General features: G+C 36.6%; 2 protein-coding genes across 4 annotated transcripts; both read left to right on the forward strand.

Annotated features, from left to right (window-relative positions):
• Positions 1-4,368: 4,368 nt before the first annotated feature.
• LOC136206117 (protein THALLO-like) lies at positions 4,369-15,092 on the forward strand. Of its 3 annotated transcripts, XM_065997043.1 has the most exons (17): positions 4,370-4,572; positions 4,897-5,028; positions 5,301-5,392; positions 5,597-5,681; positions 6,633-6,769; positions 9,612-9,758; positions 9,870-10,000; positions 10,883-10,970; positions 11,146-11,325; positions 11,538-11,711; positions 11,794-11,871; positions 12,079-12,218; positions 12,301-12,424; positions 14,069-14,337; positions 14,529-14,589; positions 14,669-14,737; positions 14,824-15,092. In XM_065997043.1, the coding sequence occupies exons 2-17, from the start codon at positions 4,923-4,925 to the stop codon at positions 14,947-14,949; spliced, it is 2,007 nt and encodes a 668-aa protein (XP_065853115.1). In that variant the 5' UTR covers positions 4,370-4,572; positions 4,897-4,922; the 3' UTR covers positions 14,950-15,092. The 3 variants fall into 3 exon arrangements, 2 of the variants coding, with proteins under 2 accessions (XP_065853115.1, XP_065853117.1); XR_010676216.1 differs by lacking the exon at positions 14,824-15,092 and having other exon boundaries at positions 4,369-4,572; positions 14,079-14,337; XM_065997045.1 differs by lacking the exons at positions 4,370-4,572; positions 4,897-5,028; positions 6,633-6,769 and having other exon boundaries at positions 5,353-5,392.
• A 13,259-nt stretch (positions 15,093-28,351) lies between these two features.
• LOC136205305 (transcription repressor OFP1-like) lies at positions 28,352-29,695 on the forward strand. The gene has a single exon (XM_065995839.1). It carries the CDS (start codon positions 28,358-28,360, stop codon positions 29,513-29,515), a length of 1,158 nt encoding a protein of 385 aa, XP_065851911.1. The 5' UTR covers positions 28,352-28,357; the 3' UTR covers positions 29,516-29,695.
• Positions 29,696-72,089: the final 42,394 nt, after the last annotated feature.

Here is a 72,089-nt window from a genome sequence, read left to right on the forward strand (position 1 = left end):
TAGTTGAAAATAAGAAGAATATATATAGTTTTTTTATAATAAAAATATAATATCATTTCATTAGATTAAAAAGTATAAATACAACACGAAAATTGAGATGAATAAAACCAATTTAATAAAAGAAAATAATTTTTATGCATTCCGTGCATTGCACGGGTCCAAAACTAGTGTGGATATATATACTTAAGGGGCGTTTGGTATTCTATTGGGATAGAGATAGGGATAAATGTTGGGATAGGGATAAAGATAAATGGTTGGGATAAGGATACAAATATGATAGTCGAGAATTATTGTTCAATGTTTGGTACGTGGGATAAGGATAGGACAAAATAATACATTTTACTATTTTAACCCTATTTAAACTACATAACATTAATTTGAGGGATAAGATGGACTTTTTCATCCTATTAAAATCGCAGGAGCTTATCCCATCTCCTTATACCACCCCCCTCCTGGGTATAGGATTTGAGGCTCATTCGTCTCACCCTTCTATCTCCCAAACAAACACGGGATAACTTATCTCATGTTTTTTATCCCTATCTCACCTCCTATATCCCTTCTAACAAACACCCCGTTAGGATAGAAATTAATTTAATTCATAAATTATTATTATTTTATCAACTAAAAAATAGATAATGGTTGTTATTATTAATATAAATTTTTTAAATCTCTCTCCTTACCTTACCCGTATATATATATATATAAAATGAAATATAACCATTTAATATTTATTTTTATTTTACTTGTTTTTTTAATCATTATCTCATTAAGATTAAGATACTACTTAATAACCAAAATTTAATTTAATAATACATTTTTTAACAAAAATATAATTAATTATATAAATCTAATTTATTATATTAATTTTTTAAGGCCTATATAAATTATTTTACAGGTGTTACAATAGGGATACTTGTTTTTATAAAACACAAGAAAGTTTGCTCTTACAAATACAAACCACATCAATTGAGCGAAGTCCTAGAACTTTGTGAACTTGCAATTCTACTTGGAGTTTGACTTGTATTTGGTAACGGTTGATGACAATTCAACCTATTATGACCGATATTCCCGTATCGGCTACATAATCTTGGAACTGGATCTTCACCTTGTGACGATCTTCTCATCTGACTTCTTGGTCGTCCAACTGGTGCAGGACCTCTTAGAGGGGGAAGAACTTTCCTTGGAGGGTCACAGTTTGTCCACTTCGACTGGGGTCTGACTGGGTATATACACTCTACGTAAGCTAATTTGATCGAGTTGTTGGTGTAGTAATTATCGACCCATTGGTATGCGTTACTTAGTCAATTCTCGCATGCAACTTTATACATGTTTACAAGAAAATTGAGAAAGTTGCCATTTCCTACACATGCAAGTACCTGCATTTAAGTCAACAACTCCCCTTGTTGTTCGGTCCCCAATCTGAAATGTGTGTTGGTTTATTCCATGGAACGTACAGGGTATATCTTTCGCAACATGACTTTTTATCTTCTCTTCAGTCCAAACCGACAAATGATGTTGTCGTGATCCTGAAAATGAAAACATAAAGTTAATGTATTTATGTATCATCCAAATTACCAAATGACATGATATATAAAATATTTACCAGCGAATTGTTGTCTTTGGTAAAACCATCATTGGACAATACTTCTAGTGTACTCTATCAACATGGTGATAGGCAAACGTCTTCCTTCGACCATAGCTGCGTTCCATGATTCTGCAATGTTTGTGGTCATTATGTTATAATGATAGGTATGAAAATATGCACGTGACCATTTCTGGATACCGATTTGCTCTAGATATATTGCTGTTGGGCCATGTAGCTACCGGAGTCGAGCGAATGCCTCGATAAAATCTGAAACCCTGTAAGCTTTAGCAGCTCGCCAGTACACATCGCCTATCTTTCTAATTGACCTGAATTTAGCCTTCACGTTCATTTTTAAATGTTGACAACAACATCCATGTATCGTAATACCTCTAGCACACCATTTACATGCATCATTATGTTTACAGCTAACTTTAAACATGGACTTGTTAGGCTTGTACACTCTCTATTCGAACCTGTTATTAACTACGTATTTTCCTAGTGCATCTTGCAATTCTCGTTAATATGTCATGTACCTTTAAACCGATGACCCCTTTTGATGAACTATCTTTAATAGTAAACTTAGGTGCATCATGGACCTCAGGGAGCCATCGAAATGGATCAGTCCTCTTCCTTATTATTTCTACATCCTTTGTCAATACATTGCTTTGGGGAATAGTTTCGCAATGAGATTGTCTCCAAGGCGTAGGTTGTTCATCATTTACTATTTCCTCTGTGTCAAAATGACCCAAAATGTCATCTTCGTACATCTGTTCATCCGAAAAATAAACCGGATTCGAGCTAATATCATCTAAACCAGGATTGGATGCAAACTTGAACTTAGTGATCTTTTCTTTTCCTGGCCGAAGAGTTCGAAGTTCAACGGTTGTGTCTACTTCAAGGGTTGGATCAACACGAGCATAAGTGTATACTATCTCTTGAAGCATTTCCAAGCTGATTCCCGTTGACAGCCGAAGCAATTTCGATTCATCCCCCCACATGTCATGGCTTTTCCAGTGGCCATTCCACATAATCACACACAATAAATGGTCAGTTGACATGCTTTTACTAATGATAAACAACAAGGAAACCAAAAAATAGAGTGTCAAACAATGAAATAACATACACTTTGCAGACTACACATTTAGTCCAACTGCGAGATCGCAGTATTCGAAAATACATAATATATGCGAAGTTTGCGAATTCCACGAAGCATGCGAATTCGCGTCATACAAGAATGTATATATATATATATATATATATCCTACTAGACTTCGCAGGTTACGATTTTTCGAAGAAAAATCGTAATCTGCGAAATATGCGGGTTCCCGAAAATAACTTCAACTACAGATTTTACTAATTTCTAATTTAAAAAACACAACATCAACAAGTTAAAAGAGATTTATATATGTGAAACTAACATAATACTTACATGATAAATCTTGAGTTTTGATTGAGGTGTTCAAATGAAGATCTCAATGAAAATAAGAGAGAGAGAGAGCTGCAGAGAATGGAGAGAGCGGGCAAAGAAGATACAAGGTATAATGGATAATTTGTTATATATATGAAGGGTATTATAGGTATTTCAAAATGAATCAGTCTATGTATATAAGTTGGTTCTTAGTGGGTCTAAAAATATAAATGGATCTCCCATTTGATCCAATTTTGTAATTTTCCGCTACTAAAAATTATGGGTTAAGGTACAAAAATACCCCTAACATTTTGAGTCAAGAGCAATTTTACCCTTAATGTCTAAAACAGTATTTTACCCCTAACGTTGGAAGCCAAGAGCAATTTTACCCCTAACATTGATAAATTGGGTCAATTTCAGACAGTATTATAAAACACAGATATTTTTGTTCATTATTCTGCACCAATTGCATAACAATTCGTTCTAAAAAAAGGATTTCATGTTTTTTATAATTTAATAATAGAATTTGAGATTAATATTTATAAATTCGGAGGATTTTTTGATTTTTTTGTCTAACCTGTACAAAAAGACAGTATATTTTTTATTTTTTTTATTTTTTTTTCACATCCCAACAAATGTTTGTGATTTATTAGTGATAAAATGACACACGTATGAAGTGTAAATAACAAGATTCATGACCGAAAAGATAGTTTGATGAATTATTTCTTAAATTGACCCAATTTATTAACGTTAGGGATAAAATTGCTCTTAACTTCCAACGTTAGGAGTAAAATTGCACCATTTTAGATGTTAGGGATAAAATTGCTCCTATCCCAAAACGTTTGGGGTATTTTTGTACCTTAACCCAAAAATTATTTATTTATTTTTTCTTTTTAACGAAAACTACTTAGTTTTGAGTTGATATACAAAACAAACCCCAACACATGTTATCTATCTCTGCTACCACTCCCTATTTCTGCAAATCGACGTTGATATACAGGTCTAGTTAAGCATCATGAGGATGGACTGTTGAGTTTTTTTTATAAAAAAATCCAGTTAACTTTCGATGCTTGAATATACATGCAAAGAATTGAACCCATACTCTTCTAGAAGAAATCAAGGAGCTTACCACTTCGCCGTGTAATTGATTTATTATATTAATTTCGTTATTTAATTATGTGGTGTCCGCTATAATTACTTTGTTTTTTTATAAAGTACCGTTACTTGGTGCTCATATTTATTATTGGATTAATTTTATGCTCATCCAATGGTGAAAACACACCAAATAACGTTACTTTGTAAAAAACAAAGTAACCAGCGGTAAAACAAAAATCCTAAAATTACAGGGCCACCACCACATTATTATTTCATTTGTTCATTAATCAAACTTCTTCCGCCGTTTCCATTGCTCTCCTCCCTCGCCGCCTCTCCTCCACTCCATTGATTTGCTCACTGCCGGCGCCGTCAACCATCACCGTGCCGCCATCATCTCGTCGTCGGAGGCCCTCCGCCCTTGGTTGTTACTTGCTTCGACTCACTGTGCCGCCATCATCATCGCGATTTTGGATGGTTTTTTAAGGTTGATAGTTTTAGTTTGCCCCTAGAAAAAGCACACAAGGCATACATATTTACATACATTCTCTCCATTTTCTGTTTTTGTCTCTCTTTGATTTAATTTTAATAATGGAAGAAATTGTGAAAGAGCAGCAGCCTGCTATTGTTGTTACTGGTATAACTATGGTTTTGGGACAGAGTAAGGTGTCTTCTCATAAACGGGTAGGGGTTCCAGGCGGTACCCTACCCATTGCCAGTCCTATTTGTTCTTGAGCTGAGGTTTACTGGTGGTATATTTGTTACCTTCAAATTCCCACGGTTTTTATTTATTTATTTGTTTATATTGAAGGTGTAATTTTTGAGTGGTGTTTAGCAATGGCTAAGAGAGGAAAGAATGAAAAGAAGGATCACAGAAATCCTAAGCGAAGTTCTCTTCATGAACATGTTGATCCAAAAGATATGGACGATGATATTGACATCTGTAAGCATCTCTTTCACTTAGTTATTATGTTTCAACCTATGCAAATGTCTTTTCTTCAGTTTGTAACTTTCGGTACTTGTATATCTATAGGACTTCATGATAACGGTCTTTTCTAAGTAATGTTCCTGTACTAATTGCTATAGATGTCAAATATCCACGATTTTCATGCAGCATCTTTTCTTCCTTGCTGCATATGCTTCTCTATGGAACTGGAAAATTGATTATAAACTGTGAATCTATAACCTTTTCTTTTTTCCTTTGGATGCTTGCAGTTCACAAGCAGAGAGAGATTATTTCACTAGATGTAAATTATGATGATGGGGAATCAATTGAGGATGAGGAGGAACCAGTTTTTGATGATGAGGTTTTGTTGCTAGTGTTTATCATAATGCAGTTCGTTATGATATATATATATATATATATATATATATATATATATATATATATATATATATATATATATATATATATCTATATCTATGTCTATGTGTGTGTGTGTTCAAAATAGCTTAGATTCAATCCTATTTTAACTTGGATACTCATAGTAGCTGAATAATTCTGTTTACAGGATATCAATGACGGCGACGAGGACCAAGAAGAAGGCAGCGAAGATGGAGATGATGATTCTGATGAACCACGATTTGCTACTGAATGTAAGGAAAATAATTTGAATTTTTCGACAGAAACAAAACACAGAAAATCAATGTAAACAAGTAAATAGCCAGTATAAGAGAGGAAATAAGGCTGTGTTATATTGTAAATGGTAAGGGAAAACTGGCTTGAGTGATATCCATCTCCACAGGAAGCTTACAGTCTTTTCTCTCTATAGAGATAGACCCTGCGATAGAATGCAGCAGAAAACTCTCTATTCAGCCTACCCTCTCTCCAAACAGAAAAGCACTATGTAACAGAACTAGATTCTCTCCAGCTCATCATAGGAATTCACGAATTCTTCCCGACACTATCCCTGCCCATAACTAACATTTCAGTCAACTCCCCATTAGGCTGTTTGTGCTTTCTACGTCCATAAACTCTCCATTCCTTAGGCTTAGTGTGATTCTGATCTAGTATATCTGCTGTATTGGTCCGTTCTCTATCATTCTTTTTTTTTTTCCTTTCAATTTAGTATTTGAGTTTGAAATCTTTTGGTTCATGAAAAATAAGCTCATGTTCCTTGTATTATCATTATCCAGTTTCTGTTTGAAAGAAAAAGAAATTCTATTGCATGTGTTATGAATCATTTGTTTATTTTATGTAGGTTTTATTGGTTAAGCTGTTAGAAAGGAGTCCTTATTACTTGAGTGGCTTGATCAAATATTTTAGCTGGAGTTAAAGGTTAACAGCCTTGGGCTGTTTACACACCTTAGAACTGCTAATCTCATTAGTTCCTTATTACCCACTTTTAGCTGTACAACACTGCAACTTCTAATATTTAAAATAGTTAAATTGATACTTTGGAAACTTTTTTTTGGAAACTTATAATCATGTTGGTCGACAAATCATTTATCTGTTCATATGTTAATATAACAAGTACAACTCTAGCTTTTTTTTTAGCATGTAAAATTAATTGGGTGCATTTTTCCGAACTTCATGGTTATTGTCAGTAAAAAAGCAGCAAAAATATATCAGAGAGAAGTTTGGCACATTGGATGATGAAATTCATGAGGAAGAGAATGAAGAAGACAAGAAGGAAGTGTGGGGTAGTAAAAAGCAACAATATTATGGCGGTAAGGATTATGAGGTGAGAATGTAAACACCAAGTATCGTTTTTCACATTTCCTTGTTCATTCACTTCCCTTACCCGCTTCCTATCTCGCTATCTTCTTGTATTTATGTATCTAGTATCTTGACAGCTAACCTAATTTACTAGTGATAGGGGATGAGGTTGTGAATGTCATTAGTGCATATGCGCCACAAATAGGATTAGATGTGTCTATAAGACAAGCTTTTTGGGATGACTTAGAGGAAGTGGTGCAACAGGTTCCTAGGGATGAAAAAATGGTACTAGGGGGTGATCTCAATGGACACGTGGGTTCTAGGCGAGATGGGTTTGAGAGTGTTCATGGAGGGTATGGTTTTGGAGATAAGAATGAAGCAGGAAATGATATTTTGGAATTCGCATCAGCCTATGACTTGAGTATCATGAACACATGGTTTATGAAGAGAACATCCCACTTAGTGACTTATCGGAGTGGCGGTAATGCGAGCCAAATTGACTTCTTCTTAGTAAGGAGTGCTTGGAGAAAGAGTTATATTGATTGTAAGGTGATCCCTGGTGAGAGTACGACAACCCAACATAGAGTAGTGGTGCTAGATTTTCGAAGTAGGAAATGTATAAGAAAACAAACACCTCAAGTAGAGACTAAGATTAAGTGGTGGAAATTGCAAGGGGAGAATCAACAAAAATTTGTGGATGAGATGACCAAAAAAGATATTTGGACTTGCAATATGGATTCAGATATAGATTCAATATGGAATAAGATGGAGCATAGTATAAGGGAAGTAGCGAAGGAAGTTCTAGGGGAATCTAAAGGTAGCATGCCACCGGGTAAGGACACATCTTGGTGGACAGAAGAAGTACGACAAGCAGTAAAGAGTAAGAGAGAATCCTATAAACTATTGGGGAAATGTAGGAGTGACGAGAACTACGAAAAATACAAAGAGGCTAAAAGGGAAGTAAAGAAGGTCATACGAGATGCTAGAGCAAAGGTGAATCGGGATCTGTATACAAGATTGGATACGAAAGAAGGGGAAAGAGACATATATAGAATTGCTCGGATGAGAGATAGGAAGACGCGAGATCTCGGAAAAGTTAAATGTGTGAAGGATGTGGACCAGAAAGTCCTAGTTGGAGATAAGGATATCAAGGAACGATGGAGGTCCTATTTTGATGACTTATTTAATGGAGATCGCCAACAAGATGTTGGAGATATAAGTATCCATCACGATATGATAAATCATGAATGCCTGCGGAGAATTCAAAAGGGTGAAGTCAAAATGGCATTAAGTAAGATGAAGTTGAAGAAAGCAGTAGGACCTGATGGCATCCCTATTGAGATTTGGAGATGTTTGGGAGAAAGAGGAATCGAATGGTTGACGACGTTCTTCAACAAAATTTGGAGAAACAATAAGATGCCATCAGAATGGAGGAAAAGTACCTTAATCCCTTTGTATAAGAACAAAGGCGATGTCCAAGATTGTGCCAACTATCGGGGAATCAAATTAATGAGTCACACTATGAAACTTTGGGAGCGAGTGATTGAACAAAGGCTAAGGAGGACGGTGAAGATCTCGGAAAACCAGTTTGGCTTTATGCCGGGAAGATCAACTATGGAAGCCATCCATCTAATGAGACAATTAATGGAGCACTATCGAAATAAGAAGAAAGACTTGCATATGGTTTTCATTGACTTGGAGAAAGCATATGATAAGGTACCAAGGGAAGTACTTTGGTGGGCCTTGATAAGGAAAGGCATTTCGCGGAAATATATTGACATCATAAAGGACATGTATGAGGGAGTATGCACGAGTGTACGTACTAGTGTTGGGAAAACTGAAGAGTTTCCTATTACGATTGGAGTGCATCAAGGTTCCGCACTAAGCCCATTTCTTTTTGCCATCGTTATGGATGAACTAACAAGTTCACTTCAAGATGGTATACCATGGTGCATGCTGTTTGCAGATGATATTGTGTTGGTTGATGAGACGAAAGAAGGAGTGGAGATGAAGTTGGAACTATGGAGGCAAACTCTAGAATCTAGAGGCTTTAAGTTGAGTCGAAGTAAGACAGAATATTTGGAGTGTAAGTTTAGCGGCCGTAGGAGTAGGGAGGCAGGGACAATCACCCTAGATGGGAGAGTTGTTCAGGCCTCGGATTGCTTCCGGTATTTAGGATCTATTATCCAAACGGATGGAGAAGTAGATGGAGATGTTGCCCATAGGATTAAAGCTGGTTGGTCGAAGTGGAAGAGTGCTACGGGTTTCCTTTGTGATCCCGGCATGCCTAATAGATTGAAGGGAAAATTCTACCGGAAGGCAATTAGACCAGCATTGTTATATGGTACGGAGTGTTGGGCAGTGAAACACTGCCACATCCATAAGATGTCGGTGGCGGAGATGCGTATGTTGAGATGGATGTGTGGTCACACGAGAAAGGACCGGGTGCGTAATGAAATAATTAGGACAAAAGTAGGGGTTACATCTATTGAGAATAAAATGAGAGAAAACCGACTAAGGTGGTTTGGCCATGTGAGACGTAGAGCGCTTGATGCGCCGGTTAGGAGAACCGAAGAGTGGCAAAGGGATGTAGTGGTGAGGGGTAGGGGAAGACCTAAGCAAACTTGGAGGAGGGTGATCGAGAGTGATATGAGTTTATTGGGAATTGAGGAAAATATGGTAGTGGATAGGACGGAGTGGAGGGAGCGAATCTGTGTCGCTGACACGACTTGATTTTCACGGTTTTATATGATGGTTCATGTTAGCCGACCCCGAATCATTTCGGGACTAAGGCTTTGTTGTTGTTGTTGTTGTAATCTTTAATGAAACAACTGAATGCTTAAATTTTGTTTGGTGTTATTTTGCAGGGGGATTCAAGTGATGATGAAGCACTTAAAGAAGAGGAGGAAGAGATTTTGAGAATGCAGAGGGAAAAAACAAAGAATCTATCAATGGAAGACTTTGGCCTTGACAATTCTGATGAAGATGAAAGTGAGAGGGAATTGACTTTGGAGGTGAATTTCTTAAGTATTATCTTTTATTTTATTTTATGTTTATCATTCTAACTCTTTATTGAAATTCTATCAGATTGAATGGTAAACTTGACAAAGCGTATTTATTTGTAGGATATTTCCAAAGCAAAAAATAAAGTAAAGTGTTCGTTGATCGAAGAAGTGGAAAAGATGAATACTTTTGAGGAAGTAAAAAAAGATCTAAATGCTTTGTCTAGAGAGGAGCAAATGGATGTGGTTTATAGGTGAAACCTTTAGCATCGCTCAGTTATACATTAATTTATTCTTATGTCATATACATGTTCCATAATTCTGCTCAAGTACTCCTCGTTATTGTTAGTTATTAGTGGGCAAATACAAAAGTGCAAATGTGAGAGGTTAGTTAAAAAAATTTAAATTCTCTTTATAAAATGATTGAGAACCATATTTTACTATCAAGGTGTTTGCATTATCTTTGTCAATACACATGGTACTTTTCTTCAAATATTGGAACACAGGGACAATGAAAACAAACTTAGTTGGCAAAAAATTGTTATTCATTTCCATTACTTTGAGAACCTTAAAACATAAAGCTAACTGGCTTGCTTCTACAGTATAGCTGGCCTATTATTTGGTGCCAATATCATTTTGTATTATTTCAGTAGATTTCCTCTTCAAAAGCAGCACCCATTGAAAAATTTGCATAATACAAACCCATAGTAAATGTCAAATCCCACTATATCTGTGGATCAACCAGCCTGAACCCAATTAACATAAAACAAACTTTATTAATTATAGAATTCCACAAAAAGAACACAAATTCAATGGAATGCTAAAAAATTTATAAACATAAAATAGTGCAAAATGACCTAACAGCCTGAAAATTGCAAAATGACCTACTGCCACTTGATATACACAGTAGCTCTTAATATTTCCTTTTCCTTACAAGAATGGGTTTTTCTTGGTTGTGCTGTCAGATGCTATTGCTTGTAATTTTGATCTAATACATGGTAAGCTGCTGTGCTGCATGGGAATAAATAATTCCAATGGTTTTCAGATTTCCCCCTCAAATACTATTAATGCACATTTCTAAATGTGCTAAGCATATTTACTCTCTTTCTCCTGTCTTCTTATAAATTGTGGACCAGTTCTGCACCAGAGTTAGTGGGTCTCCTTTCGGAGCTAAATGATGCACTAGAACAGCTTGAAACCAGAGTTAATCCACTTCTGAGCAAGGTATTTTTGATTGCTTCTTCTCACTTTGCCAAGTAAGATGTTGTTGAGCTAGTAAACTGCGATCACTGCTCTTTCCATGATATATCTACTTTTTTGTTATATTTCCTTGATTATTGTAATTTTGCATTTTATTCATGCCTTTCTTGTAAGAATTATGTTGTCATGCTTTCTCTAGGTTAAAAATGGTGGATTCATTCTGGAGGGTGGAATACATTACTTGGAGGTGAAACAGCTTCTTTTACTGGCTTACTGCCAAGCAATAACATTTTATCTTCTTCTCAAGTCTGAAGGGCAACCAGTCCGTGATCATCCAGTCATAGCTCGTCTTGTAGAGATCAAAGTCTTATTGGATAAGGTTTTACTATCTTACCAAAGATAATTATTTTTTCTGGGACTGTTAATTTAGCTTTTCTTGAGACCCTTTTGAATTTATGTTTGTCGTCATTTTGTTTGAAGTCATTCATATCTCAATAAAATGTCATTCATATTCTTTAATCTGTTTCAAATTTGTTTGGTATATTATACGATCTTCTTTTCTCTTATAAACTGTGTTATTATGTGTAATAGACAAAGCAACTTGATGGGAGTCTTCCATCAGAAGTTGAGGAGCTTCTCAAGGGAAAATGTGGGGAAAACAAAGTCAACGTGAATACTGATCCTGTACATGCACCTGCATCTGTCAGAAAAGATTACACCTCTTCTCATGCCTCTACTAAAGCTGATGTGCAAGAACCAGAGGAGGTAGTATAGGATGCAGATATTATTTCATTATATTTTTCTTTGTTAGATGGCTGATTAATTTTTGTATCCTTTTGTTCACCAGCCTTCTAGCACAAATGAGCTGTTAACAATGGAACCTTCAAAGGATAACGGGAACAAAGAGATTAAACATAAGCACAAGGTGATGTTTTGGATCCCCTAGTTTTCTTGTTATTGCACGTCTCACTAGAGTCATTACCTCAAAAAATGTGATTTGAGCATGATTCCAAGATTGGAAGTCCCAACAGCAATATTATTGATGGGATTATATTTGCTTATCCAGTGTTCTCTAGCTGCAATAGTGGGTAAGATTTTCAATGTGGCTCTAATATTGTACTAAAATTGGCAGACTGACCAAGTTGGTGTTCAAAGCATGGAAATGTTAAAATTAAGAGCAACGCTAGAGGAAAAATTGAAGCAGAGGGGAGTCTTTAGTTCTTTTACTCCAAAGACTGATAGAGCTCAGAAGCATTCAAAATCAGTGAATGGGTACTACTTTTGTGTCTATCCTTTCTAATTTATTTTAATGTGATGTTGCAAGGACTAACTGACGTGACTTGGAATTCGGCAGGCAACTTGAAGCATATGATGATTTCAATGATGATGCTATAGATGGATTAAGTAACGGGGATACGAGCTTATTAGTTTCAAGTAAACTCACACAACTTGTTTCTGCAAAATCAAGAAAACGGAAGGTACACTTGATATAACTTACGTGCCCCCTTTTTTGAATTTAGGAACTCTGACAAGCCTAAACTATGTTTCAATTGATTTTAGCTGGATTTAAGAGAATGATATGATTGACCTGACATTTTTCATCAAAAAAAAAAAAAAGATTGACCTGACATTTAATGTAATTGGTTTTAGCTGCTACATATAATAAGTCAAGCATTTTCTCTTGATCATAGTCTTTCTTAGTCTTGAATTCCAAAGTTCACACTTAGGTTGTCATCTTGTTGTGGACTGCTTCTGATTGATGCCCAAAGTTTAAGGTGGTGGCCCATGACAAACCCAAGCCTTGGTCCTAACAGAGGGGTCAATTATATGGATCCTTCTTTTCCAATCAGTCTTGATAATGTATGAGCTTTAGAGTGCTGTAGTAGTTGCAGATCATTTTTATTTTTTGATAACTGTCACTCTTAAGTCAAGATCAGTCTTCCTTTTCCTTCTTGGTCCTAGTTATTCTTATTTTCTCGCAGTTATGGTAGACGCCAACATTGGAGATGTCCTAACATTTTAGACGACTCCTCTATTTTCTTCTTCCTTCTTTTCCAATCAGTCTTGATAATGTATGAGCTTTAGAGTGCTGTAGTAGTTGCAGATCATTTTTATTTTTTGGTAACTGTAACCTTAAGTCAAGATCAGTCTTCCTTTTCCTACTGTGTCATAGTTATTCTTATTTTCTCGCAGACGCCAACATTGGACATGTCCTAACATTTTAGACGACTTCTCTATTTTCTTAATAATATATATCACACCTAGCTTTTCTCTTATGCATTCATATCTTATCCTACCCACCCTTGTGTCTTCTCTTATTATGCGCCTCGTGTTTCTAAGGCGCGCGCCTCGCCTTGAGCCAGGCTCTAGGACCCCTTGGCGCCTTTAACAACTATGGGCATGCGCCTTAGAAACTCGAGGCGCATAATATATATATACACACACACACACTCTTTTACTAGTTAAGCATAAACCAAAAACACATACTTATGACCACACAAACAAAACAAAACCACATAAAAACATAATACTAAATTATAAATGTCAAAAACACCAAATTAAGTTCATACTTCATTGAGACACTAACATATACTTAACGTCTTAACCTAAAGCACCTAACTATAACTATGCTACTAAACTAATAACCATTCATTGTCAATCAAAAAGAACACGTCTCTGTTTCTTCTTCACTTTGTGTATGTCGAAGTTTTTTTTTTTGCCTGGAGTGGAGAAGACTTCTTTCTTTACGTGACTTCTTCTCCTAATCGTTCTGTATTTTTTATATATTTAATATAACTGAGACTTTTGATATTCTTATTTAAATTAAGGGTTAAGATTAGTGGTTGAGATTAATTAAGCAGTTATTTTTAGAGAAAACTGTAAAAATTTTAAAAAACCCCAAGTAAAAACTGCCAGACACAAGGCGAGAGCCTTTTGTACATAGCCTCGTTTTCTGTGTTCAAGGCTCAAGACCCTGAGCCTCGAGTGAGGCGCGCCTTTAACAACTATGTCTACAGGCATAGTTGTGAATTTTTCAAATGTTGGCATTTTTTATTATTAAATAGTGCTTGCCAATGCTGAAGTTTTTTTTTCTCACATTTGTTTGTCTTCCTTATGAGAAGGTTGTTTCAGGTGACGATGATTTACCCAAGCGAGATGATATTGGAGAAAGAAGAAGGAAGCATGAACTCAGAGTGTTGGCAGGTGCTGGGGTTGTGTCTGAAGAAGATAATCTCAGGGATGAACTTGGTACACTTGAAACTGGTGATGCCTCTGACATGGAAGACGGTGATGCTGATGCTGATGCAGGAGTTTCAGAAGATGATTTCTACAGAGAAATCAAACAGAAGAGGGATGCAAAAATAGCCGCCAAAACTGCGATGTACACAAGGTGTGTTTGTTGTGTACTGTGCCTGCATCTCTCCTACAATATTATATTATAGCCATAGTGCTGTTGAGTTCTGTTTCATTTTATTCAATATTTCACATTTTGATGGACAGACTTAGTCAATTATTTATGCAGATTTCTATTTAAAATCTCCATTTAATACTTGACTGTATGTAATCACGCTTGTTACGCAGGAACCCAACAATTCCATCTTTGCCTGAAACTGTAGAAGGAAAAAGGCATATTTCTTATCAGGTGAGGAATGCGTATTTTCACTATTATTCCTTGCTTGGCTCAAACTTATATATAATTTATGTTTTGTATTACACAACAGATTGAGAAGAACAGAGGTCTGACACGACAACGAAGAAAAGACTTGAAAAATCCAAGGAAGAAATACAGGGTAATAAGCCAAGTGCATGTGCTTTTTGAATTTATGCATTGATAAAGGGTGGTTAATTAATTGTGGGATTGTTTGTTTGTGTATAGACGAAGCATGATAAAGAGAAGAAAAGACGGATGGGGCAAGTGCAAGAGGTAAGGAAGCCTAACCGTCCTTATGACGGTGAGCAAACTGGAATCAACGCAGGAATCAGCCGAAGCATTAGATTTTGATACCCATGTTTGAAGCATCAGATTTTGATACCCATGTTTTATTGTTGTAAAAATTAATTAGAACAAAATGTTATAGTTTACAACATTGTTTAGAAGCCCAAGTTTTATTTATCATCAAGAAAACAAGGGAATTTATTTGGTCCCGATTTTCCTATTGATTAGAAACTCTCCACATCAAACATCCTTGGACATGTGGTTGTTTTGGGTTAAGCTGGAAGACTGACACTGATGTGGAATTATGGGTCATACATCATAATGAATGTGAGGCGTTGCTCCAAACCTAGCTATATATGAAACCCATAAGAAGTATGGTTGTGAACTTAAACATATAGGCATGGAATTTGAAGGTCTTTCTATGAGTTGTATTCAGACCCAACTGCGTTTGGATTTCTTATTTTTAATTAGAGGAGCGTGGTTCAGGATTGTCCAGTCTTACAAAACAAGAGAAGCTTGACAAGTCCAATCCAAGTCCACCCGCCTATTTTTCCAAATTCTAGGAAAAGCTTCAAATTCAATCGAGGAAGAAAAATATAAGGTCCAAATTTGTTCATATTGCTATTGTATTTGGAGAAGTTACCTAATCATAAGCAATTTTACCTGTCACCAAATTTGAACATTTGAACATGATGGTTTACGTTATTTCACCGAAGATTTTAAATATTAATTTAGATATCTGATATATTTATTTTATTTTAATATGTTACTAACACATTTATAAACAAGGTTATAAAAATGCTACAAAGTTGTAAAAAATGTTATGCGCTATTTGGACGCATAAGGCCCTCGAGGATTAATTGGATTGTATTTTTGTACTTTTTATTTGTTAATAAACAAATTGTTATATAAATTAAATTAACACACGTATTATACTATATAAAAATAACAATTTAAAATAATCTGATATAGAAAAACTTTGTAACAGATATCTTTAAAATGTACAAATATCAACATTTAAACAACAATTTCATTGAAACAAGTCAAACAAATAGAATATAATGTTTTTAATATAATTCAATAAAAGCTCTAGAACAATGTCCTTGAAGTCATAAATCATATGATAAAAATAAGTAGAGAATGCAATTAAATCAAAATAACCAAAAGTAATAAATACAATGGATGAATAACCATGCGACAATGTTCATAAGTGAATTGTAATAAAAAAATAAAATAAAATAAAGAACGTTTTTGTTTATCGCCTTTTAGGCAGAGTCCAGACGGTTAAAAACCGCATAGGGAGTCAAAAAAGGCCCAAAGGGATTAGAAAAAATCAAAACGAATCCTCAATTTCGAGCGCTCAGGCAGTCCAAACAATCTAATTTTTGAACATTGGTTACAAACAACGAGAAAAAAAATTGATGTCCTCAATTCTTTATCTCATTGCCTCCCACTCTATTTGTGACACGTGGTATATTTACCTAATTTAGTCTTATTAATTTTAGTTCACACTAACTATTAACCTATTAACTTGTGTTAAAGTAAGATAAGTATGCCGCATGTCATAAATTGAGTGGGAGATATATAAAGGAATAGAGAATTGGAGGACAATAGATTTTCTTTCACAAATAAGTTGCCAAACCGATAACTATGTTTGCCACATATAAATTAATTATAAAAAAGCGTCTAAAATGTTTGTTATTAACACAATTATAAATACTTTAATTTATTAACAAACTTGTTTAGAAGATCTGATGTTTCAGTCAAACCAGTTGTATCAGTTAGTGGTAAAATTGATCTTATATTTCATAGATTACATGTAATTCTATACTTGGTTAAAAATGATAAAGAATAAATTTAGAAGAACATTCTTGCAGTTGGTAGGTGGAGAATTCAATGGAGTTGGAAAGTTCTGAGTTAAAGCGCAACTTGAGTTTAGTTTTGGCGGATATGACAGGGGAAGGACCATTTTATTGTGTGTCAATTGCTATATTTGTATCTGTCAATATTATAAATGAATGAAACCATGTTTTGTTTTCTGTTAGGAATTTGTCTTTCATGAGTGTCCTTAGTCAAATTTATTGTGTTGGGTATTTCATACCTAATTTATAGGCCATACAAATTACACAATTATCACAATACAAGTACGACCTCACGTGACCATTTTATAGATACATCAATTAATATCATTCAATATTTCAATTCTACATTGTATGGTGGATACAGTCTTGATCACATGTACCTTAATGAGCATGTAGAATTTATTCATTCACCGTTAGATCTAGGTTTATTAGAATCCTAAGGTGAAGATTCAAAACATCATGAGGCTTAGATTTAATAAGTCTATATCTAACGGTGAATAAGCAAATTCACTTGCTCATTAAGGTGCATGTGAGAATTCCTGATGGTGGATAATATCACTTTGAATATGTTACAAGAATACAAGAGATTCACTTTCAAATTCCTTTTTTATATATATATTCATTTTTTTATTAGATGAAAAACTTCAAATTTAACAAAGAAAAAAAAAAAAAACAAAAAAAAATTAGAAGGAATAAAACCTCGCAACCATACAAACTAAACCCAGTACATGAAACTAAACCCAGTACATGATTCATAAAGAAAAAAAACTATAAAAAACAATAAAAATCATACAAGCTTTATTGATTGCGCAAATATTTCTCTTTAACTCGGCCAAAAAAGAAAAATAAGACCAATTGAAAAGACAAATACACCATGAGGAAAACCATAAGCATTGCTAAAAATTCCACACAAACCAATTGAACCAACCATCTGTATTCAACCAAGAGAATGAGAATACAATGACCTCGACCAAGACGACCCACTAAATTCAAATGGCGAAGAATGTACCGAATAAAATTCGGTAATTCAAGTTAGATTGAATCCCAATCTACCAAATACCTTTGATGTCGAATTAAACAAAGTTAATTTGGGTAGCCCCAAATCTATATTGCATCAAAAGAGAACATATATATATATAGTCAGCCAAGAAAACCAAACTAAGTATGTTGCAATTCAAGGCATTAAATATTTATTGACAATTCAAGACATAATAGTGCGCAAACCATGTTATGGCAAATGAAATCCAGCTCTTTCACAACTTGTATTAAGTACAAATTGCATTACCAAACTTGACCAAGAGCAGGACCCATCATGTGATTTTGGAGGCCCAACGGCCAAGTATCAAATGAGGAGCCCTAATAAATATTAATCACTTTCAAAACCAAAATTTAAACAGTATAATGACTCAAAATGTAGTTTTTGCTATATTTTGACATAAAAAATTACTATAAGAAATATAGTTAATTATCAACTTTATAGATCTATGATAAAGTAGAGGTTTGCATTTAAGGTTAAATTGCTTAAACTTTTTATTGAGTTGGGTAAGCAACAACATGAAGTAGTGCATTTAAGAAAAAGTTTTCTCGAACTTAATAATTATGCAAAAGTTCTAATAGATTTTATGCTCCTTATGATATAAAGCATGATAACAGAAAAGTAAAAAACTAAATCCGAAAATCATCTTTCTTAACAGGCTTTAGCGATCAAGTTCTTGAAATTGGAAGATTTTGATGCACTTCTACTAAATCGCTTCTGAAAACTAAAGTAAATCAGAATCTGATAAAATTTCTTAAAGATAAAAAAGGTATTGGCAATTGAAAGATTCACGATAAGGTGATGAGAGTACAAAATTGATTATTTATATAGTTGGTGAATTAAAGATGAAGGACAATATTACCATATGATATTCTTTGGGATTGGAGTGTGATTAAAGAATTGAGAGATAAGTTATGAATGTTGTTACGATTGATGAATGCAAGAGATGATTATGGAAAAACTTGCAAATTGGGAATTGATATCCGACATTTTTATTAGGGAATTTAGAAAAAATCTAAGATAAATTAAGGAATTTGGAAAGACTAATTGATTCCCACGTTTTTATTAATACGGAGATATAATAATATATATTTTTAAAAAAAATCAAGTTTATAATTGCATTGATATTTTTAATTTTAAAGGAAAACTAATTTAAAACCTAAACCAATTAATACTAGTACTAATAAATTACTATACTTGGGCCATGGGAAGGCGCCCCTCCTGTCCAGGCTCAGGACGGACGTGTATGAGAGTGAGGAAACTATTTTATTGAAAATGAAGTGCAACCTATTTTACAAATCAAATAATTCAAAATGCAATCTCTCACATCACATCCTTAGATATCAAACCACAATAAGACCAATCACAAATTTAATGTCACAATAAAGAGAAATGTCATTCTTCTTCAAACCAAAAGCTTCGTACAAATACTTTTTCATTTTCTATAAATCAACCATCATTAACCACAAAAAATATTTATAGACTTATACAAAGAGAAAATATCCTATTTGCAAATATTTGAAGTGATTAGAAAAGAGAAAACCTATAAATCCTTGTAAAATCAAAAGTTTTCTCACTTGATTTCTAAAGATAATTGTATCAAAGCCTCACAAATTTATCTTGTTCAAAATTAAGGAGGAGTATTTATTAAGGAAATATAAATCTTAAGGGTGTAATTTTCTTTGTAAAAATTAAGAGAAGAGTTTCTCAAACACTTCCTGAAGTTTAAGAGAAGTAAGTATTAGATAGATATTTACTTGGGTAGTCTTAAAGGTTGTAAGGTCTACACATGCTTCATTCTTTCTCGGAAAAAAAACCCAGATAAAGGAAATTCTCAAAAGGTACTCTTTAGAATAGGGTGTAGACCGAAGCGTCGAACCTTTATAAATACATTGAGTCTAATGTTTCTAAATCCTATACTCTTTTAATTATCGTCATTTTATTTATGTGCAAATATTTAATATGTGACTATTTGAATATATTTTCATGCAAACAAGTCTTTAATTTAAAAGTACTTTTAGTAGAATATTAATTTGTTCGATCAAAGTATTCGACAATCAATTTTAATAGGAAAATTAATATTTGGGTAAGGTTTATAGAATTGATTAAAAAGTATAATAATTCTTATTCATCTCCTCTACTAATTATCTAGTCATATAGGATAACAAGTGGTATTAGAAGCAATCTCTTATTACACAAGGTTAACTACCATAAGAGAGATTCAATACACTAAGCCGATAACTGCTTCAAACAACAATTCAAAACCGTCGTTCCGAAGAAATTAAAACTGTCACGGGACTCGCTGTCGTCTGATGGTACTTCAGACGACGGTCGCATTATGTCATTCCTAATAGCTTCACATGACACGTGCTTATTTGCGTTCTTCCATCTTTCTTATGTTACGATGACGAAATTATTAAATAGCAACCATCACATTATTGATATTTTAATGAAAATTCTTTTATTTAATTCGTCACTAAGTGAGTGAAGCACATGCATATGATTTACTTTGTTGTGCGAAGTACCCTATACATCTGCGAAGTATCCTATACATCTGCGAAGTGATTTTTTTTAATTGTTTCCCTAACATTAGCTCAATTTTTGTGAAGGTTGATGATTCTAAAAAGGATTCAAAGAAGAGAAAAAGAGTAGTAGCCGATGATAGTGTGAAAGACATAAAATTCAAGTATCCTTTTAGTTTAAACACAAAGGCATAAATAACAGTGAAGGGGTGATTGAGATGTGATAAAGAAAGACGAGCAAATTAATAAAGATTAAATGGTGATGTTTAGGAAGCTTTCTTTTGGGCCTTTGGCCAATATGGAGGTGTGTATGTTATCCACTCCTTTATGCCACAGGGTTATTACTAGAGAGATTACTTCACCAGATCCAAAACAAAGAGATGTGTGGTTCAACGTCAAAGGAGTTGAACTCAAATTCAGTGATTTTGAGTTCAGACTCATCACCGGGTTGAGATCTGGTGATCCGACACCAACTTTGTTAAGAATATGCAAGTTAAAGAAGACAAACAGATTAAGAAATATGTACTTCGGAGGAAGTCGAAGCTTAACACACAAACACATATACGATACCTTCGAAAACATAGATTGGAGTGGCGAAGAAAATGGTGATACAGTCTTCATGGCTATGTTATATGTTATCCATATGCTCCTATTTAATACCGATCCACATCATTCAGTTGATCCTAAAATCATCAACCTAACTGACTTTCCAAAACTGTTTGTTGAGTTTCCATGGGGTGTACTTGCATGGGAGGAGACATATAAGACCATGCAAAGTGCTATAACTAATTCGACCAGAAGGGAGAAATTCGAGAAAGTCAGTAAGGGTAAGATCGATGCGTTGTTCCATATCAGCTTGTTGGTCTAGCACAAGTATTTCAGGTATGCTTCATATATATATATATATATATATTTGATTTACTTGATTTTAGATTTCCGTTGTATTTGAATTGAATTGAATTGTTTTACAGGTTTGGATACTCGAGGTATGGAAGGTGCCTCGTAGATTCTATATGAGGAAAGAAAATAGCATACTCCCACACTTATGAAGGATTTCCAATAAGGAGAAGAAGAAAGAATGAAGAAAGAGGAAGAAATGGCTAAGTTTGTTAGATATATATGAAGGGTATTTTGAGAAAGTTTATATTGAAATAGTCTAGATATGTAATGGGTGGTGTAATGAGTATAAATATGTAAATGGCCTCCGAATTCGGCCAGTTTTGTAATTTACCCTAATAAATTTCAAATGAAAATAATTAATGAGTTGTTCACAAGTGAAGTTCAAGAACAGAATTAACGAGTTATTCGTGAACAAACTTGTGGTAAGGATGTTGAATTTGGGCTCGTCAATTTTCTCACGAGCCGAGCATGAGCAAGCCAAATCTTGACTCTGGTGGGATTAAAAAGTACATCCAGGATATATCAATTTCTTGGACATGCTTTAATTTCTTGGTCCAGTAAAAAGTAAATCCGTGTAGCTATCTCCAATACAGAAGTTGAATATATATATTTCAATAGGAAGTTGTGTTGCTCAAATTTTATAGACGAAACAATATCTAGAGGATTAGTGACTAAAATTTAATAAAATATGTGATAATAACATGTAGAGTGTCATAAATTTAGTTTAGAATCCAAGTGAGGAGTGAAGGGCTAAACATATAGATATAAAAAGTCACTTGATTAGATATGAGTGTGAGAAATGGGATATTCTTACCAAGAAACATACACTTTGTTATTAGTATTTTAGCGCACATACTATGTTAGTATCTTGCCATGTAGTGTAGACATATGTGTTACTTAGTATTATGATAAATGAGTTGAAATGTGTGAAAATAATTATGTGATATACTTGTATAAAGTAGTTAAAAGGGTTCTATTCGATTCCTTTAATTAGAAACATTAAAAATAGAAATAAATATCTATGTTCGAGAGAGAGACAAATGGAAAACTCAAAGAACTGATTGAAGAAAATAAAGGTAAATGCAATTCCTCTCATTGATTGTTTTTCCTGACACATGCAATGCAACAATATTGGATTGGGAGTATTTATAGACCTTGCCTAAATCTTTCACATTCCAACAATAATGTTGATACTTCATGATTTCTATAACAATCTCAAACATAAATAACTAATTCTTGAAACCCTAAGAAAAGCCCTCAAAATACCAAGTTTTATTACGAAAATCTTTCTAATGCCTAAGACACCATGGAATTTCCACCAAAATCCCCATCTTAGGATACTACACACATCATTGAGAGGGGAATGAGTTCTTTCTACCTTGTACAAGGCTTAAATCCGAGCAATCAAACCGTTGTTTTAGCCCATTATATTCAGGATCATCAAAATGAATTTACACTGAAAGAGAAACTTCATGTTTTTATGGTGAGTGCAAAGCAAGCAGTTGATCAACTTGGGCTTCTTCACCAGGAAAGGATACTACAAATCCCTTAGCAAATCGATAAATGCCAGTTAAATCTCCTAGTTCTAAAAAGGGTTCGAGATGATGATGACAATGATTAATATGATGAGAAAACGAGAAGTGCTAGAGGTCTTGGATTGAGCTACTCATTTTTTGGACATGCAAATGCTAGTGATGGTCGGGGACAAGTTGTTTTGTTGAAAATGACGAAGAGTAATGAAATTATATCTGGGAATGCATTCCAGCCTTGTGGTGGTGTTCCAATGGTGGCTAAACCTTATGCATGTATGCATAAGGATTGGGTTATGAATCCAATCTTGGAGTCTATATTCAACGATGCGTTTGGAGCTAATTTAGACATCATGAATGGATCTAACGAAGAAGAATTGGCAGCCAACATTGAAGAGGAAGCTTTTGAAAAGATGAATTATCTTCATGCTCCTATCATAGAAACAATGAAGAAAGATGACATTTTGTCTAGGTACCTAAATGAGACATAGACTAATAAAACATATTTACAAGACATAACTCTAAACAGTGTGATTGATGGAAAAAAACACAACAACAGCTACTCTATCTTGATTCATCTATGTTCTTTGCAAACATCCTGATGTGCAAGAAAAGGTTGCGAATGAAGCGAGAAAAGTTTCAGAAGCAAAGGATTTTACAAATTTTGCAGAAATTGCAGCAGAAGCTATTGAAAAGAAGAATTATCTCCATGTTGCTATCACAGAAACACTCGTACTCTACCTAGTTGTGCCAGTTGACACAAAGGTTTGCTTTTCTGATGATACTCTAAAGATGGTTTTAGTATAAAGAAAGGAGATGTAGTAGCTTACCGACCTTATAAAATGGGAAGAATGAAATTCATATAGGGTGATGATGCTCTAGAATATAAACCAGAAAGCAATAAAGATGGTATGTTTCAGCCACAGCCACAAAGCCCTTTTAAGTTCAATGTCACCCCCTACAAATTCAATGGGTTATTTCTGTCCCAGAGCCCTTTCAAGTTCACTGAATTCCAAACTTCGTACATTCTTGGGGACAAGAATGCTCTAAAGGGGAAGTATTATCATGATTATTCGAATTATTAGAGAAATAAAAGGGGAATAATTAGCTATCAATTAGGCGGTTAATTAGTTGTTATTTAGGTCTATTTACAACTGTAATAGTTGTATTATTTACAGCTATAGAATTTTGTAACTGCTGCCACATCAGCAGTAGGTTTGTCTATATAGAGTCATGCCTTGTATGGAAAAGGTATGAGATTAATATTGAATGAAAACTACCTCTCTTTCCTTCTTTCTCTCTTCTCTCTTCTAATATTTTATCCCTAATTATCTGTTCTCTTTCTCTTCTTATTCTTCTCCTACCTCCAACCCTAATTCTTCTCTATTCACTACTTCCAAAGATCCCTAATTGTTACAGAAGTACGCAGATTTCATAAAGAAAATGTTGGGTTTTATGTCCTATAGACAATTGTTTTAGGATATAAATACTTATAAATGAATTGTTCCTTTAATCATTTGTTTTAATAAGATATGGTATGTTTAAACTATATAAAGGCATTCATCTTTTATTAAGAACTAATTAAGTTAAATAAAAAGAAACCCCAAAGTTTATTTAAAGTGATTATAAAGTGTTCATATAAGCATGAAGTGAGACTAAACTTTAGGATAAACTAATAAACTTAAAACCACTCCAAGCCAATTAATATGTTTAAGGGGTTAACATAATGCTGTTGAGACTTGCATGTAATAACGTCTTCTATTGTAAACAAAGAGATGATCTCACAAGCTTCAGATATGGAGATATCTAGACAGTTACATGGATCCGGTGAAGAAGTTCATTAGGATTGAGGACCCGACTTGAGATAACAAGATGGATGGATTTATCCTATGTCACCTGTTTGTCTCAAATGTTATTAGTAGGTATAAGTAATCCTCAGACTCAAATAAATATTAATTAGTGATTCTGGATTATAGAGTGTGATACTTTGACTCTGTGCAAACACGGTCCATTGATAAGAATGATCATGGGGTGTGTGCGTCAAGCGTTGGGTATCGCATAAAGTAATTCCGGGATAGTTAATATTGGATTGAGCATTCGTTACTCCTGATAAATGGGAGATATATCCATGGGCCACTCATGGAGAATTAACTTGAAATCCTTGCAAGGTGATAGGATTAAGAGTTGAAATGGAAATTTCACTTAAACCTATCTATTCAGAGTTAATTCTATATGAACAAGTAAAACAAAAGTCTCATTATATGTAACTTGACATAATCTATAGTTGCAGATTTATTTAAGGATATAGCTGATGAAGGATTGAATTATACTGGAACTAATACAGAAAGGTAAATGACGGAATCAACCGGTCTTCTTATTACTCTGGGGGAATATTTACGGTTCCGCGATTCACAGTCCGCGCACTCATTCTGTTATACAATCGATTGAATATAATTTAGTTCATAACACTTTCTCATGTTTTTGCTTAATTCATATCATTTTTAATAAAAGAATACAAAATTTAGTTTAAGTTTATTTTTATCCAATACCCACATAATTAATTTATCAAAAAATGGGTTTGACTTGGTATTTAAAAGACTTTTGATAAATTAATTAAGTGGATATTGGGGTTGATTCTAATATGATAGTCTTGGAGATTTTAGTGAAGTGTTTTTAGGGATTTTTTAGCCAGCCAAAGACCAAGCAGAAATCCGAAAACCATCTTCCATTAGGAGGCAGCCGACAAGATGGCCACTAGCGCTGAGGGCTAGCTCCTCAGGGGAAGCTCTCCCCCGTCTCAACATGTTATCTCGACGAGCTGGACCTACGAATCAATCTAAATTAACCGATTCTTCGCTTTTTGAACCAGATTGTGATCCCCTTGAGATATTTTAACTGTGTATTTTATTTGAATTTCATAGTAAGGATTTGTTTCTTTGCCTATTTAAAGACATTGGATACTCATTACAAGACATCCGTAATTGTGTAAATTTTTGTCCACCTTGAGAATCATTTGAGCTTCTCACATTCTGCCATTGTCATCTGCAAAAGCTCCATCCACCATTATTCCACAAGTTCTCAAGTTCTCATCACCTCCAAGTTTGGAAAGACGACTGCTCGAGTCGACAGGTTTTCAAAAGGCGATCCTCCTCATTTAATTATTGTCAACTAGTGAGATCTCTTTATGAATTTTGAATTGATTGTAAGATTGTGACATTTTGCTGCCATCTTTAATATAAGTTCAATTTAATTTCATTTCCCTATTTATTGAGTTCTTCAATTATTACGTTTACATATTGTGATTAAATCATTTAAAGGTCCAAATATTGACTGCCAGTTCATATTGTGAGTCTGATTCGATCGTATATACCAAAGACTGTAGGTATTGACAACACCATAGTAATGGACCCGAATTTCTGAACCCTTAGAGTTAGTTACAACCAGTAACAAAGGAATTGCGTGCTAAGTACTATCTTAAAGATAAGCCGGTTTAGTCACATCATGTTTATGCAATCTTGATCCTGCTTATAATTATAATTGAATATTTATTGAATACTTGTATAATTGTACCATTCCATCTCACTTCTAGGAATTTATGAATTGCTCTGTATCATTTTAGGAGTAGATTAATATAGAAAACAACTCAAATAAGCTTATCACCGTCTAGATAACGATCCAAAACCAAGTAGTCTGGTACTTGCGGTATAAGTCTTGTGGATTCGATACATGGACTTAACAAGATTATTATTTGATAACGACGGGATACACTTATCCCTTAGTGAGTCTTTGAGCGTCTACTTGAGGCGCATCAACTCCCGCCGTTAGTTCCCTCATCATTAAGTCTCTCATTGTTATTGATGGGGTTTTCATCAACGTCAAACGGAGCTGCCATTTCTTCCAAGCTTCAATTTTCTTTCTCTCCACAATCTATGAAGAGTGAATTCAATTTCAGGATCAAATGGAAGAACTAAGTTACTTCTAACTCTAGTTTGAAAAACTATAAAGTTAAGACACAAATATATAACTAGAAATAAATAAATATAAAAATTATTCCCAGAAAAATGCATAAAGCAATATTTAAACTCTTGGAGTAATGTTGCTAGGAATTAGTCGATCCCTAACAACATCGCCAAAAACTTGATAGCACGCAGTTTGGGGTTATTATGTGTGTGAAAATGAATGTGTAAAGACGGATACATATGTTTAGGGACAATAATTTGAATAATTAATTTTTAATTTGAATAGATTATTATTTAAATTATGGTTAATGAAATAAAAATATTATAAAACATGATAAATGTTAATTTTGAATGTATTTTGATTTAACAACGCCTTGAAGCATAAACCCTTTGCCCTATTATTCTCCTTCTTCTTCTCCACATCTCCTCGCTATCATCGGTCGTCGTGCAACAGTCTGCTGCTTTCATCGCCCATCTCTTTTGGGCAACTAAAGCACCATGCTCTTCTTCTCAAATTCAAGATTTACCAAGCTTCAAACTTTTTTTTTTTTTTTTTTGCTGATCTACTATAAGGAGGAAGAAATAAGCTTGTCTTCCTTCCTCCTCCTTCTATCGGTTTGGTTTCCGTGTTTTTTCTTTATTTGTTTAATTTTATTTTAGTTGGAGTTCATATATTTTACCGAATCTCTTTATCTACCCGAACTACATTTATTCTTTATAATCCTTCCATTTATACCTTTTTCGGATTTAGCAAGAACGAAACATTTGATCTTGTCTGTTATATATCAATAGATCTTTCTGGTTGCAAAAGAAAGGACTCATCTCCGAATATTTGAAGAGACCTAAATGATGAGGATTAGATTGCAACTATTTTTATGTGGATTTGGATTTGCGAGAAGTATGTGACTTATCGTTCGTTTCTGTTAGTTGTACTTTTTATGAATTTTTTTTTTGCTATCTGTAATTTTTTTTCCTTTGTTTATTGGTCTTGTATTGACTTTAGTATGTACTTGTATGAGGTTTTATTCCTCACTATTTTTTTTTTGCTGTGATATAAGCATTTTCATTAAAAAAAACTGTATTTTGATTAATAAGAAAAGAAATGATATGTAAAATTAATATAATAATAATAACGTTGATAAAAATATAATTTTTGGAAAGTAAATGAAGTAAATGGTTAGAAAAGTGTGAGGATAGTAAATTATAATTGAAGAGGATAGAGACTGGCAACTTTTGTAGGTTGGATTTGGAGTACCAAAACAAAACTTGGTTATAGTTGTATTTTTGCATTCTTTGAAGATAGGTAATAGATTTGAAGAAATTGACAGACAGCTATAAAAATAGTGTATATATAGCATATGCGAATAGGAAAGAAAAACTATGGTATAGTATGTGGAAAGGGTATGCATGTATGCCAAATGGACAAATAAGGTTTGTTTTTGTTTGTAGGAAAATTGAAGGAATCTCTCCTTCTCTCTCTTTTTTGTTAAGCAAATCAACAAAATATACTCATACTAAGAGAACATGTTTTTGTTTTTTTCCTCCTTTCTCCCTTTACCCCCTATTCCCCTTTTTCTTTTCTTTTTTTTCAATAAAATAAAATAAATAAATATTCAGTTTAATATTATCTGAATTGCTTCACGAAAAAGCAAATGTTTGTAAATGCATGAGGGACACACACTTGAATGGGTATAAACAGAGAGAGAGAGAGAGAGAGAGAGAGAGAGAGAGAGAGAGAGAGAGAGAGCAGGGGAAAGAAGAAATGGGAAATCACAGGTTTAGATTATCAGACATGATGCCTAACGCCTGGTTTTACAAGCTCAAAGAAATGGGTGGAAGAAGGAGAAGAAGAACAAACCTCCCTAAAACACAACCTCCTCCTTCAATTTCACCTAAGCCTAAATCCTACTCCTATCCAAGAAAATCCTACTACTTCCCTCGAAACCTTGCCCCTAATTCTCCTAATTCCATCCCCCAATTTCATCATCCACCTACTAAATCTAAACCTAAATCTAAATCCTCCAAATCAATCCTCCAATCTTCCTCTCCCAAGCTACTCACTTCCTCTGTCTCCGCCGACTGTACTCTTTGGACTAACAAATCCTCCGATTCACCGCCTGATTACTCCGCTTCTTCCAGCTCTTACAGTTCCGTTGACAATTCCTTCAGGTCCGACCGAATTCTCCCGACGAAGTCATTTGATAAAATGGTGGCCCGCTCGACTTCTGATCGCGGAAACTCCGATGATATAATCATCAATGTCGACAGTAAATCGCTTTCTGCAAATTTTGATAAACTGGAATTATCTGATCTTGATCTTCCGCCAATCATAACAAAGCCTGTCCAATTCGACGCTAAGGTCGAAGATGTGAAGAAAGCGAAACACAGAAAAAGCTCAGCCAAATACAAACAAACCAATGAAAATGACTCTTTGGTTAAAGAAACTAAAGACATAAATAATTCCAACGGCAACAGCAACAGGAGACATGTGAATTCGCCGGGATTACGACTGAGAGTGAACACGCCGAGAATCGGTAGCCGGAGAATTAGTGGTGGAAGGAAGAGCGTGTCGTCGTGTTCTCGGCGGAGTCTTTCGGATAGTCTGGCAGTAGTGAAATCGTCAAATGATCCGCAGAGAGATTTCAGGGAATCAATGGTGGAGATGATTGTGGAAAATAATATAAGAGCGTCGAAAGATTTAGAAGAGCTTCTTGCTTGCTATCTATCTTTGAATGCAAAGGAATATCATCAAATTATTATCAATGTTTTCAAGCAAATCTGGTTCGACTTCACTCAAACTCAAACTCCAACTCCCTCCAACTAATCTTTTTCTTCTGTAAATTAATAATCATCAAACTTTCTTTATTTCTTCTTGCTAATCATATCTATCAAAATTAATAAAAATTTAAGGGTTTTTCTTTTGTTCTGTGACTGTCTGTCTGTCTGTCTGTGAGCTATTGTCATTATCTTTTAGCGTTACTAATAGAATTTTGTTATTGGGTTATGCACGTTTTCTCATTTCTATCATATTTTATTTTATATATAAGAGTAGAGTTGGTTAGGCTTTCCCTCATTTTACCATTTTCAACGTCTGCCTTTTACCTGTTTTTGTTTTTGGTACAACCACACTTTAATCACTTTTGCTTTTAATGTCTAATTTTACATATACATATTTTTTTTTTTAATCCAACAACTGTTTTGCACGGTACGGATAACGGTATTTTGAATTCTTTTTTTTTTTTAAATTGCTTACGCACGGATGAATGTCAAAAATGAATTCCGCATGCACGGGCGATGTTCTATGTCCGGATGACTTCGGTGCGGACAAATAATGTACTACGTCAAGATGAATTCCAAAACATAAGGATGATTTATCACGTCACGCGGTTCCAAAAAAAAGTCTTGTTGGAAAATTACTATAAGTCTTTATTTTTTTTTTAAAGAATACTAACTATAGTGTTGAGATTTATTGCATTCTACTCTAAACACCTTGAAATAATGTAACACTAGCACATTTTTTTAGTACTTATTATTATTAATATTCTGTATGCCATATTTTTCATTATTAATGTTCATTGCAACGGAAATATAATAAAACTTGTCTCTTATTATTAGTGATAAATGCAGCATAATGGTTTAGGGATGCTGGAATATGATCATATTCCATGGTGGATCCAAAATTGAGAAAGTGGTCTTTGAGTAAAATAAAATAAAATAAAAGTTTAGCACTCTTAAAGCAATATATTAGTAGAGTCAAATGAGAACCTTATCGGCCGTATTTTATGTTGTACGGAAACTCTTCTTTGTAACGTTTTTGTAAATTGTCTCCGTTTTGAAAACAAAAACTCTTGGAAACTAGTACAACACATTTTCGGTTTCGTTTATGTAAAGATTGAAAATAGAAAACACAACTAGGAAGGGCATAGAAAGCAAAATCAGAGTTGGAAGGCTTTTACATGAAAAGAGGAGAGGCTTTAAGGACAAGTTAGAGATTTGAAGTAGAAAACTCTCTCTATAAGAAAATTGAGTTTCACCTTGGATAAAGAGAAAGAAGAAAACACCAAAAACTACTCATTCAAAGTCTTTATACAAAAGTAGTAAGCAAAGGTTAATAAACTAACTAAAAGCTATTTTCAAATTTTACTACTTCATTTTATTTTTCACTAACACTTTTTCTATACTTTGAATTTTTTCTTAGCTATAAAAGTTAAAGTTTTTTTTGCATAGAAATTTTCAAAAGCTGATTTTACTTTTCAAAGGCTTCTAAAGAGAGCTAGTACAAATAAGCTTAGTAGGGATTTGGGAAAATATAATATATGTATTCACTCTTAGATTTTGTCTTTATCACCATATCTGTCATTATAATGCTAAATGTCTCTAATTCACACATTTTTAAAAGGATAACTAATATTTAATGTAAATTAGGAGTAATTAAAATTACCTATTTGACCTTATAAATTTGGGATGCAAAACAGAGCTAACTAAAGGGTTTTCATTTTAATGAGGCTTCCAAATTCAAAAGGCATTTAATGTGAGTGAGTGGTCACAATTAAAATTATCCGTAATAAGTGGACATATACACAAAACATATCATCAAAGAGATTCTTCATGGAAACAAAAACTATAATTTCCAATGATAAAAAAAAAAAAAAAAAAGTACATTTAAAAGATGCAACTTATTGCTGCCAATAAAAACTACAACATTAACGAATCAAATTTGTTGAATTAATAAAGTTCAACTATCAAACTACACAAATTCTACCATACTCCTTAACACATTCTACCAATTAATTATTCTTAATATTAATTATCTTTTAATAAGTGGTATATATCTCCTTTTAATTAGTTAATCATAATCTTTTATATATATATTTTTTTTAGTAAAAGATGACCGCGAAGAGACGATAGTAGACTCTAATCTCAACTAGGTTGGCACTAGAAGAGCCAAGACCGACCCAACACAATCAATATTATTAAAAGAATGAAAGAATACAAAGAATGAAAGGAATCGAAAAATGAAAATACAGACATCGTTAGCCTAATTACACAATCTAACATAGCCAGTCATATTGCAGTCATAATAAACAAAACAAGAGCTAAATGAAGGAAATGAGTGCTACCGGTAGTCTCTATCAACGGAAACAACAAATTTGGAGAGGCAATCAATGACCAAGTAACCCTCCCGATAAATGTGTGTGAAACACAAAATATTGGAAGATGTGATTTGCAGACATTCTAGCCAATCCTATAGAAAATCACATGGGACATCTAGAGAGCATGTTGCAAGTAGGTTGATGATATTGTTAAATACCCGGTTTTGATAATTAGACGATTATAATTTTAGACAGGTAATTATATTTTAATTAATCAAATTAACTCTTAGATAATAGTATTCCACTATTACATCTAAATATAAGACTTAGTACAAATGAATTATTATTGGATATTTAAATGAAGATTAAATCTCACGCTCAATAATAATTACATATATATTTATATGGAAATGATTATTAAAAGTGATATCACATTTATCTTTTACACACATATATATGTTTGATCTTAATGGTACCAGTAATTATCTAGACTCTAAATAGAACCAAAATCTCAACCATTGATTTTGATCCAATGGTATGATCATTTAATGCTAAAATCTATAATTTATTTTCATAATTGATAACTTGCCAGATTTGATTTGATGATCCTCGTCGTAGTTACCTGCAAAACAAAACCGGAGACAGGATCTCCGGGAAAACTCTCCGACGATCAAGTCAGTTTTGTGTGGAATTTAGTAGATCGATAATCGTATTGAGGAAAAAAATGTGAACCTACCCCTCCCTTGGCTTTCTTATTTCTTTTATAAGCCTTTCTAGGTAACCGCCGAGGGCGGTTACTCTTTCTGTGCCACGTTCTCCACGTAGTCACAAACGTGGTCCCGTTTCTCTGAGTGGGTGGTTTAGTGCCTTGTTGGGATTTCGGGGCGGTTAGCCCTTTCCCTTATTAGAAGCCCATTTAATCTTGAACCGTGGGCTTAAGTTTGGGATGGGCCCGTGCTTATGATTCAGCTCAGTTGGTTTCACGAATCATCACATGCCTCCCCTCTAGTTTAGCAAGAGCCCTTTAGGGTCTTTTCATATGTCTTAGACAACTCTCCATCTTCATCTGGGTATTCAAAATTTCGAAAGTAGTTCGTTCGTTTTCTGTCATTTCCTCTCCGGCATCAACCCTTTTGCGTTCGTTCTTCTCTGCATTCTTTCTCACATGTAAGTTTCCCTTTCTGTAACTCGTAACTCGTTCAACCATTTTTTCTTTTATTTCTGTTCGTTTCCTTCACCGATATGTCGAACCCTGAACTTGATTTCGCACCCTTCGATGAAAATTACGATCGCGAGGTGTCTCACGAGGTTGATGAGATGGTTGATGAAGCTTCAACTAGCTCTCCTAGGTCCGATTCTCATCCTGCCGATTTTCTCCATCTGGCGAATACAACTGATGAGGGCCTAGGTTTCGACCCCAAGAAGTTGATCCCACCACCTGTCCCCACTCCCCGTTTATTACCGAAGAAGGATAGGTCAGGAAGCCTAGTTTGCCGCGAGACGATTGACGACTTGCGGGAGCAGTATCCTTGGCTTCAAGGCCTGGAAACAAGCATTCCCGGAGAAAATAGAGGACCCGGTGACTTCCCGAAGGGGTATTTTACCATTTTTGTCGCTCAAATTATCTGCGGTTTCACGTATCCGCTGGCAGATGAGATTGCTTCCATCCTTGGAGGTTATGGAATCGCACCCGGGCAACTGTACCCCAATGGATGGGCCGACTTGACTCTGGATAAGTTTTTGGCGGATTGTCTGGAGGTTCCCTTCTCGCTCAAGATTTTCTCCAAGCTTCATCATTTCAAAAGTTCGGGGGAGTATTTTACTTTCATCCGACAGAGCGGTTACTACGGCTTTGATGAGAAGTCGAACAAAATCCGCGAGTGGGACATGTCTTATTTCTTCATCAAGTTCCATGAAGGGAATCCGAACTTTCTTCGTTGCTGGGGCCGACCTAATGTAAAGAGTTTGAACTTTGGTTATCCAAGCAAGGAAGAATCCGCTATTGTAAAATTCTTAAAGAGTACTCCTCCTTTTGTATGGACATATGATCAGGCATTCCATATGCTAAGGAGCCGAGTAGCGATTGCCTACCGCGAGGAAGATCGCGTTGTTTATATCCCTTATCGCGTTTTCGTACAAGGTACTGTTTAGCTTATTTCCTAGTTGATGATTTCTCTTAACCCTTTGCAGGGGTGACCCTTTATCCCAACTCGCTGCAGATCGGGAAGCGAAAGCCTTGGCGAGGAGGAAGAGGCGATTGGCGGGAACAACTTCTGTTGCAGGGGCGAATTCTCCTGTGGGGGCGACTCCTTCTGTTGAGGCGGCTTCCCCCACAATTGCTTCCATTTCACAAGGCCCTGCTTCTGCTTCTGAGGACCTTCCCTTAAATAGGAAGCGGAAGAGTAATGCGGATACGGAGTCTTCTCGCCCCAGGAAGAAAAATACCTCTGTATCCTTGACTGTTGGTGGTACACCCATATCCACCCCATCCAAAGAAAAGGGCAGTACTCCATTTCACGAGGTATAATGATTTACTCACTCTTTTTGTGTTGTTTATTTTCCTTTATCAGTTATTTGCTGTTCTCCCGATCCCTCTCCTTATATATTCGCAGCCAATTCATGACATTAGCGGGTGGTGGACTAGGACCTTTGGTAAAGCCATGAGCTTTTCCTGTAAGGACATTGTTTCTTCCATATGCAATGTCCTTGGGCGACTCCCCTCTGCTTCTTGCGTGCGCGAACAAGTGCCGCTTCCAACTGCCATGGAGGGGATTGAGAAGCGTGCTATAGAGGTATATTGCTTTCTACTCATGTTCCATCCCTCAAATGCATGTCTCCATTCGCTCTTTTTATTCACATATCGTCCTATATGCAGATTATCAATTTCGCGGAGGGTGCCCTCTGCAGGGATGCTGAACGAGCTAGAGAGCTGGAAAGCCTTGGCACTGAATTGACGACTCAGAAGTCGCTTTTTGATGATGTCCAAGGCAAAGTAAAGGTCCTTGAAGGTGCTTGTCAGAAGGCCATCAGCGAGAAGGAGGAAGCTCTCAAATCCCTCCAGGCTAAGTCCGATGAGCTTCAGAAGGCCATTGATGATCTGAATTCGTCCAAGGAAGCTTTGGAGATGCAAAAGAGGAGGGCCGAGGAGATCACAGCTGAAGATGGTGCTCGCATCTATTGGTATGGAGAGCGGATTCATGCGGCTTATGAGCATGGACATCCAGATCGTGTACTTAATCGCCCCAAGGTTCCCATTCCTGAAAAGGATTTAGCTGAAAAATGGGACAAGCTGGAGGCCGAGGATGCCGATATGGATGAGGTACTTCTCCTAGATTGACAGAGTTTTCATGACTCTCCAATTAGCCGTGAGATCCCAAATCAGAACGTAGAAGAAGGGGCACCACAAGATGTTTCTCACGTTGAACAAGAGGTACCTCGCTCTGATGCGGTTACTGATCTGATTGTTGGGGATTCGCTTGAAGCAGATCACCCCACTGGAGAAGATGAAGGAGCCGCTGAAGGCGAAGGGGGCAATAGAGGCGAAGGAGAAGAAACTGTAGTATAATTTTATTTATATCCGAACCGTTGTATGTAACAAACTGCCAGTATATATATCAACCGAGCGACTTTGCCGCCGCTTTTCATATATGTGCAATTGCTGTTTTATTCTTCGTCGCTTTAATGCCGGTTATTTTCGTATGCGACCCTTGCCTTTTGCCGACTTCATACTTGTAATTTTTCGTAGTTAGTTTTGTTTTCGTTAGGGTGGCCAGACCCTTTTTGCAATTTTTTGAGTACTCATTTATTCGCTTAATTTTATGCCTTATAATTTTTCAAATAATCATAAGGTTAACCATAAGGTTTTGCGAATGATGCGTAATCATGCATCCGCCTTTCTTTTGTAGGCAACACATTTATGTGTTTAAGGTTAACCATAAGGTTTTACGAATGATGCGTAATCATGCATCCGCCTTTCTTTTGTAGGCAACACACTTATGTGTTTGTATTATCAGTTTGAAAAGGACCTGCATTCGGCCGTAGCATACTGAATAATTGTAACCAATGAACATCTTTATTGATAAAGAAAAAAAAGACTTCTTGTTACATGGGTACATAAACTGTGTGGGATCAAAGCCTCATTAAAACCTTTTATCAGAAAACCCAGTGGGAAAAAACTCATAAAAGGAAAAAGAGTACTCGTCATTTCCCTGAACTACTCGGCCTGTTTATATAGGCGTAGATTCTCTAGATGCCAGGTGCGCGGGAGCTTTTTGTCGCTCATTTCTTCTATTTCAAAAGTTGATGGTCCCAACTTCTTGGATACCCTGTAAGGTCCGATCCAGTTGACGCCTAATTTTCCTTTGCCTTCTCTGGACTGTATTTTATCTGCTTTTTTCAAGACCAAGTCGCTCTCATTGATTATCACCTTTCGCACCCTTCTGTCATGATACTTCTTGATTCTATTGCGATATACTGCCATTCGCATGTAAGCTTTTTCTCTTCGTTCTTCAACAGAATCCAATGCATCTCTAATGTTGATAGGATTTTGGGTGTCGCAGTAATAAATTACTCGATCTGTAGGCGAATGGATTTCAACAGGTAGGACTGCTTCGGCTCCATAAACCAGCGAGAAAGGTGTTTCGCCTGTTGCTGCCTTTACAGAAGTTCTGTATGCCCATATCATATGAGGTATCTCATCCGCCCAACCTGTTTTCTTATCACCTAGTCGCTTCTTGATTCCCTGAATCATGGCCCTGTTGGTAACCTCTGTCATACCATTCGATTGGGGATGATTTACGGAGGAAAAATGATTCTTGATCCCCATGCTTTCGCAATATGCTTTGAATTTGACACAGTTGAACTGGGTACCGCTGTCGGTTATAAGCATTTGTGGGATTCCAAACCGCATGATAATGTTCTCTCGTAAGAACTCGATCATTCGCTCAGGTGTTTGAGCGGTTACTGCCTCTGCTTCTACCCATTTGCTGAAGTGGTCAACTGCGACTACCAAGTACTTCCTCTTCCTTGTTGTTTCTGGGAATGGCCCCACTATATCAATCCCCCATGTTGCGAATGGCCACGCTGTCATTATAGTTACTTGTTCGGCTCCTGGGACATGCTTTTCATTAGCATGGATTTGACAGCTGTGACATTCCGCTACCATTTTCTGGGAATCTTCCACCACCTTCGGCCAATAATATCCCATCAACTTGACTTTTCTTGCCAACGCCGCGGATGCTTCATGCGCGCCACAAATTCCTTCATGGAGTTCTCTCAGCACGTAATCTCCTTCATTGCGGCTAATACATTTTAACCATGGACATGTATATGACTTCCTGTATAAAGTCCCATCCCGAATTGAGTATCTCGCTGACTGCCCGATTAGCTTTCTGGCTAAACTTTTATCAACCGGCAAATCTCCGTGTTCCAGATATTGGCGGATGGGCATCCGCCAATCTTCATCATCTTCTAGCTCTTCGATGACCATAATCTGATCGGCTTCGAATGCTGGTGACGACCTTATTTCCAAATTACATGCTTTTTGACTCCATGGGTCTCTACTCGCCGCTGCTTTTGCCAACTCATCAGCCTTTGTGTTCTGGCCTCTTGGAACATGCACCATCTCCCAGATGATTCCTTTATGTGTTAACTCCTGCGTCAATCTACCGACAACCTGATGGTATTTGACCAGATCTTCCTGTTTCACCAGATAATTTTTTGTGATCTGATTTATCATGAGTTTAGAGTCGCTGTAGATTACCACTCTTTCTGGCATAAGTTCATTAAGCAACTTCAATCCGCATATCATTGCTTCATATTCCGCGGCATTGTTGGTAGTTTTGAATGTTAACTTTGCCGCATAGTACAGGCGAATAACATCCGGACCCTTGATGACGACTCCCAGTCCAGCTCCATCTGTGGATAATGCCCTATCTGTGAACATACTCCATTCTTCTTTTTGTGCTTTTGGACATTCGTCTTCATCCCACGTGAACTCATTCACGAAATCGGCAAGTACTTGACTTTTCAGAGCTGGTCTTCCTTCATAACGAATATCGAACTCTCCCAAGCGAATTGACCATTCCATCAATCGCCCGGATGCGTCAGGTTTCTGCAGTACCTTTCGCATTAGAATTCCAGTTCTCACAATGATAGTATGCGCCTAAAAGTATGGCTTCAACCTAGACGACGTGGTTATCACCGCGAGGGCCATTTTATCTAACCTCGAATATCGAAGTTCTGCATCCTTTAAGACTTTACTCACGTAGTACACCAGATATTGTTGCCCTTCTTCTTCCCGCACCATTACAGTGCATATCGTCGTGCTGGTGACGGATACATAAAGAAATAAATCTTCTCCATCCTTTGGCCTGCTCATTAAGGGCGGATAACATAGTAATCGCTTTATCCCCTCGAATGCTTCTTGACAATCTGGTGTCCATTCAAAGGACTTAGATTTTTTGATGGCATTGTAGAAAGGTAGACATCTCCTAGCTGAGCATGATATGAATCGCCCTAATGCCACCAACCGCCCATTGAGTCTCTGTACTTCTCTTATGCTCCTTGGCGTCTTCATCTCCATCACTGCTTTAACCTTCTCAGGATTCGCCTCAACTCCTTTGCCACTAACAATGAAACCCAGGAACTTCCCTGCTCTCGCTCCAAACGTGCATTTCTCCGGGTTCAATTTGAGGCCATATTTGATCATTACTTCCAGGATTTCTTTAATATCCTGCGGGTGGTCTTGCATCTTCTTGCTTTTAATGATCATGTCATCTACATAGATCGAGAAGTTCTCGCCTGATTTGTCTGAAAATATTTTGTTCATCATCCGTTGATAGGTTGCTCCCGCATTTTTCAGTCCAAAGGGCATCACCTTGAAGCAATAAGTTGCCTGATGAGTTATGAATGACGTCTTGATCTCATCCGCCTTCTCCATTGGTATTTGGTGGTAACTGGATTTCACATCGGTGAATGATAAAGCTTCAAATCCCGCAGTCCCATCTACCAATATATCAATGTTAGGTAGCGGATACATATCCTTCAGACAAGCTTTATTCAAATCTTTGAAGTCTACGCACATTCTGTACGTTCCATTCGGCTTTTTGACTAGCACCACATTGGCTAGCCATTCCGGATAAGTGACCTCTCGAATTGCATCTGATTTTAGCAAATCCGCCACTGCTTTTTCAATCGCCTTCTGCCGCTCTGGAGCATGTCCTCTCTTTTTCTGTCGCACTGGGGTTGCACTTTTGTCCACATTCAAATGATGTGTTGCTATTTCTGGACTTATCCCCTTCAGCACTTCATCAGGAGCGGCGAATGCCGACTCGCATTGGATCAACACCTCGGTAATGGCTTTATTCGTTTCCTCTGGAAGTCCTGCCGCTATCCTTACTTTCTTGTCATTTGAAATGGCGAATAGTTCTGTTTCTCCTAACGCTTCAGCCGGCAACTTCTCATCAACTTTATCTTCTTCATCTGGCTTTGTTTTAAGTGACAATGTATAAGCTTGTTGAGATATAAGTTGATTACCCTCAACAATGACTCGCCCTTGGTGTGTTGGCAAATGCAATGTCAAATGCTTCATTGAAATGAGCGACTCCTTTTCCGACAGGAACGGACGCCCCAGAATTATATTATAGGCCAATGGGAGATCAACAATTGCGAATTCTAGATCACCTCTCCATTTTAGATTCTTATCGCCCATTTCTGTCTCCAACACCACCTGTCCACTTGTTTGAGATGATTGACCTCCAAAACCAGTTACATCCATGAACGTATGTTCTACTCGCTCGTCGTTAATTCCCAACTGGTTGAATGCAGTTCGAGTAATAACATTGCAAGAACTGCCTGTATCAATAAGGACCCGCTTGACGTCCCATCCTTCAATGGCCACCGTAATCACCAACGCATCCGCATGTGGCTCCGTGATTCGCGCAAATGAATAATTAAGGGCATCCCCTCTACTCGTGTTGCTTTTTCGCTGTTCACGGCGAGCCCTTTTCGTTGGAGGCTCATAGATCCCGCCTGCTATTACGTTAATCACTCCTTTTTTCTGCTTCTTTTCTGGTCTTGCTTCTATCTCACGTGGGAGTGTTGCTTTTTCATCAATCGTTTCTTTTCTAACGAATTAACTCAGTTTTCCTCTCTCAATCAGCTTTTCAATCTCCCTCTTCAATTCGTAGCAATCATTCGTGTCATGGCCGTTCAATCTGTGGAACCTGCAGTATTTGTTAGGATATCGCCCCAAACTGGTTCGACCTTTCGCCTCAGGAAACTGCACATCCTTCTTCAGGGGGTTTTTTTCAATCCAAAGTAACACCTCATGGCGAGTCGTGTTCAATGGTGTTTGATATCCCCCCGCTTGAAAGGAGCGATCGCCTTTCCGAACAAAATTACCCTTAGATTGGGTTTGATTTTGATGGCGCCGATTGTCCGAAGTGGATCTAGCCGCATCTCTCTCTCGCCGGGTTTGAGCTCTATGTTCCCTGTTAACATCATCCACCTCCATGAATTCCTTTGCTATCTTCATGAGTTCGGCCACTGTGCGTGGCTTGTTGCGGATGATTTCCTCCCGCATGCTCCAATCTGTGGTTCCATCCGCCATTATGTTGCGAATGCTCACGATATCTTTGTTCTGCAACCGCACCAGAATATCGTTGAATGCTACAACAAATTCCCTTAGGGAATTATAATTTCTCTGTTTGATCTCTTTCAGCTGCCTATCCGTCACATCTGCCGCTTTACAGCCCACGAACTTTGCACAGAAATCACGACTGTACTGAGTCCAGTTGTGAATGGATTCGGTTGGTAGAGATCAGAACCAATCGGATGCTGCTCCACCCAAAGTGGTCGAGAACAATCGACAAATTATGCTTTCGCTTGCTCCTGCAACATCCATTAACTCTCTATAGTTCCTGACATGCGCCTCAGGGTCTGAATTTGGATCCCCATAGTATTTAGGTATCGCCGGTGCTTTTATTCTGTGATCTGGAATAAATTCCCGCAACGATGGGGCAAAAGGCGAATCACTCTGCACCACTGCTCTCGCCATAGGGGTGTACCCCATTCGCTCCATCATGTTTCGCAGTTGATCTTCCAATTCAGTATTGGGTTCCCGCCGAACTTCTTCCATCCACTGCTGGTGAATTCTGGGTGATATCCACCTGCCATACTGTGTCGACACTTGTTCTCGCTGTGGGTCTAACCGCTGTCCAGTTATAGGATCAAAATTCCAAGTGTGCTCTCGCCCAGACACATTCGCTCCAGATGTCATCAACTCTGAATGTCTGTGAACAAAGGGCTCCGTTTGTTGTAGCGGAAAAATTCCTTGCATTCCTGACATCGGTTGGGATGTTTGCCAGGTCGGATGGACCATCATATTAGGATCTTGGTGCGAGTAGTTGCCTGGATGGCTATGTGGTGTCATGCGACTACTCGGACCCACCCGATTCGTCTCTTGAGATGACTGCGGAAGCGTAGATACGGCAGGAATAGTCGATGGTTGTGTCGAAGTGACAACGGGTTCTTGTGGGGCAGCCGCTACAACAGTATTGTGATCTGCGATTGCAGTTAATAAACTAATCATTCGATCTCCAGCCGCTTGGCTCATATTCGTAGCCAAGACCTGTCCTGCCATTTGCACAAACTCACTATTCGACATCTCCATCTCAGTTTGCACTTGGACCTCCAATAATGGACTCAACTGTCCTGAAGGATTCGTCGAGCTGGGTATCACAGGAGTACATACTCGCAGGCTGCGAACTCACAGTCCGTGGACCTCTTGAGTTCATACTAGTTGATCTGGTTGTAACTCCGGTTGTTCGTGATGGCTCTGACATGTTCTTGGTGTACCTTTAACCAGATGTTGGTAAAAAAGGTCCACGTTCATCGCACCAATTGATAACTTGCCGGATTTGATTTGATGATCCTCGTCGTAGTTACCTGCAAAACAAAACCGGAGACAGGATCTCCGGGAAAACTCTCCGACGATCAAGTCAGTTTTGTATGGAATTTAGTAGATCGATAATCGTATTGAGGAAAAAAATGTGAACCTACCCCTCCCTTGGCTTTCTTATTTCTTTTATAAGCCTTTCTAGGTAACCGCCGAGGGCGGTTACTCTTTCTGTGCCACGTTCTCCACGTAGTCACAAACATGGTCCCGTTTCTCTGAGTGGGTGGTTTAGTGCCTTGTTGGGATTTCGGGGCGGTTAGCCCTTTCCCTTATTAGGAGCCCATTTAATCTTGAACCGTGGGCTTAAGTTTGGGATGGGCCCGTGCTTATGATTCAGCTCAGTTGGTTTCACGAATCATCAATAATAAATGACTTATCTTGTGAATTGCATTTTCTCTCTTCGTAATTACTCCTTCTTCATTAGCTTTCTTCTTCAATACAGATTAATCTGGAAAATTCATCGAAAAATTTATCGCGGTGGCCGAAAACTTCAACCTTGTGGCCAAAAAAATCAACCTTGTCCCTCGATCGTAAATGGAATTTTCTTGCTGATTTCGACTAACAACTTGGTTTCGATTTCATTAATATTATTCGGTTAATTTCTGAATTGATGTTTATATTCCTCTTTACTTCATAATGGATTTATTTCTTAAGTTTCATTAAACTGTAATTCAGTTGGAGTTTCAATATCCATTATCGGCAAGTGTTAAAGCTTCCATTCGATTCAAGAATGAGTTAGTTGTGTTTTATATATTGATAGATTGTAAAGTGTTATTGATTTTAAATAAGAAATTTAAGAGAATTGAATTCAACCTCCAGAAGATTCATTAAACTCAAAATATTATAGCCAGCTTGTTATCCAATTGTATGTTGTTTACGTAACGAAATTAAGCACGTTGGAATGTTGCTCTGAACTCCAAATAATGTTTCATATTATTATTTTACATAAATCACAAGAAAGCGTCTTCTTATGTGTATTTTTTTCACCGCTCTATAATGTCTACAAAGTTTCTCACAAGTCTTTCTTATTTAAGTAGAAGTGCATATTGGTGAGCAAAAACGTAGTGTTTTGGGATTAGGCTTAAGAGAAGTGATGCATTCTTTGTGGATTGGTTTTGCATTTTAGCTTTTAATAGTCTTTTTCAAAGTTTGATGTGATTATAAGAATTTTTAATGCACGATTGAAATAATAAGAAACATCAGAAATAACAGTAGTAGTTTATGAAAAGGAACAATATCAAAACATTAAAATTTGATGAACCAATCCTAATTGTTATGATTGAAATAATAATAAACATCAGAAACAACGGCAGTAGTTTATGTAATTTGACCAATGAAAAGAAACAATATAAAAAAACATTAACATTTGATGAATCAATCCTAATTGTTAATAATCTACTTCTTGGGTAACATTAGTCTTCTTTCGAGGACAATTTCTTGAATCATGACCACTCTGACCACAAATTCTACAGTGGTTCGGATTCGTCCTTATTTTTTTAGTCTGGCCACTGGACTTTGTTTTCGACCTATATCACCATTACTGTATTTTGAAAAAAATAGAAACAATAAAGGCTGTAAAAGAAGAAATTTATTTCTCTAGTGTAACAGTTGGGATTAGTAAGAAGAAAAAAAAATAAAGTATAAAAAAAACACTTATAATTGCTTAAGAAAACGTTTTTTGGAGAAGCCACGGAACGAACCCGGTCCAGGTTATATAGTGCATATCCTAACTAACCGTTTAATTACAAGAATCTTCTGATGCTCATCTCGATCCAAAAAACTATTAACTACGAAATGAAACCCTCTCTTCCACATATAAATTGCAGATTGCTCTTCCTCCATATCAAATTCATCTTCCTCCATGCGTAAATACCAACACATGCATTTATTGCCGCTAATAAATTAGTTCATTTATTCCCTTTTCACAAAATTTGATGCATATTGGGATCTACAAATGTCCCAATGCTTTTAAAGGGAATGCAAATAAACATTTCATCCAAATTACTTGTGTGAATGATTTTTTTTTTAAATTTATTTTGTTGATAATTTTTTCCTTATATCACTACTAAATCATGTTTTAACAAAATCACACTAGTACTATATTTTTAACTGAAAATAAATAATCAAACTATAAAAATATAAGGTTTTATTTCAAATAATGATAAACGTATATAACATATAGTAATTTTTATTTTATACGATGTATGTGGTTCAATTGTTATTGAAAAAAATCAGACCTAAAAATATATTTACACATGCTAAAAAACCTATTGATCCTTAAATCGAGATTCTAAATATTACGTCACGGTAAGTTAACGAATTACGTTATGTTATGTATTGTAAACTCATGTCGATCGTCGGGTCCCACTATTGTCGAACTTAAAATTTCCAGTATTCTGTTTCAATTACAATAACCATTTTGCTAAAAGTGCAATGTAATTATTCGAAAATAAATTACAATACACCTTTGAAAATATAAAAAAGACTGACTTGGACAAGACCTTACTTGTGTTTGAAGCAACTCAACATGTTGTATCATTCTATATCATTTCACACAAACCAAAGAAATACAATTAATATAAGAAACATTCTATCTAGGGAAAAGTACAAAAATAAACCTTGTGGTTATATCTGTTTTCGAAAAACACTCATGTGGTTTAAAAGTTTGCAAAATGGTATCTTGAAGTTCATTCCGTTAGCAAACACATACCAAATTGACTAACGGTGTTAAAAGTCAAAAGAAAAAGAGTAATTTAGTCCTTATATTTATTTGTTTTATAAATTAACACCCCCTATTATCTAGTTATCACAAAAAAAACCCCAAAATAAAAAATAAAAAATCAAATATACCCTCTTCTCCATCTCTCTTTAATTTCTTATTTTTCCTCTTCTCTTCTCTCTCTCCTCTTTGTTAATTTCTCTCTCTAGAATCAATTGATTTTCGATCTCTTTCTAAATCTAATCTTTAATTGGCTTAAAACAAAACATAAGTATCAAAGATATAAAACTTACATCCCTCGAGCACTCCAGCTTCCGGTATAAGAAAACAAACAATCAACCAAAAGCTCTGTAAAATATTCAAAACTTCTTCGAAAAACCCAATCTAGATCATGACAAATTAATCCACAATTCATTAATCTTTTCAATTATTAACAATCATTATTTATTTTCCTTGTTTTCTCCATTGGTGTCTTCCTATACGAGACCTCAATCGTTCGCACCTTCTACGCCGTCTCTGCTGGAGCCTTTTGAGCAGTAGAACCACTCATACAATAGCCTTCCTCCACCTGACTATAGAAGACAGAACCACCACCACCATCAACAGCCACCTCAGCCGACATCTTATTCAGAAGGATATCTACAGCAACATCCGTTGTGGTCGCGACCTTCTTCCTATGCGGCCGGATATGGGCAGAGTAGTGGATCTTCTTGTTTTCCAACAGGGACACATCTAGATGTGATTAGAAGTTTTGAGATGGTGGATAGGGGTAGAAGTGGATATATTGATGATAAGGAGTTGCAACAAGCTCTATGTTCTGGTTATCAGAAATTTAGTATTGGGACTATTAGGTTGCTCATGTTTCTCTTTAAGAATCCACATAATTCTCTTCGAATAGGTAATTTTTGTTCCCTCAAATCACAGGACTAAGTAAAAATCTAGCTACTTAACTTTCCTTGATTAGATGACTTATTCTTAATTTTGGAAGTTCATTCATTGGGGCTGGATTTTCTTGCTTCTTCGTCATGAATTTGATTTAGAAAGAGATGGAAAATCAATTGATTTTAGAGAGAGAAATTAACAAAGAGGAGAGAGAAGAGAAGAAGAAAATAAGAAATTAAAGGGAGATGGAGAAGAGGGTATATTTAATTTTTAATTTTTATTTTGGGATTTGTTTGTGATAATTAGATAATAAGGGGGTTAATTTATAAAATAAATAAATATAAGGACTAAAGTAACTCTTTTCCCTTTGACTTTTAACACCGTTAGTTAATTTGGTATGTGTTTGCTAATGGAATGAACCTCAAGATACCATTTTGTAAACTTTTGAACCACATGAGTGTTGTTCGAAAACAGGTGTAACCACAAGGTTTATTTTTGTACTTTTCCCTTCTATCTAATATTGGTTGATTTGAGTTAAGAAACCCGTAAGTTAATGAATTACGTTACGTTACGTATTGTAAGCTCATGTCGGTTGTTCGGGTCCCACTGTTGTCAAACTTAACATTTCTAGTATTCTATTTCAATTACAATAAACATTTTGCTAAAAATGCAATGTAGTTATTCGAAAATAAATTACAATACACCTGTGATAAAAAAAATTAATTTCAATTTCCAATATGAAGATGTTTATTGCTCAATGTTGAATGCAAAATCGAAAAATAAGTATTAGAGAAGCCATGGATCGAACTTAGTCCAATTTATTCAATTCACATCCTACCTAACCATTTAACTACAAGCATCTTCTGATGCTCATCTCAATCCAAAAAACTATTAACTAAACGAAACCCTCTCTTCCACACATAGATTGCGGATTGCTCTTCCTCCATATCAAATTAATCTTCCTCCATGCATAAATACCAACACATGCATTTATTGCAGCTAATAATATAGTTCCTTTATTCACTTTTTATAAAATTTGATGCATATTGGGATCTACAAGTGTCCTAATGCTTTTAAAAGGAATGAAAATAAGCATTTCATCCAAATTACTTGTGTGAATGAATTTTTGTAAGAAAAATTATTTTGCTGATAATTTTGTCCTTATATCACTACTAAATCATGTTTTAACAAAATCATACCAGTACTATATTTTTAACTGAAAATAAATAATCAAACTATAAAAATTTAAGGTTTTATTCAAATAATGATAAACATATGTAGCATATAGTAATTTTTATTTTATACGATGTATGTGGTTCAATTGTTAATAAAAGAATTCAGGCCTCAAAAAAATTCCACATGCTAAAAAACCTTATTGCTCCTTAAGTTAATGAAAATCGTTACGTTACATATTGTAAGCTCATGTCGGTTGTTCGGGTCCTACTGTTATCGAACATAACTTTTCAAGTATTCTGTTTCAACTACAGTAAATATTTTGCTAAAAGTGCAATGTAATTATTCGAAAATAAATTACAATACACCTTTGAAAATATAAAAAAGACTTAACTTGGACAAAACCTTACTTGTGTTTGAAGCAACTCAACATGTTGTATCATTCTATATCATTTCACACAAACCAAAGAAATACAATTAATACAAGAAATATTTTATCTAATACTGGTTGATTCGAGCTAAGAAACCCATAAGCTAACGAATTACGTTACGTATTGTAAGCTCATGTCGATTGTTCGGGTCCCACTGTTGTCGAACTTAGCATTTCCAGTATTCTATTTCAATTACAATAAACATTTTGCTAAAAGTGCAATGTAATTATTCGAAAATAAATTACAATATACCTGTGATAAAAAAAAATTTAATTTCAATTTCCAATATGAAGACGTTTATTGCTCAATGTTGAATGCAAAATTGAAAAATAAGTACTAGAGAAGCCACAGATCGAACCTCCAGTTTATTCAATGCACATCCTACCTAACCATTTAACTACAAGCAGCTTCTGATGATCATCTCAATCCAAAAAACTATTAACTACGAAATGAAACCCTCTCTTCTACACATAGATTGCGGATTGCTCTTCCTCCATATCAAGTTCATCTTCCTCCATGAATAAATACCAACATATGCATTTATTGCCGCTAATAAATTAGTTCCTTTATTCACTTTTCACAAAATTTGATGCATATTGGGATCTACAAGTGTCCTAATGTTTTTCAAGAGAATGAAAATAAGCATTTCATCCAAATTACTTGTGTGAATGAATTTTTAAAAAAAATTTATTTTGTTGATAATTTTGTCCTTATATCACTACTAAATCATGTTTAACAAAACTATACTAGTATTATATTTTTAACTGAAAATAAATAATCAAACTATAAAAATATAAGGTTTTATTTCAAATAATGATAAACGTATGTAGCATATAGTAATTTTTATTTTATACGATGTATGTGGTTCAATTGTTATTAAAAAAATTCAGACCTAAAAAAATTACACATGATAAAAAAAACCCTATTGATCCTTCAATCGAAATTCTAAATATTACATCACGGTAAGTTAACGAATTACGTTACGTATTGTAAGCTCATGTCGATTATTCGGGTCCCACTGTTGTCGAAGTTAATATTTCCAGTATTCTGTTTCAATTACAATAAACATTTTGCTAAAAGTGTAATGTAATTATTCAAAAATAAAGTTCAATACACCTTTGAAAATATAAAAAAAGACTAACTTGGATAAGACCTTAACATATTGTATCATTTTATATCATTTCGCACAAACCAAAGAAGTACAATTAATACAAGAAACATTCTATCTAATATAAAAATCGAAACATTCTATATAAAAAAAATGTTGTTTGAGTGGATCAAACCTGGTGCAGGTTATTCAGTGGACATCCTACCTAACCGTTGAACTAGTAGCATCTTCTGATTTACATCTCAATCCAAATACCTAGAATCTAATGAAAGCGTTCTCTCGAAAACAAAAATCATTTGCATAAACTTGATCACAACACATGCATAGTGCACATGTATCAAAACATATTTAATCTCGACCTAACAAATGAAGACGTTTATTTGTAGCATTAATATTTTGAAAATCCAAAGGCAACACAACTAATGCATTTAATCTCAAAAATCACAAAAACAGCTAACAAATTCCTAAGTAGTGTTTTTAGAAGTGACTCTTCAGTTTTTTTTTTCTATGTCCATAAAGAACACGTTTTCTTATTGCATTTATTAAATTTTTATTCATTTTATATTATTTTTATTTTTCAAGATGGTTCATGGATATTATTTTTAGTCATATGAAAACGTTTTCTTGTTGGGTAATTAAAACTTGTAAGCTCCCAGTCTTTCTTCCCAAATCGAAAACATAAATTGAGGTTTTCGTCTCAACGGAAAATTGTCCCTTAACGATAAAAACGATTGCCAGAGACTGTGACATTTACATTATACCATTCTTCCTGTTTATCCATGTCCGACCATTTACTTCACCACCGGCTAGTCTCAATGGAAAATTGTCTCTGAACGATAAAACGTCTCAACAAATTGTCAGTATCATTCTTCCTTCTTATTTTCGTATTTCCTTTGCCAATCGGAAAATTTTTCACGGTGGCCCAAAACTTCAACCTTGTGGCTAGAAACATGATGTGTATTTATTAAGAAGTTATTACATTTTGGTTCCATAGCATGAGTTGAAACCATTGAAAAATTTCCCATATATATATATATATACTCTATAATATTAAACCAAACATTAAAAGGCTAAATGACACATTTAGTATATCATTGGTTTAATATTATTAAGTGTACTATATGCATGTATATTAAGGCCAAAGAATAAATAAACATGTTTGATTAAAACCTTGTCATTCATAATGATGTATTTATTTATTTAAGGAAGTTGATTCTTATTTTAGCATACAAAAATTACATGGATAAAATTCGTACCAATTTTCGGGAAAATATTCATACAAATATTTGTGCCAATATTTATGCTAAAGTATGCGTTAATGTATATGCGAAACTATGTGCTAAAGTATAGGCTAAAGTATGTGTTACACTAACACTAATGTACACACTAAAACACAAGCTAAACTAAGGCTAAAGCATACACTAATTAACAAAAAAAATTCAACTCTTCCTTTTTTGTTTTACTTGACCGAAAATAATAAGTGATATTTACAAGGACCGAATTTGATATTTTCTGTGGAAAAGGAAGTCCCCTTGGCGAGCGTATCCGAGGCTGTCGAGAAGGGAGCCTCTCAAACAGGTGCTTCTCAAGCGGGTGCTTCTGGCGAGAAGAATGTTAAGGAGGATGCTCCTGTGATTACTTAATGTCTTTTTTGTTTTGTAAAACTTATTAAGTACAATTTGTTTAATCCTCATGGGCGACCCCTCCGTGGAGATCTGATTGGAGAAGATGATGAACTAGATCCCGAAGATGGATCTGAGGGTGACCGTCCACCACGTCCGCCTCCGTTTCCACGTCCACCATTTCCTCCACCTCCACCTCCTCCACCCGGGGGAGCCTGACCGTTACCCCCTCCAGAGCCTCTAGAAGGAATGTGCCCCTCATTCCCGTGGTGTGGTGGTGGTGGTGGCCCGCTTGGATGTGGCGTGTCTACTGGCCTTTTGCTCTATCTATGCCCAGTAGGTGGGGGTGATCTGCCTTTGCGGGAGGATCTCGGTCTTCGGGGCGAGGGCGATTCAGACCGCTTACTTTTCTCTTTTCTACGCTTTTTGTGTTTTCTCCCTTCCGATCCACCTAAGGAGAGATTTGACCGTGGCCGCCTTGGGATATCCGATCCACCCAGATTGATCCCATGGCTAGTAGATCCGCCAGCAAGAGTTTGATTGTTCCTTTGACTCCCTCCTGCGCCAGCAGGGAATAACTCTCGATTGATCGGTCGCTCTCCCAACGCCGCCGTGGTAGTTACCATGGATTCTGTATTATGGGCTTGGAGAAATAAAGAATTGTGGGTGTTTGGTCCTAGAGTCATCTGGGGCCAAGAAGATATCGTAGACGAAGACGGCAAACTCCAAAACGGGGGAATGGTCATGAACGACCGCAGGCGATCACCTGTTTCAGGGCCAAACTTTCCCCCTATAGCTTCTGCACATATGTTGATGAATGCCTCCGGGGGCATACTACTTTCAGCTTGCGTTATGGGAGCATTAGAATCAGTGCGGCCAGCACTAGTTATTGGTGGTGTTTCAACCCCTGAGGAGGGGTTATGATCTCCATTTGTCATATTTCTTACAACCGTGAATGAAAACCCTTTATTTATTTAAGGATTCCACGTTCACCGCACCAATTGATGACAAGTAGAGAAATTCTGATCAACTTCCGTCCCTGTGGGGGCGTCGTTGGGTTCGACGGGGGGAAGCTCCGATGCCAAAGTTAGTATAGAGGAACAAGAGAGCAAACTGAATTGACAAAGGGTAAAGGAATGTGTACCTGGATAGCCTGAGACGTAGGCTATATATAGCTAGAAAGTTGTAACCTTCAGTAACTAGAAAGTCTCCATTAATGTTCCATTAATGGCGGTTACAAGTTATCCTTAAGCTGGCGGTTAGCTAATGGATAGCTCATTAATGGTCTTTATGGCTAGGTCGGCCCAGCCGTTATAATGGCGAATGAGTGTTCAAGGAGATTTGCCTCATCGGTTCGCCGGCGGGTCTCCTTTGATGGGTCCTTGGGGATCCGGTGATCCGCCAGTCGGATCTCGTCAATACGCGGCGTTTCCTTAGGTGAATATCCCTCTTAGTCCTCGGGATAATATCTCGATGTTATCAACTAACACTAATGTACACACTAAAACACAAGCTAAACTAAGGCTAAAGCATACACTAATTAACAAAAAAAATTCAACTCTTCCTTTTTTGTTTTACTTGACCGAAAATAATAAGTGATATTTACAAGGACCGAATTCGATATTTTTAGATAACGGTGATTTCAAATTACACTCTAGGTCTTTGGCAAAGATGCTACATCACCACTCTTTATTTGTCAATAAGTAGAGAGACACTTCTCGTTATGAAGGTTGATGAAATAATTCAAAATTGTTAGTGAAGAAAGAAAGCTCCATTGTGGAAGAAACTTCATTGTTATGCAAAAGCTTTGCTTGTCTTCCATTTATCCTTCTTTCATTCATAGTGAGATAAAAGAGAAAAGAGTGTTAGAATACAAATATACATTCATTCACATTTGTAAGAAAGATCAAGTGTGTAAGCTTGAGTCTTGATTAGGTTCTCACTGTCTCCTAGTAAAAGTGTGTTAGGTTCTTAAGCACCCGGAAGCTTAAGGTTGTAAGAGTTTCTCAATTAAGCTTTGTAAAAATTGAGGTGTGAGTTTTTCTCTCATTATAACTCTTTAAAAATTGAGAGGAGAGTTTCTCAAACACTCGGTAAGTTTTAAGAGAAGTGGATATCAGGGAGATATTCAATTGGGTAGCTTTTAGGCTGTAAAAGGCGGCTTGTTTCTTGCCCATTAAGAGAATCATAGTAGAAAATATCGAGAGATTCTCTCGAGGACATGATGTAAGCCGTAGTTGTCGAACCCGGATAAATCACATGACTAAGCTTTTCTATCCCTACTCTCTTTATTTATTATCTTTACATTATATTTGCAAATATTTTATTGTAATAACTTTTATAATATTTGCTTAAGAAGGGTTTAAAGACAATAGCAAATATCTGTTATTAAAAAGTACTTAATTTGCACGTTTATTTAATTCCGTAAATATTTTATAAAGGTGCAAAATAATACTATTGAGCATATTCTTAACAAGCAAAAGATATAATTCTTAAAAAGACTATAAATCCTATTCACCCCCTTCTAGCATTTATATTATCATATTGGACCAATAAGTGGTATTAAAGTCAATCTCTTTTTATTCAAAGTTTAATTATTAAGAGAGATCTATATGACTAATATAAATTTCCCAGGAAATATGTCTATATAACTGATTTCTGAAGGTTTATCAGCCATAAGACCTCCATTATTCATAGGAACAAATTATACCTTTTGGAAAAATCGGATGAAAAACTTCATTCAATCTATTAATATATTTGTTTGGAAAATTATTAGGGATGGTCCAAAAATTCCATTAAAAATTGTTGATGGAATTGTTGGGGATTAATCATCAAAAATCAACAAAGCGCAGCGGAATGGTACCGTTGAAATTTTCTGTAATCCAGTTTAGATCGTGTTAGATTGCCACAAGTGAACCTCAAAACGAAATCAAAACATAGATTAGAAACTTACGGGATATGTCTCTTCTAGAGACGGCTGCAGGAATCAACAAGTCGAGTGAATCTCTAGAGTTTTATGCACCAACCATTTAGGAATCGAACCAGTGCTAGCCATAATCAACACGGAATACCAAGAACGTGAAGAACAATGGTGTAGGGGCTAGAGGGGGCCGAAATTTCTATGTAGAAGGAGGCTAGGTTAATTAAGTTTTTTTAACCTATGCATTATATACATGTACCAATTAGGTTTAGATTAAGTGGTTAATATCTAACTAGTCCCTCATTGATCCCTAATTATAAATATAATCCTATAAATTATATTTGATTCAATTAGGATCAAATAGGTGATGGGAATAAGAAATATAACGTCATCGGAATACGCGTAAGATGACAGTGTACCAATAGGCTGATGTATGGAGGTTAATTTAAATGACAGAACGCAACCATCGTCTGAAGAGGCATCAGACGGCAACCAACCTCCTGACAGTTTTCTATTATTCGGGATGACGATTTTGAACCGTCATGTAAAGAGGTTATCAGTGTAGTGCTGGGCACGTAAATGACTTCCAAAAGGTCTCTCATTAGGATCGTCTGGATTGTCAAATAACAACTGGCAGAATTTTTCTGCATGACCTATGACTCTATAATAGAAACAAAAAGACAACAGCCTCTCATAACGAAAGTTGATCCATAGCCACTCTCCACCACTGTGTTTTAACTTTTGACCCCTTTTGATTGGCTGCCAAATGTCGATGGTGACTTTTATTCGCTGGTAATTCCTTATCGAGCCACTAAAGTTGTTAGGATCATAATGAACTTCCTCCATGAGCACGACGTGAATAGGTAGCATAAATCTTGAAACAACGTTATTTTCATTAAAAAAAACTTTTAATTCTGCATAAATCAAGAATGATTATTTTCACAGCACGACGTAAATGACTTTTAATTTTGCATGACCTATGTCATTCTTGAACACAAGTAATTCCAGATGTAGAATGATTATTAACTCATGAACGTTATTTTCATTAAAAAAACTCATGAACGTTGTATTCTAAAAAAAAAAGTCACAGCACAACTTTTTTTTTACTTCCTAGAATTAAGAATAAAAAAAATGATCAGTAAGCAGGCTAGAAAAGATCAGCCAATTCTATATTTTTTTTACTTCCTAGAATTAAGAATGATCAGTAAGCAGGCTAGAAAAGATCAGCCAATTCTATATAATGTCTCTCATTCCTAGGGTTTGTTGAGGGGAGTCGCCGCCTTTCTCCGTCGTGAGAAGCTCTTAGTTGTTTGTCCTGTGATACTGCGAGAAGTAAGATTTATGCTACCTATTCATGTCGTGCTCATGGAGAAAGGTCTTGCAAACCTATCATTGAGCCTGGAGGAAGAGGAGGAGTTGTGTGTCGAACCGGCGGTAGAGTGTGAACCAGCCGCGCTAAATGAGTTTTGTATCATCGGGCGTTTCCTGACTGATAGGAGTGTTAAGTTCGCCGTCATGAAGCATAGGATGGAGGGTTTATGGAGGCCGGGGAAGGGACTGGTTGTCCGTGACCATGGGGACCGGCGTTTTCTATTCTAATTCTTCCATAAGCTAGATCTGAAGCGCGTTGTTGATGGAGGCCCCTGGTCGTTTGACGACCATATTTTACTAATTCACCACCAGGTCCAAGGTGATGTCCCCAAAAATGTGAGTTTGCAATCCTTACCTGTGTGGATCCAAGTGCATGATGTACCAATTGGATATATGACTAATGTTGTGGGTCAGTTACTGGGAAGCTTTCTTGGCATTTTCATTGATTACGATGCCAAAAATAATGATGGGGGCTGGAGAAGCTACATGAGGATTCGGGTTGCTATTGATGTCCCGATTCCTTTGAAGAGGTGGAAGAAGATCAAACTAACCACCAGGGCCTGGAGCATAATGCAATTCAAATATGAAATCCCCAGCTCTAGCCCGATCTGTTATGCGTGTGGTATACTAGGTCACAATGATTCGTTATGCCCTCAGCGATTTGAATGTGCTGAGGGAGAGATGAAACTTGAGTGGGGAAGATGGATTCGTGCAGCGGAGAGAAGGCCTATTACTGGCGGGGGTGAGCGATGGCTCAAGGAGGAAACAAATAGTATGATGCATCCGCAGAGCTTTACTAAGCAGAGTAAATCGGATCGAGTTCTACAACCGGTTGACACGAACGTGGGAGATGGAAATCAGCACAGATGGGACAATGCTACTACTGCGATGTGTATTTTAAGAAACAAGGCGGTCATGCAAAGTGTTGCAGGGAACAACTAAAGATCCCTATTGTAGACCAGTCGGATGAGGAGATGGAATTACTGCTTACAGAGGAGCGTAAGAGGAAGAGGCAATTGGTGGACCCGCCTATACCTTTTGATGTGCAGGGTAAATGAGGGGCACCAATGAAGGAGAATGCTATGGACACATCTACTTCGACCTCGGATGAAATGATATCGGTCGGGCCCCAAGGGGAGCCATATCGGAAGCAATGATAAGCGTGGCATGGAACTATCGGGGGCTGGGCAACCCCCAAGCAGTGGTTGCATTGAAAGATATTATCCGTTGTCGTAAACCAGATTTCCTTTTCTTGTCAGAAACTTTAGTTCATTTTGTTAGGATTGATAGCTTGAAATTTACTTTGGGTTTTTCTAATTGTTTTACTATAGACTGAGAGGGTCGTAGTGGTGGTTTGGCACTTTTTTGGAATAATAAAATTATGGTTACTATCTTGTCTTACTCTCGTTCCCATATTGATTTCTCTCTTATTGATGATGGGGGGTTGGAGTGGAGATGTACTAGTTTTTATGTTCAACCTGACCGGGCTAATAGACAATTATCATAGGATTTATTATAGGAACTGAAACTGCAGTCTGCGTTACCATGGTGTGTTTTTGGGGATTACAATGACTTATTGTTTGTTTCTGATAAGCGTGGAGGTGCCCCCCATCCGGAGTGCTTCTTTAGAGGGTTTCGAAATGCTGTTAGTGATTGTGGCCTTGTCGATGTACCACTGAATGGATATGATTTCACGTGGGAGGGGGGGTAGGGGAACAGAGCAATTTATGAAGGAGAGGTTGCACCGTGCACTGGTTAACTCGGCTTGGCAGGATTTATTTCCGTCTGGATCCTTCCAATGTCTATTCACTTCGATTTCAGGCCACCGCCCTTTGGAGCTCCAGACAACACCGAGCAACAGCAGCTACCGACCTTGATAATTTCGTATAAAAAATGGCTGGCTCCTAGAGTAGGAATTCCAGGATATTCTAACTAGAGAGTGGGCAGGCACGGTGGGTAGGGATGTGTGTGAAAAACTGATGCAAACCAAGCGACAATTAGGGTTATGGGGCCAGCGCTATGCTCGTCGCTTTACTGAATGCCTCTGGAAGTGTAAACAACAATTACAGGCTCTGATTAACACCGACTCAACTGCAAGAGTAGGATAAATAGACGAGCTACGAGCGAAGATGAATACACTACTGAACCAGGAGGAACAATACTAGAGGCAATGATCAAAGCGAGCCTACTTACAGTACGGTGACTGCAACACCAAGGTGTTTCACCACATGGCATCGGCACGGAAAGCTCGAAATTGGATTATGTGCCTTGGAAGGGAGGATGGAAGCAAGGTCGAGTCTTAGGGAGAAATGGGTTAGATTGTAGCGGAATATTTCAAAACGTTGTTTGAAGCGGAACATGAACATGATATCCTAGAATTGGACCACCTCACAAGCAGAGTGACTGCAAGCATGAATGGTCGCCTCGTGGCTCCCTTTGTAATGGAGGAATTCACTAGTGCTATAAAATCGATGCATCCCGACAAATCCCCAGGCTCGGATTGCCTTAATCCGGCATTTTACCAAGAGTTTTGGGCACAAATTGGACCTGATGTGTTTGAAAGTTGTTGTAATTGGCTAAGAACAGGCTCTTTCCCACCAGCATTAGCCAAGACAAATATGGTTTTGATACCCAAGGTTCACTCCCCGCGGAACATGAAGGATCTCCGCCCGATATCTCTTTGTAACGTCTTGTACAGGATTGTTGCAAAGGTTCTTACAAACCGATTGAAGGTAACTCTTCCCTCTATAATCTCTAATGAATAGTCAGCGTTTGTTCCTGGTCGAGCAATAACTGATAATATGGTTGTAGCGTTCGAGCTTATCCATACTATGAAGAGGAAAGTGAAAGGCAGAAAGGGTGGTGTGGCCCTAAAACTAGATGTTAGTAAGGCTTATGACCGGATCAAATGGTCTTACCTTCGAGGGGTCCTAGAGAAGATGGGTTTTGATGACCGGGTTATTAATTGGATGATATTGTGTGTCTCTTCGGTTAGGTATAACATCATGTTGAATGGTGATACAATTGGGCCAATTACCCCTGGCAGAGGTATTAGACAGGGGGACCCCTTGTCTTCCTACTTGTTTATCATGTGTGAAGAAGGTTTATCGGCCCTGATTAAGAAGGAAGAGATGAGTGGCACGCTTAATGGTTGTCGGGCGAGTAGATATGGACCCAGTGTCTCACATTTTCTATTTGCGGATGATAGTTTCCTGTTCTTCAAGGCAACCGAAGCTGAATGTCGAATGATGAATGGTATTTTGCAACGCTATGAGCACATGTCGGGGCAGTCCATAAATGTTCAAAAATTAGGTATTATGTTCAGTTCAAACGTGGATATGAAAGTGAGGGAGGATATTCAAAGGCTCCTGGGTGTGTCAATACCGCTTAATATGGGGAGGTATCTGGGGCTCCCGTCGTTGGTTGGACGAAAGAAGAGGGCTGTGTTTAGCTACCTGCGGGATAGAATGTGGAAGACAGGGTGGGGGTAGACTAATATCTAAAGCTGGAAAAGAGGTTTTTATAAACTCAGTAGTACATGCTATACCCTCGTACTGTATGAGCCTGTTCTTGCTACATGTATCTATATGCTTTGAACTCCAGCGAATGATGAATGCTTTGTTAGGGTTTTAGTGTCCTATAGACAATTGTTCTAGGATACAAACTTAATGTAAATGAAGTGTTCTTTATATCATTTGTTTTAATGAGATATGGTTTCATAACTATATAAAGGCAATCCCTTTTAAGAACTAAATAAAGTCAAGGAAATCTGTAAGTTTGTTTAAAGTGATTATAAAGTGTTCATACAAGCATGAAGTGAGACGAAACTTTATAATAAACTAATAAACTTAAAACCACCCCAAGTCAAGTAATATGTTTAGGATTGACATATCACTACTGAGACTTGCATGTAACAATGTCTTCTGTCGCGACAGAAAGCTGATCTCACAAGCTTCATATATACAGATATCTGGACAGTTACATGGATCTAATGAAAAGAAGTTCATTAGGATTGGGGACCCGACTTGAGATAACAGGATGGGTAGATTCATCCTTGTCACCTGTTCATCTCATTGGTATTAATAGGTATAAGTAATCCTCAGACTCAAAGGAATGTTAATTAGTAATTCTGGATTACGGAATGTGATGTTTTGATCCTATTGTAACACGATCCTTAACAGAGATGACTCTGGGGTGTGAACGGCAGACGTTGGGTATAACAGGAAGTAATTGCAGGATAGTTATACATTGGATTGAGTATTTATCACTCCCGATAAATGGGAGATATGTCCATGGATCGCTTGTGGAAGACTTGACTCTAAATCCTTGCAAGGTGATAGCTTAAGATTGAAAGGTAGATTTCTCTTAACCTATCTAATTAGAGTTGACTCGGCCTGTACAAGTAAAACGAACGTCTCGCTATATGTGACTTGACATTATCCATAGTCATAAGATTCAGTTCAAGGATGTAGTTGATAAAGGATCGAATTATACTGTAACTAATACGGAAAGGTCAACGAAAGAATCAACCTGTCTTCTTATAGCTCTGGGGGAATGTTTCCGGATTTGCCAATCACATTTTGAGTACTCATTCCGTTATGCAAAGATTAAATATAATTCTGTGAAAATTAATTTAATAGTTGCATACGGCTAGAAGCAATAAGAACCTAATGGGTCACACATAAGACTTGGAACCCAAAAGAGAGACAGATGTTAATTAATTGACGGAAGCCCAACTGAGCCCAATAAGGCCTAGTTAATTAAGGGGGGGACGATTTTATGTATATTAGATATATAAATAATTAATTTGATTTTATCAATTCTAATTAGATTAGGATTATGAATTAAATTAATTAAAGGATAAATATGTTAGGAGTTTTAATTAGATTATATTACTCCTATTATTATCCTATAAGGTTACTAAATATTATCTTTATATTTAAGATATAATTATAGATAATTAATAAGAATTATATTCCGAATTAAATTCTTATTCAGTAACCTAATTCTATCTAACTAGGGTTTAGATACAAGAGGATATATACCCCCGCTTATGCAATTTTCGAAATACCCTAAGCATACTAAGAGAGAGAATTTCGACCCCCCTGTTCAAGGACGAGATTGTCTACCGTTTCCTTCCTAAGAGTTGTGGGCACTTCGTTTGCAACGGTAGATAGAACTTCTGAAATGTATTTCTTTTATCCCTCTTTATATAAAATAACGATTAACGTATCTTGGGTTAATGGAAATAGGTTAAAATTTTTATATTTCCGCTGCTATACGTTAGCCTATTTTCTTTCATTGGTATCAGAGCCTGCGTTAAATCCGTTATTTCATATATGAAAATTTAGAAGTTTTTCAATCAGGTTGAATAAATATTTATAGTTAGGTTAATTAACAAAACTGTTTTGATTAATTAGTTCTAAAGATAAATAAGTTTTAATTAATTGTTAATTAAAATAGTTTATGCATATGTTCCTAATTATTTCGGTTGATAATCATTATAACAAAATCTATTAGTTTTATAGTTAGATTGATAAAAGTTAATTTTATTGATTCTAAAGATAAAACGGAAAATCTATAATAGGTTTTCCTATTTTCTGAAAATCGTTTTAAAACCGTTTTAGAACTGATATATATATTTATAATTATATTTAAATAAAAAAAATTATTTGACAGCAGCTCGGGTCGCGCCTCACGGCGCAACCCGGTTGCTGTCGCGTGACGCCTGGCCACCGCTGCCGCAAGGCAGCTACGGATCAGACGTTTAGGGCTGCTGCCCCCCGGGCCCGTCCCGAGACCCACTTATTTTTAAACCGTTTTAAAATTAGTTTTAAATATATATATATATATATATATATATGTTTCAGAAATTAATAGTTTTCTGTTTTGATTATCGAATGAAAATTTATTTAAAAGTTTGTTTTACCTATTTGTAAATCAAAAGTATTAAATGAATTGAAATCAAAATAATTGAGACATGCATAAATTAAAGTTTTGTATAGTTATATTAATCTAAAAGGTTAATATAGAAGATACGAAACTTTTAGAAGTAAAATTGGATGAAAGTTAATTTGATGTGTTAATGTGATTAACCTAAATATTACATAACGTATTTATGTAATCAACCAATTAAATTTATTTAATTGAGTCTATGCATGTTTGGAGTTATGGACATATTTGGACCCTTTTTTAGTCTTTTGGTATTTTTGAAATAGGGCCTGCGAGTCCTGCCTTTCTACTATCTATTGTAATTTCTCCTCTCATCTAATTCCCTTCAATTTAATTGAAGTTTTCTTTAGTAGAATAGAAATTAATATGTAATTTCAAGGCGCCATGGAGAAGACGGAGGACCTAAAGAGAAATATGTAATAGTTAGTATTTTCCTAGGTTTGGTCTTTTATTCCATCTCTGGCTCGACGGAATAATTTAGATAATATGTTCATAACACCAATGTATATGTCTGATGTATGCTAAAACAAATCAAGACTAAGTTAGATTATGAGACTTAAAATAAAAATCCCTCACTAATTAAAAGTTAAGTAAATAAGCAAGTTATTAAAATCGGTTGCCCCTCCCTAATATTATAATTCAGCCGGCAGTACTGGGGGCCTTTGGGTTGTTGAGTAAACTCAAGCTCGGGGTCTTATGGTAACACCTGAATTATTGAAAATAATCTTTTCATGAATATGGGGTAATACTTAAATTAGATTATGATAATTGGATGAGTAAACTCATGTTTTCATAAACTAATGGGCAATATGGTTGGGATTAATATGAATAACATATTAAGTTACTAATGTGGTTAGTAACCCAATAACCTAGGAATCACATCAAAGATGTGATTGATTACATGAATCTACCTAACAAATGAGACTAGCTTGTTGAGTAAACTCAAGGCAAAATCTCAGGAGTTAGGATCCTAGCTCACTAAAGGATTTGCGAAATTATTCGAATTAATACGGAGGGCTATTAATTTGGCAAAATAGTGGGAGCAATCTAAAATAAACTAAAAGGCCTATAATTTTAGATTGATATACTTTAAAGCAAATGAATAACATACGTTTACTCTTTCTCACTCTCAGGTTTAATTAAACACTCTTAAAATCATGACTAAAACCAATCTGCAAAACATTCTTACCGATAATAAATTGAACGGTTCAAACTTCACCGACTGGTTTCATAACCTCAAAATCGTTTTGAAGTTCGATAAGATAGGGTATGTACTTGATACAACGAGACCCCCTATCCCAGCTGATGATGCTCCCATCGAAGAAATTGATGCTTACTAGAAGCACAAAGCTGATGATGATCATGCGGGATGCATTATACTTGCATCGATGACACCGGAATTGCAAAGGCAACATGAGGAAATGGATGCCTATTCCATCATCATGCACCTTAAGGAGCTGTTTGGGAAACAGACTAGGTGCGAACGCTACGAGATATCCAAGTTGCTATATCGTTACAGGATGCAAGAGGGCACATCTGTGATGACACATTGTGTCAAGATGATTGTCTATATTACCAAACTTTCTAGTATTGGATTCGCGATGGATAACAAACTAAGCATGGACTTAATTCTTCAATCCCTCCCGGAGAGTTATTCACAGTTCATCATGAACTACCAGATGAATGACTTGCAAACCTCTCTTGAAGAGCTTGCAAATATGCTCAAGTCAGTTGAGCCCAATATGAAGAAAGACAAGGCAATACCGGCTCTTGTCATAGAGGGATCAAAGAAGAGGAAGGGGAATTTTCCCAATCCTAAATATCCCAAGAAAGGCAAGGGAGCCATGCCCACTTGAGCTAAAGGAAAGGAAGTGAAGAAGCCCAAAGGAGAGTGCCACTTCTGTGGTAAAGACGGGCATTGGAGAAGGAACTGCAAGGAGTACCTAGCCTCCCTCAAGAAGGGAAAGAGCGGTGCTTCAACATCTGGTATGTTTTATATTGAAATAAATACAGTTTCACAGTCTGAATCTTGGGTACTTGATACCGGATGTGGATCTCATATTTGTACAAATATGCAGGAACTAAATCGGACTAGGGAATTGAAGAAAGGAAGCATAAACTTGCGAGTAGGAAATGGAGCAAGAGTTGCCGTCCTCGCCACTGGAGATTATGCTTTAAATTTGCCCTCTGGGCTTGTAATAGAATTAGGGAACTGTTTGTATGTTCTAGAGATGTCTCGTAGCATTATTTATATTAGCCGTCTTGTTGACGACGGTTTTCATATTTCAATAAAAGACAAACATTGCGATTTTTATAGAGATGGGATTTTCTATTTTTTAGGAATATCACAAAATGGGATTTATGTGCTAAATGACAAAATTTCTGTTTTCGCAATTGATACCAAAAGACATAAGCTAGATAATTCAACTTACTTGTGGAATTGTCGTTTAGGCCATATAAACAAAAGACGCATGCTTAAGCTACATCAAGATGGGCTTATAAATTCAATTGATCCTGAATCATTGGAAACATGCGAAGCATGTTTAAAAGGTAAAATGACAAAGACACCCTTTAGCAATAAAGGTGAGCGTGTATCAGACACTCTAGGATTAATACATTCCGATGTATGCGGTCCTATGTCAGTCCAAGCAAGAGGAGGATTCAGATACTTCATAAGCTTCATAGACGACCATACCCGATATAGTTATATCTACTTGATGAGGCACAAGTCTGAAGCTTTTGAGAAATTCAAATGCTTCAAGAATGAAGTAGAAAATCAATTAGGAAATAAAATAAAGACACTTCGATCCAATCGATGTGGCGAATATCTTTCAGATGATTTTCTGAATTATCTAACTGAATGTGGGATATGCTGACAATGGACAACTCTCTATACACCACAACACAATGGTGTATCCGAGAGGAGGAACCGTACCTTACTAGATATGGTACGATCCATGATGAGCATAGCATTACTTCCAAAGACATTCTGGGGTTATGCCTTAGAGACCGCCCTCTTGACCCTAAATCGAGTACCAACTAAATCCACTAGTTCCACACCATATGAATTGTTCATTGGTAGGAAACCCGTGTTCTCATTTATGAGAGTATGGAGTTGTTCAGCATTTGTCAAACGCATAGCGTCAGACAAACTAGATTCTAAATCTGATAAATGTTTCTTCATTGGATACCCTAAGGAAACTATGGGATATTACTTCTATCATCCAGATGATCAGAAAGTAATAGTATCCAAGCACGCAACCTTCTTAGAGAAAGAGTTTCTCGAAGAAACAGAAAAGGGAAGCATGATTGAACTTGATGAAGTTCAAGAACAAGAAACACCAACAGAAACAACAGAGGCGGTTGAGGAACCCGATGCAGTCCCATTAGATGAGACTCAAGTGCCACCCCTTCGTAGATCACAAAGAGTTCGTGAACTCCCTATTAGATATGGTTTTCTAGTGGGAGATGATGATGAGGTTCCCGTGTTAGACGACGAACCCAAAAACTACGAAGAGGCTCTTAACAGTCCAGATTCTAAAGCATGGCTTGAAGCCATGGATTCTGAGATGGATTCCATGTACACCAACCAAGTGTGGACTTTGGTTGATCCACCCGAAGGGATAAAACCCATTGGGTGCAAGTGGATCTTCAAAAAGAAGACTGACATGGATGGAAAGGTTAGCACCTACAAAGCTAGGTTAGTAGCGAAAGGATATCGTCAGAAGCAAGGAATAGATTATGACGAAACTTTCTCTCCTGTGGCTATGTCCAAATCAATCAGAATAATGCTTGCTATTGCCGCTCACTACGATTACGAGATTTGGCAAATGGATGTAAAAATAGCTTTCCTAAATGGAAACCTGCTTGAGGATGTATATATGATGCAACCTGAAGGTTTCATATCAAAGGATGCAAACAAGGTTTGCAAACTACAGAGATCCATTTATGGGCTCAAGCAAGCATCAAGAAGCTGGAACAAGCGTTTTGACGAAACCATAAAACAATTTGGTTTCGAACAAAATTGGGAAGAAGCTTGCATTTACAAGAAAGCAAGTGGGAGCTCAGTTGCATTTCTGATATTATATGTAGACGATATATTATTAATGGGAAATGACATAGCTCTACTACAGTCGGTAAAAGTATGGTTATCTGGTAACTTCTTAATGAAAGACCTTGGTGAAGCAGCTTATATACTTGGTATAAAGATCTACAGAGATAGATCAAGAAGACTGTTTGGTCTTTCACAGGCTACATACATCGAAAAGGTGCTAAAGCGGTTTAGTATGCTTGAATCGAAACGAGGTAACTTACCCATGATACATGGAGTAAAGTTAAACAATCATCAATGTCCTAAAACCGATGATGATAAGAAGCGCATGGCTGTAGTCCCGTACGCCAGCACAATCAGTTCGATTATGTATGCTATACTATGCACTAGACCTGACGTAGCGTTCGCGTTAAGTATAACGAGTCGTTACCAAGGTAATCCGGGAGACGGGTACTGGATTGCCGTCAAAAACATTCTTAAGTACTTGAGAAGAATTAAAGACATGTTCCTAGTGTACGGAGAAGGGGATCTGAAAATAAAAGGATTTTCAGATGCAAGTCATCTCACAAATGAGAACGATTTTAAATCCCAATCAGGATACATGTTTATCTTGAATGGGGACGCGGTCAGCTGGAAGAGTTCCAAGCAAGGAAGCGTAGCTTTCTCTACGACCGAGTCAGAGTATATCGCTGCTGCGGAAGCAGCAAAGGAAGCGGTTTGGATTAGGAAGTTCATTACTGAACTTGGTGTGGTGCCTGACATTGTAAATCCCATTACACTGTACTATGATAACAATGGAGCCATTGCTCAAGCAAAGGAACCACGGTCTCATAATGCATCCAAGCATTACTTGAAGCGATACCACATTGTAAGAGAAATTGTGGCAAGAGGAGATGTGAGAATAGAAAGAGTACCTACTGAGGACAACGTTGCAGATCCGTTGACAAAGCCCTTAAACCAGAAAGTACATGATTGTCATGTAACTTCTACTGGGATAAGTTGTAGAAACAATTGGCTTTAGTCCAAGTGGGAGTATGTTGGGGTTTTAGTGTCCTATAGACAATTGTTCTAGAATACAAACTTAATGTAAATGAAGTGTTCTTTATATCATTTGTTTTAATGAGATATGGTTTCATAACTATATAAAGGCAATCCCTTTTAAGAACTAAATAAAGTCTAATAAAAGGAAATCTGTAAGTTTGTTTAAAGTGATTATAAAGTTTTCATACAAGCATGAAGTGAGACGAAACTTTATAATAAACTAATAAACTTAAAACCACCCCAAGTCAAGTAATATGTTTAAGATTGACATATCAGTGCTGAGACTTGCATGTAACAATGTCTTCTGTCGCGACAGAAAACTGATCTCACAAGCTTCATATATACAGATATCTGGACAGTTACATGGATCCAATGAAAAGAAGTTCATTAGGATTGGGGACCCGACTTGAGATAACAGGATGGGTAGATTCATCCTTGTCACCTGTTCATCTCATTGGTATTAATAGGTATAAGTAATCCTCAGACTCAAAGGAATGTTAATTAGTAATTCTGGATTACGGAATGTGACGCTTTGATCCTGTTGTAACACGATCCTTAACAGAGATGACTCTGGGGTGTGAACGGCAGACGTTGGTATCACAGGAAGTAATTGCAGGATAGTTATGTTGGTGTGCCCTAGTTCATAGGCATTGGTTCTTATAAAATGCATTTGTGTCACATTAATAAAGGCATTAATCTAGTTCATTTATATCTTGTGCTATAATATGAATAGATAATCCATTGATTGACAATCATAAAACCATATCCCAAGTCTATTCTATCATGGGAATGATTAGGACCACAAACTTGTATATTCAATGACTGTATGGTAGTAAATAATACTAGCCATAGCACTTGTTAAGTCAGTTGTGAATATGGGTACATGTTGCATACATGTGACTGGATCGATCCGCTCGAGAAAACTACATGGTGGTTGTGTCATTAGTTTTCTTAAGTAGGTCTCTAACTATCTTCAGACCAGATTTCATTATAATATCAATATGGGATCCGGTTCACTTTGACATACGCCTAACAGGTCTGTAACAGGATGCCAAATACGGGTATGATTGGGTGAACAGGTGAACATGTTGGTATTGATATTGAAGTGATGGAATTACCACTCATGTAACATTGAGATGATATCACAGGCCACTTGATAAGTGAGATTGATAAGTGTGTGGCCACACCCTGATAAGTAGTTTACTTATCGGATTCATTAATCTACTTAAGATCAAGAAATATCATAAACATCAGAGAGGATGACAGCCGCCATGCCTCTAGTTTATAATATCGATATCAAATGGTAAAAGAAGTTAAGAGATAACTATAGGGTCTCTGCGTCTTTAGACTGCTGAAATAGCTGTATTGGTTAGGGGCAGTAATGGTTTGCTAGAACCCACTTACTGTCTGTGGGCCGTGAGCCCACTACTAGCTAAGCACAGTCCCATAGGATCGTGCACATTGAACATCTGAGTTAGAACTTATAGAACGGTACACTGGAGGGATGAGATTAATTAATTGGTGACAGTAAAATGTCAAGGTAATTAATTGGTGGTTAATTAATTGATTAATTGATACTTTGTATCAATGTAATTGATTAATGGATTTAGGCGTTGAATATTTAATTGGTTAATTAGTTTACGGGATGTAATTAATTAATTTGTAAATTAATGAAATTGCATTCGTAAATAATTAATCAAACTAATATGTCAATTTATTAATTAGTGTTATTTATTTAATTGGGGTAATTAAATTTAATCTAATTGTAACTAATTGCATAGAATAAATACTATTGGTATTTATTTAAGTGATTATGTTAGGATTAGATTAGTTTTGTAATTAACCAATTAACTCTAAACCAACTAAAAGGAATAACTACACTATATATAATAAAGCCTAAAACCTAAAATAACCTAACTAATAAATATGGTATTCGGCCACCAAATATTGTGAAGAACACTAATATAGGCAGCCACCATACATTCACAAAAGTGAATTCGCCATAAACCACTCAATTGTATAGTGGGAATTATTGGTTAATTACATAATTTCTCCAGTTCATCCTCCGTTCTTTGGCTAGTACCGGTTCTGATTCAATAGCTGTTCGTGCACCTGAATACGGAGATCTTACTACCTTGTGGATTCTTCAGCCGTCTCTAGAAGAGACAGTCCGGGTATGTTTATATCCTTAAACGGATCAAAAGGGTTTTATTCAATCAATGGTTAACGGACAAAGATCAAACTCAAAGGGATTAGAAATAAATTTTAAACCGCAATTCCGCTGCGCTACAGTTGATTAACTGGCTTTAATCCCTAACAGTGGTATCAGAGCCATGGTTTAGTCCGTTTTGATTGATTGAAAAATTAATATGATTTGGTTTTATTATTTTTCCAAATCAAGTTTTTGAAATTTCCTATTAATTCCTCGTGTAGAAATTGTTCTAGGAAGTTTTCAATTTTATTTCTGTCTGTATTTTGTTGTGTTTGGTTCTGAAATTATTTTTAGAATAATAAATTAAAAAAAAAAACACAGCAGCAGTTTTATTTATACAGTATATAAAAAAAAATAGTTTCGGACACGGAATAGCAGTCGCGGGACTGCTGTCCGCGAACAGCAGCCCCGCGGCTGCTGTTGGGCGGACAGCAGCACTATTGCTGTCCGCCAGACAGTAGCCATGGGGCTGCTGTCCGTGGACAGCAGCCCCGTCGCTGTCCCGGGTCCGTTAAAAATTCAGAATTAGTCTAATTTTGGATTTAACGGGACTGATTTTAATCTTTAAAAAATTTCACGGGTATTTTAATAAAATCAGGGCCCTAATACCGTTTAATTTATTAAACGTGTTTTGAATGAAAATTAATTGGTATTAAAACGTTTTTTATTGGCATGCATATTTAATTTTAATCGAATTGATAATTTGTGTAAAATTGAATATGGTTAATTTGTGAAATTGGCCCAATAAACCGTGACACCGGCTTAAATTGGGAGGGCTAAATTTTAGATATGTGACGACCCTAAAAATTCAGTGGGAGCAAAATTGTAATTTTGCATTTAAATGGATGTTAACCGTTTGGGCCTTTATGGGCCTTAGTCACATATGGTAACAATTGGCGATTTCACCCTAAGTAACTCGGCTTAACTTTATTAGATGATTTTGGAATGCCATGATCATGCATTATATTTGTATGTCTTACTGTGCAGCAACGTGTTATAGAGTTCTATGGGCCCTAAATTAAAGTCGGTTTGTAATTTAATCTATTTGGGAAATATGGTCTGCGCGCCATTCTTTTATTAATGTAATTTTAGAATAGGTCTTATATATAAAATTATAATTGATCGTAAAGAAGCCCAGATGGTCCAAGCCCATGGTGGGAGCCCAATGAGACTTGAAGCAAGCCCGTGAAGATTAGATAGTTTATCTAGTTTCACTAGGATGTATTATAAGGCCCATAGAATCTCTATGTTTATTTTATTATACAATTGCTTAGTATAACATGAAATATAAGTAGCAACGATCACCAGATCATCACCCGCGATAATTATATGTTAAAGCCGTATCACTTAATTAATCCGGATAATGATATATTGAGTCGCTTAAAAGTGCTTTCCAGATTCACACCTCTTCCTCCCAGGTAGTGCTACAGTGTATGACGTGCCCTAGCAGGTATGCTGTAGTAATTAGTGGGCCGTCGAGGGTTAGGATACTTCGGTATGGCTAACGCGTGTATGGTGGTTGGACTCAACGTGGGTAGCATTAGCTCAGAGCGGGCCCTAAGCACAGATGGACTAAGTGTCACAAAGCCCATCAAACCAAGAGTCCTTGCGGAGGATTGGATAGTTTATCCTACCAAATCGTCAATGGTCGACGGCGGAGCCCTAGCTCGGTCGATTGTTGATGGATTGTGGATCTTGGTCAAGATAGCCAAATAAATATCACCAATAACGAATTAAAATGGATTATTAATTTGATCTTTGGCTTAAGCCCTTTATTCTAACTCTAATGTAATTTTTCCACGTAGATAAAAATCACCAAGTTACATAAAAAGAAATAATGACTGCAACAAGCAACAACTCACTCAGACCACTCCTGGAAAAGGAAAAACTTTCAGGGACTGATTTCCTTGACTGTCCTATAAACTCAGAAAAGGTTTGTAGACACGAGTGGAAGGAATCTGTACTGACTGCTACCTTACCAGCCAATAAAGGGAACATACCTAAGGGAAAGGCCAAGTCCAAGTCCAAGGCGAACGCCCAAAAGGCTAAGTCAAAGACAAGGAAGGTGGCAGCTCCTAAAGGTAGGTTGGCCTCGGCAGATGATATCTGTCACGAGTGCAATGAGAAGGGACACTGGAAGAACGTGTGTCCAAAGCTAAGGGAGAAACAGAAGGCTAAAGCTTCTGGTTCTGGCATTTATGTTGTTGAGATAAATCTGGCTATTTCTACATCTTGGGTTTTAGACACTGGATGTGGTACTCACATTTGTTCAAATGTGCAGGGACTGAGAAATAAGAGGTTGTTAGGATCTGGTGAAGTGGATCTTCGAGTCGGCAATGGTGCTCGTGTAGAGGCCTTGGAGATCGGAGATTACACTTTAGAGATGCCTACTGGTTTAGTTTTAGAACTTAGAGATTGTTGTTTTGTACCTGCAATGCGCAGGAACATTATCTCAGTTTCTATGTTGGATATTTCCGGTTTTAATTTTAATATTGGACATGGTAGGATTTCTATACATCGTGGCAATATTGTTTATGGAACCGCATTTCTAGAAAATGGTTTGTATATCCTTGATCTAAAACGTAGTGAATCAATCTAGCTATTGGAGCTGATACACTCAGATGTATGCGGTCCAATGAGCACCGGTGCTAGATCTGGTTTTCTGTACTTTGTTACCTTCACAGATGACTATAGCCGATACGGGTATGTGTATCTGATGAAACATAAATCTGAAACTCTTCTGAGATTCAAAGATTTTAAAAATAAAGTAGAAAATCAACTTGGCAAGAAAGTAAAAGCGCTTCGGTCTGATAGAGGGGGCGAATACTTGAGCCAAGAGTTTGTCTCATTCTTGAGAGAGTGTGGGATTGTATCCCAACTCACTCCTCCTGGTACACCCCAATGGAATGGAGTGTCAGAAAGGAGGAACAGGACCCTGCTTGACATGGTCCGCTCAATGATGAGTCAAGCTTCTCTCCCTATCTCCTTTTGGGGATTTGCTTTGGAAACTGCTGCTCATATAATTAATAATACACCGAGCAAGGCAGTTGAAGGAACACCATATGAATTATGGACGGGCCGAAAGCCCAACGTTTCCTTCATGAAGATTTGGGGTTGTGATGCACATGTCAAGAAATTGATGAGTGGCAAACTAGAGTCCAAATCGGTCAAATGCCAGTTCGTGGGTTACCCTAAGGAAACGAAGGGTTATTACTTCTACAACCCAGCCGAGAATAAAACATTCGTGGCTAGGTTTGCAGTCTTTTTGGAAAAGGAATTCCTTTCCAAAGTAGACAGTGGGAGCAATATTGATCTTGCTGAGATTCAAGACTCACCGACTCCTGCAGCAGATGCTGAGGATGCTCAAGTAACTGATTTAGGTCCTCAAGAAATTGAGGAGGCTGAACCAATTACACATGAACCTAGAAGGTCTGATAGGACACGTCATCAGCTCGAAAGGTACGGCTTTGTCGTGACTGATGATGGGGACATAATGGTCGATGACCAGGATGAGCCCAAGACCTATCAAGAGGCTATTGAAAGCCCACAATCAGATCAATGGCATAAAGCTATGGAGGCTGAAATGCAGTCTATGCGTGATAACCAAGTGTGGAACTTGGTGGATCCACCTCCGGGTGTTAAAACGATTGGCTGCAAGTGGTGTTTCAAATTAAAGGCCGATAACACCTTCAAGGGGCGACTGGTGGCAAAAGGTTATAGACAAATCCAAGGAATTGACTATGATGAAACCTTTTCACCAGTTGCTATGTTCAAATCCATTAGGATAGTACTGGCCATAGCTGCATGGTATAACTATGAGATATGGCAGATGGATGTTAAAACCGCTTTCCTGAACGGGAAGTTACTGGAGGATGTCTACATGACACAACCAGAGGGTTTTATCGATCCGAAGTATCATAACCGAGTATGTAAGCTTCAAAGATCCATTTATGGATTGAAGCAAGCATCTAGGTCTTGGAATCAGAGATTCAATGAAGCCATAACTGAATATGGCTTCGTGCAGAATCCTGATGAACCCTGTGTGTATATGAAATTCAGTGGGAGCATATCCACTTTCCTGATATTGTATGTCGATGACATACTACTCATTGGAGGCGATATACCAACACTGCAAGGCGTCAAGCAGTGGTTGAGTAAATGCTTCGCAATGAAAGACTTAGGAGAAGCTGAAACTATCTTGGGGATCAAGATCTTTAGAGATAGATCCAACAGACTTCTAGGCTTGAGTCAGGCAACGTACATAGACAAAGTTCTTAGAAGATTCAGCATGGACCAGGCTAAGAAAGGATTCATGCCTATGCGCCATGGGTTGAAACTTGGTAAGAAAGATTGTCCTCAGACAAAGCAGGACAGAGAAAACATGGAAAAGGTCCCATATGCGTCAGCTATAGGATCTATCATGTACTCTATGTTATGTACAAGGCCAGATGTTGCATTTGCACTTAGCATGACTAGCCGATACCAGTCAGATCCCGGAGAGGAGCACTGGAAGGCAGTTAAGGCTATCCTAAAGTACCTTAAACGTACCAAGGATTTCTTTTTAGTTTTTGGTGGGCAAGAGGAGCTGGCAGTATCAGGTTACACTGACGCGAGTTTCGAGACTGATGAGGACCAGAAACAATCACAATCTGGTTATGTTTTTCTCCTGAATGGCGGTGCCATTAGTTGGAGATCCTCAAAGCAGCCTACCATTGCCGATTCTACAATGGAAGCTGAGTACATAGCTGCATGTGATGCTGCAAAGGAAGCAGTTTGGATCAAGAAGTTCATAACTGACTTAGGTGTAGTTCCCACTATCCTAGGTGCAGTTGATGTTTTCTGTGATAACAACGGTGCCATAGCAC

This window comes from Euphorbia lathyris, chromosome 9 (genome assembly GCF_963576675.1).
Source record: "Euphorbia lathyris chromosome 9, ddEupLath1.1, whole genome shotgun sequence".
NCBI classification, from domain to species: Eukaryota; Viridiplantae; Streptophyta; class Magnoliopsida; order Malpighiales; family Euphorbiaceae; genus Euphorbia; species Euphorbia lathyris.

Bases quoted from the DNA above. Each gene is read 5' to 3' on its own strand.
- LOC136206117 (XM_065997043.1), top strand. From the start codon at position 4,923: ATGGCTAAGAGAGGAAAGAATGAAAAGAAGGATCACAGAAATCCTAAG. The intron at 5,029-5,300 runs GTAAGCATCTCT...GGATGCTTGCAG, and splicing joins GGACGATGATATTGACATCT to TTCACAAGCAGAGAGAGATT. The intron at 10,971-11,145 runs GTATTTTTGATT...TGCTTTCTCTAG, and splicing joins TTAATCCACTTCTGAGCAAG to GTTAAAAATGGTGGATTCAT.
- LOC136205305 (XM_065995839.1), top strand. From the start codon at position 28,358: ATGAGGGACACACACTTGAATGGGTATAAACAGAGAGAGAGAGAGAGA.